At 52.7% G+C, this 70,310-nt stretch overlaps 1 protein-coding gene across 3 annotated transcripts; it reads left to right on the top strand.

Moving 5' to 3' along the window:
- The first annotated feature begins 26,915 nt into the window (after positions 1 to 26,915).
- WDR1 (WD repeat domain 1) lies at positions 26,916 to 69,751 on the top strand. Of its 3 annotated transcripts, none has more exons than XM_054553438.2 (15): positions 26,916 to 27,148; positions 27,569 to 27,690; positions 39,791 to 39,881; positions 44,811 to 44,958; positions 46,055 to 46,235; positions 55,398 to 55,475; positions 55,766 to 55,846; positions 56,202 to 56,435; positions 59,600 to 59,689; positions 60,930 to 61,084; positions 62,663 to 62,750; positions 65,100 to 65,210; positions 66,166 to 66,339; positions 66,642 to 66,786; positions 68,598 to 69,751. In XM_054553438.2, the coding sequence occupies exons 1-15, from the start codon at positions 27,133 to 27,135 to the stop codon at positions 68,702 to 68,704; spliced, it is 1,821 nt and encodes a 606-aa protein (XP_054409413.2). In that variant the 5' UTR covers positions 26,916 to 27,132; the 3' UTR covers positions 68,705 to 69,751.
- Positions 69,752 to 70,310: the final 559 nt, after the last annotated feature.

Genomic DNA, 70,310 nt, shown 5'->3' with positions numbered 1-70,310 from the left:
CTGAGGATTTAAATTCACCTGGTTCTCTTATAAGGAGTCTAAGGTAAAGATACTGAATCATATGCATAAAACAGATTGGCTGTCCAGGCCCTAGGAGATTAGAAAATGAGTCAACGAGATCTGGAGAAGAGGCATAAAGAGCAACCCATGGGAATGGGCAGGAAACCTACGTAGGCCAAGTCATAGGTCAGAACCTGGCATGAAGCTCCCACAGGATGCATTTAGTCATGTGCACGGGATGACTTATAGCCAGGTGTACTCAGCCACCCAAGTGCTCCTAAAATAGGCCCATTGACAGCCACCCAACTCCATGGTCGTGACCTGTTGGTAACAGACTTCAATTAAGCCCTCCAGAAAGCCACCATCCCCTTAGACAAATCCACCACCAAATCCCTATTCAAGACACAACATGCTGCTCAGTGGGGAGTAGTCTGCCAGCCTCCGTCAGTCCCTCCAGGGGCAGCCCACAGCCATGAACTAGCCAAACTCAGCAGTCCTACCCATCTGTAACCTGGAACTACCTTAATGGGATGCTGCCTCTGGAGCTCCCCCCACAGGCTCAGTTAAGCTTTACATCCTAGTCTGACCAATCCTGCTTCCTTCCCCTTTTCACAAGTTTCTAAATCTGTTACAGTTTAGACAAACTCTTCCAGTCTTGACTCAGCACCTTCTTCCAAGAGCTCAACTGCACCATCACCATGAAGTATTCACAGCTGACCCAACCTGGCTCAAGGGGGAAAAGAGTCTGGCTTGTGATAGCCTCTTCCATAGTCTACCCTCAGTTCACCAGCAGTTTCGAGGCAGTTTGCTAGCAAGAAACCCAGTCTGGAACTAGCATATTCAAGTTGAAGTACTTATTTTGGGCAGATGTTCTACACTATTTCTCTAGCAGCCAGAGTATAGGTCTGGATCCAAGGAGAAGTTTCTCCCTCACAACCCACAATGACTCAGGAGGGAGACATTCATGTTCCATCCCTGCAAGATTAGTTCTGACAGGCTGAGACACTGCAGTTCTAGACACTTCCACCAGGGGACAAAAGCAGTGCCACCAGGTTATTCTGAGCTCCTTTGCCTGGACATCAGGGTTGCTGATACATGGAGGAAAGCATAAAGAAAGCATATGGGACATGGGTGAGTCACTAGGGCACTTTTTGGAGCTCCCATGCAGTGTGTTACAAGTGGCTAGGCCTCACGGTGGCCATAACCTGACAAGACCAGAGTCTCAGACCACTTAGGAACAAAAGACTTTGGTCACCTAAACAAGCAACCTAAACCTAAGTCAAGTGTTGGCCAGCTGTGAAAGATGTAGTTGGCAGGAGAAGATATAGTGACTATCAACCACGTCTTAGAATGAGTCCTTACAGACCCGATTTGAGACTGTAGCTGCCCGTCACTTGCATATCTGGCAACATGTCACACACCACCTCCACAGAACTAGCTGTCTGGCTGTGAGCACGCTTACCTAACGGCTCTAGCTGTTAGCTCATGTTCCTTTTGGGGTGGCCCCAAGCCAACATTGAGCTGAGCCATTTCCACCTAATTTGGGATTCAAACTGAGGATTATCTTGCTCCAAAGCTCCCTGGCTGGACTGGCAAAATTGTCAGGTTCAATTATGATGCGACAGCTTCCCTTTGCTTAAATCCTAGATCTTTTGTATTCCTAATTCAAGGCATATACTTCCAGACAATGCAACCATACAACTACCATGAGCAATGAGTAGCAGTAGATGCAATGTGGTCCAAGCCAGTGAAGTCAGATTTAGCACTGCCTCCTCCCCTACCAACCTGGAAGAACTCTGGCTCTTGGCAAGCAGCAGCTACTAGCACAAAGATGGGGACCACACTGACAAAGCAGCCTCACACCTTCTGATGCTGTGCATGGGTCCCCTGCATGCCTGTGCCTCCACGAGTATCAGTAGGCTCCCCCCTTTTCAAAGTTTGGATGTCACAGTGAGTTAAGTTCAAGAGGCAGAATCAACACCAAGACAGACTGTCCTGGGGAGCTGTGAGGATATACTGTCACATTCCAGTGGTTGACTCCTTTACTGAGACTCATCTGTGTGAAATGAGTCGGCGAGGAAGATCCATCAGCCTAGACCAATACAATCTGTACAACCTGAGGTGATCTGGCCTATTCTGCCCAAGCAGTTCAGTCATGAACCACCTGAAGTGGAACCACCAACTCAGTCAGGATTCTTCACCTGCTCAGGAGAGAGAGGATGAGGGAGCATCTGCAGCTCAAAGGCCTGAACTGAAAGCTGATTGCCAGGAACTGGTTCAAAGACTGGGTATGAGCATGGAGATGATCCTGATGTGAAGGGGATGTGCCTGCTAAACCCAGAGCCTGGGAAACTGCCAGAAGGTGAAAAGCAATCAGCGTTAAAACACACGCTGAAATGATGCAGGCTGCTATGCTGGGAATTTGTTCATTAAAAGTTCTCTCAAAGTTTACAGCCTTCTGGGGGTGGTGGGGTGGGGGAAGCACTGTCTCCAGAGGAGCTGCCCCTGCAGAATTTGCTAATGGGTAGGATAATTTTTGGTATGTATAGTCACTTTGCCACAGCATTAACCATTGTGGTTAATACTGAAGTGTCAACTTGAAGGATGCAAACTATTGTTCCTGAGTATGTCTGTGAGGGTGTTGCCAAAGATTAGAATTTGAGTCAGTGGGCTGCGAGAACCAGACCCAACCCTTAATCTGTTGGGCACAATCTAATCAGCTGCCAGCAAATATAAAGCAGGCAGAAAAATGAATCGCTGAGACCAACCTACCCTTCCCAGCCTACATCTTTGTCCTGTGCTGGATGCTTCCTAACCTCAAACATCGGACCTCCAAGTTCTTCAAGTTGAGACTTGGACTGGCTCTTTGCTCAAGCTTGCAGACAGCCTATTAGGGATCTCGCGATTAAGTTAATCAACTCCCCTTTACGTGTGCATCCATCCTATTCTGTTCCTCTAGGAAACCCTGACTAGAGTACAGCCACCATCATGGGAGTGGTCACTGACACTCTGGATTTTCAGTTAAGGGGGAGAAAACTAGTATGTTTAGATAGAATGGCAAGTGGCCAGAGGCATTCCCAAACATTCTAGAGACTATCTGGATCCTTTGTCGTTGCCCCCTTGGCTTGGTCAACTACTCACTTGTCCCCACCCAAGGATACGTTTATGGTGCCCTCAGGCAGTCAGTGAGATATCAGCCTACAGCTGTTTGCCAAATTCTTGGCAAGGATTCCCAACACCTCACCCCTCAGGCTTCTAAGGAGGTCTCACCTATGGAATCTTGGATTTCCAAGGCCATCCTCCCATGCTTGGATCTGATGTGAAGATAGTCTTCCAAGCAAAACCAGTTGCCTGGCAAGTTGAACTCAAGTCTTCAGAGATTTAGACCAACAGTAGGGGAACTCTGGATAGAAAGACCCAGATCCTTGTAAGAGCCTGGGAAGTGAAACCTAGGTGTGGGCCACTGCACAGCATGCTTAGTCTTTTATATCTGAGAGGTATCAGTAAACTATTTACACTTGGTTCAGATCACTACTGGAAGCCAGTGGTGTGGACAGTCAGTCTTGAAGTCGAGATACTGTAATGTAGCCCTATAGACAAAGATTCAGAACCAAGTTCAAGTGTGGCAACTGCCTTATGGACGGACGGCCACACAAACTTGAATATGATCACTTGGAGTCACCTCTTTACTGCATGTTTACTTCTGCCTTTGCCAAGTGAGATTTTACAATCGTGGCTCCTATGTTTCTGAATTAACATGAATAAAAATGTGAAACACCTGTGCCAGAGGTCACTTAACATTGAGATGTGCATGCAACAAGACCAAGGAAATACATTTCTCTACTCAGCACAGCCCCCAACCCAGGAAGCAGACACACCCGAGTGTGGAGCTCTGACTCACGTGAGCCAAGGTACCAGGCTCTCCTGCTCAGTGATGTCACTCCCAAGTGGGAGTCACTGTGTCTTAGGATACAGTCCCCTCTAAAGGACAGTAAGACTCCCCAGTGCCATCCTCAAAATCCATCCTTGAGTCCCTAGAGAGCCAGTGGCTTCCTTTCCGTCCTGGACCCTGGCTGCGGGGAGTCCTTTGGCGCCCCCTGGTGGCCACGAGGCAGCACATCAGACAAGGAAATCTGCTTGGGAGCTTGACAGTCTGACAACCCCCACCCTAGGGAGGTCCTGTGCCCCTGACAAATGCGAATCTTTGCAAGTCAACCCTTCTCCTGGGAAAGGGGGCACACAACCTGTTAGAAAGTGAGCCAAGCTTGAAGTTCGAGTAAGGGATGGCAGGGCCACATAATCAGCATAGGCAGCAGGCTGTGGCTCAGAAGGGGCACAGTGACAGACCCGGGCCACTGAGGGCAGAGCCTCCAGGACAGACCGCCAGGGGCTCAGCCTAGAAGACTCCCTTTACTGTCAAGAGGTCAGGAGAGAGGTTATCGCCTCTGGCTATCTCTAGGTTCACTATGCACAGAATTGCCTGTTTCCTGATATAATACACCTCTTAGTAAATGGTGGTTCAAGGAAAAAGTTATGTACGGTTATGCTAGTGTGGGAAGGAATAACAGAAAAAGGTCAGTTGTAAAAGACAGGCATTGATTGAAGTATACTGAAGAACCCTACCAGAGTCACTTCCTGGGACAGCTCCCCCCCCCATCCCCAGTCCATGGTCCAGCACTCCTCCCATCAGATCCCTTTATCCTGGTGTCCCAGAGCCCACCTCCAGGCACCCAGGACTTCTATCCACATTTCCCGGGAAGATGGGTGGCTCATTCGCCTCCAAGTACAATCAGACTCCTGAGCCATTTCAGGAGCAGTACAAGTGCTAACTACCAGTAACTGAACACTGAGCGAGTTTGAACCCGTTCTTCCATCTTTCCGAGTTTGTTTCTCCTGGTTTCCCATCGATATTCATTCCAGCACACCTGCTGCTGGGTCAGTCTTCCTGGAGTCTCAAGCCAAAAGAATTTCCAAACTTGACTTGGCAATGTGATATGTAGACCAAATTAAGGACTTGCTTTTAAGCAGCTCACTGCATATGTCTAAGTGTTTCTAAGAGAACCTTTAGAATTCATCATGAAGCAGATGTCACTGCTTAGACGTCTTCCTTAGGTTACAAATTAAAATGGATATGTGGAGGCACAGAAGTGTTCATACTTTCCCCTCCAAGGTGTATTAGCAAGATGGGCCAGTTTGAAAGCCTATACCACTTTCAGAATTATGACAGCTCAACGTCCAAGAATGGTTTCATCTTTATGGCACTAAGATAGTCAAGCAGATGAATGAAACAAGCAGCCATTTCAGGAGACAGTTGTCAAACCCACTGCCCTGGGCTTAGATGAGAAATTTCAGAGTCTGATAAAGCCATGCTTAAGTTCACGCTTCAGAGGGTTTTCAAGTCACAATTCATGCTATTGGAAGTTCAGAAGAGCAGGCCTGATTGTATCAGATGATCCTGATAAAGAAAACCCTGGTTTGCTTGCAAGTCGCTTTCATAGCCCTGCCCAGCCAACCCATACCTAACAAGCAGAACCAGAGCCCAGCCCCCAGCATCCAGCCCCTGACTGCACAATTCTGGAGCTCAGGCTGGAGATGCACAGGGGTGCTGGAGGGAAGTTACCATTTGTGGGCCCCAAAATGCCCCCCCCTCCAATGGCAAGAGGCCAAATGCTCTTCACATTCCCTGCCAACAGTCTATCTTCATGGGACATCCTAGCACAAGGACTGGCAGCCCCTTCCCTGCAGTCCAAGAATCTTGTGAGTTCTGTAAGGAGCAGATTCCAATTAAGAAGCGATCTGCAAGTCTTCAGCCTCCCAGAAGAGAGCTAGATGCCAACTCTTTGGAAATGCTCTGGTCTACGGGAGGGGTACATGCCCAGGAGTGATAAGGGCACCCCATGGTCAGTCCTAGGGTGAAGTCAACAGGCCATAGGAACCTTCCCCCTAATTCCAACATGGCCGATCCTTGTGGGCCCACTGTGTACCTTCAAGATAAGCACATGGAGCTTTTTCACCCAGGGGTGGCCCCCCGGAGAGGGGGGCCTGTTTCTAGGAGGCTCCCACGTTTAGGACATCCTGCCTCTAGTAGCAACTGCCTGTCAGGCTGAAGGTGACCACCCAAGATGCTCCTGGGACCCCCAGAGTGTCAGTCTAGGGGAGTTAGGGTGTCAAGAGAGACCTCCACCCACACGTATTTTAGAGACCCCTCCTTCTATAAGATGGATAAGCCTGTAACACCACTGGTCACTAACAACACCTAAGAGCACTCAAAAGCTTTGAGTGGGATGAAAACAGACTCCCCACCCTCCCCCCCCAGGATCGACGACAAGGCCAGGAAAGATCCAAGAATCACAAGGAGAAGCATCAGAGAACCACTCCAGGCTTAGGAACAGCTGTCTAAGGAAACTGCCCAGAAACTCCAAGTCTAGTGAAGCCAGGTGCCACCTGTTCAGTGCAGAAGAGGGTCATAAGTAATGAGAGACACTGAGTAGACTCAGCCTGTTCTGTTTGCCAATAGATAATCATCTGCTTCAAAATCTGAAGTCATCGAGTAAGGATGTCTTTGAGAATTCACGTCCAAGTTGGGAACTGATTCTCAAGTCTGATCCTTGAGGTATCAGATCTGAGGACTGATGGATTCCTTTAAGGTATTCTTTGTTACCAATGATTGAGTCTTCCATGAAGTCAGAACACACCTGAACAATGTGGGTGGAGGCTTGTGAAGCAGATACCCCACCCTGTCCCTTCTGATTTCAATCATGTAACCGCCACATGGAGTGTAGATGTGATAGGTGATTTTACTCAGCGGCCTCAGGAATAAGTCTTCTAGCTAGAACCACCTCCAGGAGCAGTTCCTCAAAAACCTAAGAATTACCATATGATCCAGTAGTTCCACTTATTTACCCCAAGATCATTGCCAACAGGGATTGAAGCAAACACCTTCAATATGCCCAATGTTCACTGCAACACTATTCATGACAGCCAGAACATGGAAGCCAGCCCAACATCAATACCAAGAAAAAACTGACATTTCCATGCAATGGATTGTTAATCAAAAGCTCTGATATGCAACAATGTGGATGGAAATTGTGATATTAAAAACCAGACAAATGATTATGATCTTATGATCTAGAGTAAGCAGATTTATAGAGAACAAGTAGATTGGAGGTGACTGGGGGTGAAGGGAGAAGAAAAACATTACTGCTTAGTGGTTGCAGTTTTTTGGTGGGGTGAAGAACTAGTTCAAGTCAGTGATAGGTGCACAACATTGTAAATGTGATTAATGTCACCGATTGTAAACTTCAACATGGTTGAAATAGAAATGTTTTGTTTAGGTTCATTTGAGTGTAATACTTCGGAAAACGCAGCTCACCTACTTGGTGATGACGCGGCTGAAGAGGAAACCCACCCGGATGTGATTGGCAGGAAGTTTTCAAGACAAGGGTTACTGTCTGATATTTGAAGAGCTTAGAATTCATCCCCCTCTTGACAAGAAAAAAGTTGAACCAACCCAGAAGTAAACCATTCAAGAGCCAAAGATGAACAGGGCAAGCTACTGCCCAGCAAGTACAGAGCCAGACAAGAGGACCCTGTCACAGCCAACAGGGAGAAGTAGCTGCAGGAACAGCTTTGACTATCTGAAAGTGAGTATAGGCTCAACGTAGTCGAAATGAGTTGAGGCTCCAGGGACCGTAATGACTTGGGCTATTTCCAGGAGCCCCACCTAGTCTCAAACTGAGGATGGAAGAATCTCACGCCTCTGGCAGGGGAAACTTTTGAAATATACCCAGGACTCTCCCTAACAAGGATTGTGGGCTACTTTATCCAGGCCCAACCAACCAGGGAATGGGAACACAAGCTCCTGCTCTCTTGACCCTTCCTGCCTCACCTGGGAAGTACGTGAGGTAATGCTAACCAGTTTACCAAGATTAGTGACAGACGCCAAACCAGATCCAGGAAGCTCAGGTCCAGGTAACATGAGCAAGACATCTACATCTAGAACATAACTGTAAAGAAATCTAAGAGCAAAACCTGAGTAATATGGCAGGACCTAGCCCAGGACAGAGAAGCTGTGGAGCCTACATTTCCCCAAGGCCCAGCAGGGACTCCCCATGGGCTGCTGTATACCTCAAAGGCCACACAACCGCAGAGGCAAGAAGCGCTCAGATGCCAGGAGGGCCAAGACATCCAGAAGGCTCCTTCTGGGGACAGGTCGGCATACTAGTTCCAACAGCCACCTCCCCACACCTTAGGCCTGCATGCTCTTGACCCATTCCATTATTCTCGGGCATCATTCTTCTACCTCCAAAGGTAGTGAGTGGCAACAGCATCCACGAAGAGCACCCCAACATCTCGAAACCTAAGGGAGGAGCCGCCTCAAAATCCTGGCATGCCAGTCCCCAAAGCACATGCCCTTTATGTTCATGGTGAGGTGGGATGTGGTCTGTTGGGAATTCATCTGGCAGGACTCGAGTACAACATTCCACAGAACACCCAACTGCTGAGGGTAAGGACAACCCCGAGACAGGAAGCAGGCACACAGGATGAGACAGCCCCTGTTGGGCCCACCAGGCCAGGAACTGACAAACATCCTCTCCAACCCTAACTAGGGCTGCATAGGAACTCTTGCCCTGGATGCCTCAGGTCAGGCTCCACTGAGATTTGCAAGGGAAGAAAGGGTTGAAGAAAACCTCATTTCCTTTCAGTCATTGCAGTAGGCTCCCGAGTGAGGACAACAAACAAGGCCAAGGTTAATCCTATTTGATGACAGGGTATTCAACTGAGACTACAGTAAACCCCATCGGTGCAAAGACCACGCTCTGACAGGTATGCCCTTCCTCTATTCTCTTTGGCAACATCCCAGGGACAACCCTCAGAGTAAGAGCCCCATCTAGTAGCTCAGGGACATCTGTGGACAGCTTCAGGCCTCCAGTGGCCATACAGTGAGGAAAGCCATGAATAACCACCACCTTCACCCATATACCGATTCTGTTGCCAGTAGAGAATTATCTCCATGGACGTGGCTTGAACACCAGTCTGATGTAAGAGGTCAGGCGAAAGGCATGGAGTTAGAGCCAAGCCCAGTGAAGCCTAGTGGCTGGAGCTGGCATGAATGAAGTATCTTCAGGAATCTACATGGGATTATGAAGTCAATGCAAAGCCACTATGACGAAACCATTTTAGTATAGATACCCTATGGAAGAAATGAAATTCCTGTCTTAAGATCAGTTCAGCCAGAAGGCAGAGACAGCTGGTGAGTTTATAGCCACCTCAGGATCAAGGTCATTAAGAAGTCTGGAGCTTGGGTATCGAAGTTGTGAGTCATTTGCCCCCTCTTCTGAGGGCCAGATCTGTGACCCACCCCTCCCCCCCCTTCCTCCTCACTTCCATCACCTTTTCCTGGTGGTCTTCAGATGGAGTGCATACTGAGAAAAAGATCAGCAGGGATCTGGAATCCAGGAACATCCCAGACACAGATAGTTGGTCACCTAGGAGCTCAGCCTCATCCCACTCAAGGTAGGTGAGTCTTAGCTCTTTGAAGGCCCTCCATTGAGCACTCTGTCCACCATGAAAGATGACTAGAGGAACACAGCCCCTCCCATGTGTGTGTGTCCCTGGTCATTTGAATTGTCACCCTGGTATACTTGGAATCCTGGGATCTAGTAGTATGTTATTCAGCTGTACTTCATAAGAGACTGAACCCTAACCCTCAACACCTCCAGAAGTAGTTGTGGGATGTTTTTAGATCCTAAACACTGAGACAAAAACAAGTGTCTTCATCAGCAATACACTCTCCCTGCCTTGAGCTCCCAAGTCAGGCAGCAACTACATTTAACAAGGTACAACTTTGACATTCACCAGATGAGAAAAACCAGAAAGCTGGAATCAAGGTCACTCACATGGCAATCCTTGCATAGTAGGGGATGGGGTGCAAGTTCCAGTAGAGACCTGCTTTGACGGGATTCCTACTGCATCCTGTGTTTTAAGCTCCTCTCTCCCCTCAACACCCAGGACCACCTTGAGAATGCTTCTCCTGGTCTGCAGCACAGCCTAGAAAGTTGGCTGGAGATAAAGGCAACTCTCCCCGGAAGCCTGAAAATTTTGATGCAAGGACCACAAGAACAGACCAGGAAGCAGCATTGGAAGTGACTAATGTAAGATAGCAGACTTCAAGGCTGCTGGGGTTGTTTGACAGGCACCAAGTCTCCTCAGTTCTCATTATGCTCAGGACATAATGGAGATTGTCATGTTTCCCGTGATGACAGGCTTGGGCTCCTACCGGGTTCCTTTCCCGAGCTAGGCAGGTGGCCTCCTGGTGTTTCTACCTAGCCTGTCTGCCTTAGGAAAAGTCACCTGAATCTGCCTAGAAAGGGGTCTTCTCAGCATGAGCTGACTTCATAATCCTTCATGGGAAGGGGCCATCCAAGCCCTGGACCACGAGCTGTCAGTTTTGGGGACCTAGGCATCTGCATGCCCAGGGCAAGATTCCTGGATTAGGACATCCCCTGGTTCAGTAGACACTTTAGTCATGCTGCAGCTGCCCCAGACCACCCACCGCCCCCTCCCCCCCAAGCTCCAGGACATCTCACTTTAAATGCAGGCAGGCACAAGTGGGAAAAATTCCACATCAATTGGGATGCCCCCCCCCAGCACTCCCAACCTCAGACAGCTGGCCAGCACCACCCATAGAAAAGATACCCTGCTTGGTTATCAAGCCACAACATCATTGATCATGGGCTGTCACTCCAAGACATAAGGCAGTACACCAAAAGTTAAGTTTATCACTTATCCCTTTTCCCAGGCAGGTTCAGAAAGCCCTCAAGGTCTACAAGCCCACCCATGCTGCATTCAGCCATCAGGATTCCACAGGAAGTGAGCGAGAACCACCACTTAGCTTGAGAACTCCAGCCTATGTGTTTCATGAGTGGGGGCAGCAAGGCTACCAGGCCTAAGCACCCCACAGGGCAGTCATCCTCCCACAAGGGGCTGAGCGTTGGACTCGTCCTGGGATGATATATTCTCAAGTATGTACTGCCAGTGAGATCAGGGTCAGATAGGACATCTTAGTCTTGTCCCCCATGTTCTGCCAGGTTACCAGTATGTCTTGGTTCTACATAAGATATTCACTAGCATCTCATTCCATGGGGAAATATATCCCATTACACCCCAGAACTGAGCAGACCTGGCACCCATTTTTCAAGTTTAAAAACTCCCAAAAGGAAAGCCCCCTTTCAGGCACACAGATCCTGCCCCTTGGTGGTACCCCCCCACCCCCCCCCCACCGCATCCCTTTGCTAGCAGCTGCCCTGCCTAGAAGGCCTCCATGTCCACATGCCTCAGGCCCTCATTGTCATAGTAGGCCAGAAAGTCCAGGTTTTCTGCGATTATGTCCCCCAATTCCAGAACACGTTCCCATGTGAGGCCTGGTAAGGGCACAGCTTGGCATCATCAGCTCAGTCACCAGCTCACATGAGGGCAGGAGGGCAGGCTCAGCACAGAGCCTACCCGAACACTAAGACTCCAGAAGGCATAGACGGGGATGGGTGGAGGCATTTCCTAAGTGAAATAGGAAGGCAGCAGCTTGCCCCTCTTGCCCAGGTGCCCCAGCTCTCCCAGGACAGGACTCCAGTTGAGCTCATCCCATCGCGGTCCAGATTCTAACCTTGTTAGAGGTGTTGGTGGTCCTGCCCAGTCCTGTGCTGAACTGACTGCTCCCCACTGGCTCTGCCTAGCTGTGTCCTCAGGGCCCTAAGTCCTGTCTGGGGCTCTCCTTCCACCCAGCAAGGTCTTCAAGGAAGATGACACTTCAGAGAGCAATTGAACCCAGCAAAGCCTTAAAGAAGTGTTTGCCTGAAGAGCTGGGCAGGGGAGGTTCCATGAGGTCAGGCCATGTGACTAGATGAGAAGTTACACTTTAACTTCCCTCTTGGAGGCAGTTCCTTCTAGTTTTCTTGAACTTAGTTCAACTACATTCATCTTGTTTCTCTCTCATTGAGGCTGAATATTTCACTCAAGCCTTTCAAAGCTGGTGGGATCCAGATGCCTGCAGCCGACTCATTTGTTTTTGGATCTCTTGCCTTCCCACTTCTTTGGACCTGCAAACATCAGGTCACATTTGGAACAAGGATACTGGCAGACAAGCAAACCATGTAACCTGAGTAAGAAAAGCTGGGGCAGGTCCCTGCTCTTCCAAGGCCACCTTGTGTCCATCCCCACACCTCTCCCAGACCATCTCCTTCCAGCACAGCCTTTTTTAACTGACATTTGAGATAGTCTTGTGAAGGACTGGCAAAGAATTGGAGCTTAAACCAGAGCAATGGAGCCCTGCCTCAGTCTCACCAGCACAACCAACTGTCCCCTTACTCACAGAACTGACCACTAAGTCCCAGGCTGCCCACATCCAACTCCCACAGGGTCCCAGCTTTGTTCCTGTCCTCTGTATAACCTGCTGCAGAGCAAGCACAGCGCGGTGAATGTGAGGATTCTTAGCCCATCTAAGGGGCCGTGAAGGACGAAAATTGCCTCCCAGTGGGGCACAGCTTTCAGAGGCAATCGATCTAACGGGATCTTCCACTGCCATCGTGCAAGAACTAAATCTGATCCAACTTACAGCAAACAAGAGGTGAACACGTGAAACCCCAGCAGGATCTACTCAGAGTACAAACTGAAAGGTAGAGGGCATCCCACGTGGCTAGCCTTCCATGTTGCCCTCCAGTGAGGGTTCTCATGTTTACCACGTGTTGCATGGCGAGGGTTTTTTGAGTGGGAGGCTCAGGTTTTCCCTCAGAACAGCAGGGCAAACAGCTTTTCCATAAGCATCTTCACACTGGATAACCATCTCTGAAGGGATGGGACCATTCCAGATGGTCCTGCAGTCCTGGCCTTTGGAGTTTGTCCCCCATGGCAGCCCCATCCCACATTCTCCCATGTTGCTTTTCTCTCCGTCTGCATCCCCTAGGACGTCTCGAGATGAGTGCTTACTACTGAAGGCTGTTCACACTAAGGACATTCAGGGATTTCTCCCAATAGCAACGACCCTGTTTATGGGATAAACTATTGGAGTCTTAGTCACTAAGGGTCTTCCCTGGTCTGACTCACGGCACAGGGGGTAAGGGTCAGACTTGGCCTCATTGAGCTCCCACCAAGACTCCACTCTGGAGGCTCAAACGTCTCTGTATGGATTACATGGAGAAAGGCCAAGCAAAGCCCTGTTCTTTGAATTCCACAGCCACCGCCCCCCCAAAAGCCTATTGATTCCTATAACCAGCTGATCAAGCCCAGCATCCCTGTGTGGTGGGGTCTAGGTATACCCAGACATAGAAAGGAATCAAAGTGGCTGCTCAGGATGACAAGTAGGGTCCTGTGACAACCAAGTCAGCTCCCCTCACTGTGCTGGACAGGAGAGAACACCCAGAAGTCCCAGATTCACAAAGGCCAAGGCTCAAGGGTGAGGTTTACAGATTCAATCTGCTCAGAGCACAGCATCCAGAAATTAGCCAGCCTTATATAGGAGCAGATTTCTCTGGGTAAATGCCATCCTGGGGTCAGAGTCCGTGTCACTGGGATCAGCCCCATGAGCACTCTCCTGGAGGTCACCCTGCAGCCACACTGCGCTCCTGCGCCCTGAGGTCAACCCCCTGCAGCCACACTGCATTCCTGCGCCCACCTGTGCCCTCTCCAGGTCACCCTGCAGCCATGCTGAGCTCCTGTGCCCACTCGTGCCCTCTTATCAAGTCTGAACTGCCCCTCCCAAGCACAACTGTAGCCTAAGGGGGCAGCATGGCTCCTCAGGTCTCTACACTGCTCAGTGTGGCTCCTTCTCTGCACCACCAGCTCTGGGTGTGTGTCCTGGGCTTCCCTGCCTCCTCCTATTAAGGGTTCTTTAGAACCCAGGAAAGCAGCTCTTGGCTCAAATCCTGAGGTCTGCTGAGAGGATTTGGACCAGTCTAGTCTGCTTTAACATCTAAGGACCCCCTTTTAAGTCCAGCTGCAGCCTTGGACCCGAGCAGCCTCCAGCAAAGCAATGTTTGGTACTCCAGCTGTTGGGGAGAGCCTATCATGGTTGTAACAGGTGACACCTTCAGCCAACTCAGCCACGAGTTTTGCAGCCCACATCTGCTAGGATAGACTAGCAGACACTACTCTAGCCAGCCCAGGAGGCTTCCTTCTCCCAACATATTGGCCTCCTGCTGCGAGTAGATCATTAAAACAATGCCCGTGGTGGCCAAGTAGGAAGCCTCTGCCAGATGGCAATTTCAGCCAGGTTCTCCCCATCAAGACCTCAAGGGGGAAGGAGATGAGGCAACCAGCCCTCCAACACAAGCACAAGAACCTCCACTTAGGGCACGTGAGGAAGTACACTGCAGGGCACCATTTCAGGGCAGCCACGCAGACCCAACGCCACGACAGAAGCTAAGACAGGTAGTAACTGTGGCTTCACTACCCAGGCTAGCCTTTACTTCCTGGTGATGAGAACGATGAGGATTAAGAGGGCAAAGTCCAAGGTCAACACCGCTCCCCCCGCCCCGCTCCAGAAGAGTGGGTGAACAGTCCACCCCCACGGAAGAGGTGAGTAGTTATCCCTTCACCCTAACATCCCTGAATAACTTCCCCGTAACTGAAACAGAGCAGCTTTTCCTAGGGCCGAGTACACACCATCCAGACTGGCACCAGATTTCCAAAACACATCCAGAAACAGCTTGTCCTGTCGGTCAATCAGGAAGCAGCTTAATCGATACTCAAAAGCCAGCACAGTTGTGCTGAGAAATGTCAGCATTAAAAGAATGCCAGAAACAGCTAGGCTGTCTAAAATGAACAGTGATTACCAAGTTTGGCAGAGATTTGATCTTCACACAAAGTAGAGAGCTATGATTTCAATAAATAAGAACTGAGAAGATCTAGTAAAATAAGACTTCCTGAAGTTAAGGGTTCAAGTTCTTAAATAATCTTGGACTTGGGGTTTTAAATGCGGCAATTCAGTCATCTTTTCCACGTAGGATCTATGGTTTTACAGAAGTGAAGCACTCAGCCAGTGTCAAGTCTTATAATACCCAGACTGGTCTGACACTGGCTGGTTTCCTCATCTCTACACTGGAATCACAGTGGCTGCCCAGCACGGAGTCACTCAACCCAAGTACTTAGAATTAGCCCAAGCAGCATGAGAAATTACGCCTACAATTCTCCAGAGAAGTCCCTGTTATCTGCCGACTTGAGCTTGGCAGTCACCATGGCAGAACAGAGGTCATACGCCTCTTGGACTCAGGACTTAGTTTTCCTGCAGATGCAATTCACTAGCAGTGACCCCCGATCCCTGCTGCTCCATCCACATAGACCACACAGCACAGCTGCCGCCAGCTGGATGTCCTAGGAGAACAAGCATTCCCCAAAGCTCTTTACCACTCTGTGGGACTGAATGACATACGAGCCAGAAACCTTTAAGCAATAGTCTCTGGTGAACTTTCCCTGCCAAGAGGTCTCAAAGGCTTCCCAAGGACATTGTCAGGAAGAGTTGTAATGCCTTGTCTAGTCTTGAAGGCCCCAATTGCATCCCCCCACCAAACCCTGTGGGGTATGCTTTGATGGCCAGCCCTCTCTAATAATTCCCGATAGCCCCTAGCACTGACTCACTGGGTGTGATGGTATTGAGTGTCAACTTGATTGAAGGATACGAAGTATTGATCCTGGGTGTGTCTGTGAGGATGTTGAACATTTCAGTCAGTGGGCTGGGGAAGGAAGATTCACCTTTCACATCTGGTGGGCACACTCTAATCAGCTGCCAGCTAATATAAAAAGCAGGCAGAAAAACGTGAAAAGGAGACTAGCCTAGCCTCTCAGCCTATATTGGTTGTGCTGTGCTGGATGCTTCCTGCCCTCGAACATTGGACTCCAAGTTCTTCAGTTTTCTCCAAGGTTTCAGAGCCATCGGACTGGCTCTCCTTGCTCCTCAGCTTGCAGACACCCCATTTGTAGGACTTTGTGATCATGTAAGTTAGTACTTAATAAACTATCGTATATCTGTTCTTTCTGTTCCTCTGGAGAACCCCAATACTGGACTTACACACTTGTACCTGCAGAGCAGTGGTCTCTTCCCTGGTAGGGGAAGTGTGCAGACCACAGGTGGAACAGTTTTTTCCATCCCTTCACTCAGTGCAAGATGGAGCTCCAAAATGCCACTTCTAAGTCTTTCCAAGTCCCAAGGGGTAGGGGGAAGTGCCCTCTTGCATCTGAGCTTACCCACATTCTCTAGCTGGTTTCAAGATTACCTCCTTTTCAGCTCCCCACAAGTAGTCAGTGCCTCACTCAGGGATATGGAGGTCGATCTTACACTAGGCCATGATTCTCTACACAGAATAGCTGTGAGCATGGACTTGGGCACCTGGTATTCCTTCGGTCCTAGTCCATCTTGGCCTTTTCAGCTGAGACATCTTGGGTAGTTGGGTACTGTAATACCTACAACGTAATGAGAATTTAATAGACACATGTTGATTTGTCCCACACCTGGAGAACATTCCCTTTGCAAAGCATCTTGATCTGTCTGAGTCTCAAAAGCCAGTCCTGCCAATTGTCCGTTTTTATAAGCAGGGTAGACTCAGGTGTCGAGCAAAGCTAGAGCTATCGATACCTTGTGTCTTCTTACTGATAGGTCCAAGACTCACCCACATTTATACCCTGTGTGCATCCGGGTAAAGCGCTTTTCCATCTGTAAGACTAGATTAAAAGCTTGTTCCAGATCAGCTCAAAAGGGACAGAATGACAAAGCCAAGTCTACTTAAATTTCAAAGACTGCATGCATAAGTGACTTCAAGCAGCAGCTGATTATCAAGGGTCGCTGCCCTCAAGGTGTTTTATTTGGTATCCTGTCAAACCAGTTTTTATCGTGTTAGTGATTGTTAGAATGGAAATTTGTATCTTTATGGCCAAGATACCCCCCATTAAGCCTACACCTAATTTACGAAGACTAGAATTTATGTACTATTCTAGACCTGTTAGTTCAGCCAATTCCCTTTAACACGAAGCATAACAGATCACATTATCCTCAAGCCAGAGGGAATCTGTTTGCTACCTAGTCAGATAACAGCACTGTGGGAACTAACGTTGGGACTAATGCCTCAACATTAAGATGAGGACCTCACAGGAGTTTTCATTCATGTGGAATTAAAGGTAGCTAATAAGTTGTGCACCCTAAATCCAGGATGTTTGTGCTGAATAGGGAAAAAAGCAGGAGACATGGGACATGGTTCCAAGGAGAATCAGGGCCCACCTTGTGACAACTCAAGTAGAAGTGGTCTAGCTGCTGAGCGTTGTTAGGATGACAGATCCCAGTGTAGTACACCTGACTGTGCCATCACCTTGATATCTGCAGCTAACAGCATGACCATAAACCCACACATCCTCAGTACTTGTGACTCCTACAGAGGAACTTGAAATGCAATGGATCTGTTTAGGAAAAACTTGACTGCAGAGCTTTCTCAAATAATGGTCCAACTTGCATGTAAGTTAAAAGCATCACTGTTTAACATGCAAAGTGTTTGGGAAAGTTACAACTTAAGTACTACCTGAAGCCACCAGCTACATACCCAGATGTTTCATGTACAGTGGGGTAGGGCTTCTGGGAGTACGAGATTGCTGATACAGAAAGATCAATTCTCACGGCGCATGCAAAGGAGGCAGTCAGATCCCTTGCTGCTTGGCTTCAGTTTTAAGTGACTGGCATCACCCACCATATATTGTCCAAACCATAGGTTCATCATCCCTGGGCTCCTTTCCTCTGACATCAAGGACAATGCTGTGTGTCCCCCCTGCCTGCACATCTCAGGCTTGCTACTGTCCATCCTCCGTAGGCCACCACTCACACTGGCCCAACTTCAGTGTCCCAGTTGGTCCATTTAACCCCACCCTCCAAAGTTAGGTCAAAATAGTGACCCCAACAAGTCAATCTGATCCACATCATGCTTAACATCCTGATGGCATCTGATCATGAGATCACTGGTGACCCTTTCATGAAGCAGACCCAGCCACTCAACCCTGGCTCCCATTTCCAGCCCTACTTCCATTCCACACGGGTATTCAGGGAGACTCCATTCCTTTGCCAAGTACATCACATACTCTAACTCTTCACATCCTTCATGTATCAACTTTAGAGTCCTACAAGAGCCTGACCTTCACACAGAAGGGTCAACATGTTCCTAGTTTCCATAGTACCTCCTGTCACCTAACACTTAGAAGTGACATTCCAGCACTTCTAATATGACCAGGCCTTAACAGCCTGTGTTTTATCCTTAAACGTACCAACAATTTTTACAGAGGGAGATAAGTTACTAAGCACCAAGCTCCAGAATACTCCATTCGTATCTGACCCTTTGGTGTTTGGTAGACATGTGAGTTGCATACATGACTCCAGATGTTCACGATCCCACAGGTTGTGGATAGGACACCATATGGACTATGCTGGCTTCACAATCCCTCCACGGTCAAGGATGATACTCAAAAAAACCCTTTGCTTGAAGGCTGGCTCCTTTTGATGCTGGGTAGTGATGTGGAGTGGGAGAACATTTGGGAGGGCTGAAATAAGCTTTGTGAACCAAAAAATAGACACCGAGTGGCTGACACATCAGCTCTTATGACTGAGCACTTGCAGTTTCCAGGTTTCAGATATTACAAGGAACACGTTGATTTCACCACTCAGCATTAGAAGACCATTCCTACAAATCATATGGGGAAAATTAGGGACCACTTTCCTATACTACCTAAGATGTGATTGAGAATCTAACATTCAGTATGCCAGGCAAGCACTAGGTATTGTGGCTGACCTGTTGACACTAGACTGCCTCGGTCATCTCTAATCTGCAGGGTCAGGTCTCTCTCAGGGTCCACCCTCCCTGTGTCCCATGTGTGTAGAAGCCTCCACTGTGGCCACAACTGCAGCATCTTTCCCAATAGGACGTTACCAATTTAACAGCTGTGCCCAAATGTACCTCGAAAAGTGGACAAATTACAATCCTTTTAAAGATTCTATGCCAGCTGCCAGGTGTCATGCTACTTGGTCTTTCCAGCTTCATCTGAGTCTGAGATCATTCGTCTAACTTCCCCCTTTTGATGTCTTCCCTTATTGAGCCTCACTCTACATGAACCTGAGTTGCCTGTGTACAAGGAGGGACTTTCTATCCAATCCCAGGAATGCCATCAGGAATGACTGGAGCCCTCCCAGACAGGAAACAAAGGGGACCTGAGTCCTTGTCTAGACCTAGGCCCAAGCCAGGGACATTGAGACAGCACCCACTCCTAGTTGGTTTGCGGCCACCGCCATCCTCTGGTCATGCCTAGAAGCAGAGGTAACTTTTACAGCCACAGCAGCCGAGCTAAGAAACTGGTCCCACAGTCCCCAAAGGCAGGGGGAGATGCCAACTCCCGAAATGCTCCAATGGTTATTTTCCAAGGCAGCCATGTGTTTTAGGCTGCTGCATTAGAGCATTTTAGGATGAAAGCCAGAACCAGGGGCAGGGGTAAGGGAAGAGCTTTTCAGTCACTTCCTCGATTCCTTTGTCAGGCAGATGTAAGTGCAGGCACGTAGCCTGTTGATCCAGGTTGTGCCCTAGTCCAGTTTCCCCAAGGGCCGGTACCCCAGAATGGGTGGCAACACTTTACAGTGTGACCACCACTGCCACTGTCAACAAGGTGGGTCACCGCAACTCAACTGCCTCTCTGCCTTCTTCCCCAAGGCGCTGAGAGGCTGGTGGTTGGGGCTTTAAGGGTGGGAGGATGAGAGGGCAAGCCCTGCCTTCACTGTAGGGGCCGAGTTTCATCTATTTATATTGAAGTCTATTTTCTCAGTGTGACACCTTGTTTAGGAACACGGTGGCCTGCTGATGCAATTAAGATGAAGTAAAACTCAAAGTGGGCCCTACTCCAATAGGACCAGGGTCCTTTATAAACAAGGAAGTGGAAACAGGCACACAGGGAGAAGGCATGTGAGGATGAAAACAGGGATGGGGTGGTGGTCCCACAAGCCAAGGAGCAGAGATGCCAGCAGACCATCAGAAGCTGGAGGGCCTGAAACATTCTCCTTCACAGCCTGGAAAGGAGCCAACCCCACCCACCTCTTAATCTCGGATTTCCTGGCTTCCAGAACAAAGAATTTCCATTTAAACCACCAAGCCACCAAGTTCATAAGCACTTTGTTATGCCAGCCCTAGCAGAGCAGTACAGCTTCCCAGCCACACACAGATCTCAACGACCACACAGATCCCCCACTGCTGGGATGGGTAATGTCTACCCAGAAACACCACCCACTTCGAGGAAGCAGATCAGAGCACCTGTTTGCCACAGGCAGGCAGAGCCTGAGTCAAAGGAGGAAAGGCTGAATGACGCATGTCCAAGTTCCCTAGGCCCATCTGCAGTCAGATCCCCCCTCCCCGACAGGAAAGGCATGAGAATGGAGAGCCAGGGCATCCAGCTGGTCAGTGGTCTCTCTCCATGGCAACAAATGCAAGAGCCCACCACTAACAATGTATGTCCATCCTGTGTTTTGCAGAGGGAACTGACCCTTTGGTCCACGTGTTGGGGGAAGCCGACTATAAAGGCAGCTAATAGCCTAAGTGTTTGGAAACAGCCAGAGGCCGCTGCCAAGGAACCAGGGGCAGCATTGGGAGGTGCTGGCAGGAGCTGGGATGGATTTGTGGCTGTGTCAGGGCTCAAAGATCCTCAAGCACTCCCTGGAAAAGAGGGCTGGGATCCAGTTCTGCCTAAGTCTTGAACACTCAAACACAGGGTGTTGAGATCTAGAGTTTCTATGCCCATGGAGTGGAAGGACTCAAGCACTGAGGCCAATGGGCAAGAAGGCCACCATAGGGTCTGCACAAGGAGACTCGCTGCAGAAAACGGAGCCTCATGATGGGAATCTCCATGTCAGCAACAGGCACTGGCACAACCCTCAAGACCAGACCCCCACGGCAACCACAGGATGCCCAATGACCACGTAGCCAAGCCAGCCCCTGCACTGTGGGCACAAACCAAGCCAGACAGCAGTGCTCAACAGCCAAGCACACATTATTAGCTCTGACCACACAACTGGAGGCAAGCAAAGACCCAGGCACCGTGGACTGAGTCAGAAGGAAAAGGCAGAAACCCTAGGAGTCTAAGTAGTTGCCCTAAGAGAAAGCTTTCAAATTGGAGGGCTACTGACGCTATCCTTGAACTTGGCTGAGAGCGTGCCACTAGATTCTACCTTCACTGGAAGAAAAGTTATTTAGGGGCACAACGAAAACTTGCATGTCTGATCCATTTCAGCCCTTTCACGTGTAAGGGACAGCTTAGACTGAAGAGAAGACCCAAACCCATTTTAACTCCTGGTTGCATCGCACTTGCTTTTCAACTCGGCAAAGTTCCAACCCAAGTTCCCTTCCCTGATGTAAGATGAAGGGCAAGGGCCCACAAACCCAGCATCTGGCTCACAGGAAGTGCTCTCAAGTATGAGGGTAAGGAAACTGTTCCAGGAAGGGTCCTGGGAAATGACAGGCCAGGGCTTCTGTCACCAGGCCTCACAGCAACACACCGAGTCTCGGAGCAGGGAGACAGGAGAAGCGACTGTGTTCTATCACTTATGGGAGTTTAAGAGGAAAGAATGGGACAGGGGAATTGTGTAACTGGACCAGTGTCCCTTGCAGCTACGGGAGCTTCAAAGCAGTGCAGGACACGGCTTTAGGTCCTCCAGTCTCAAGGCTGAACTCCAGCCAGTTACCCCGCCCCCTCTTCACCGGGATCTTGGAAAAGGATCAGATAGCTTCAGGCAACAAAACCTATGGTTAAGAAATGAGGGTAGGTAACCCAAGTAGGATAATATTCCCTGTACTATGTTACTAAAGTTATGCCGTTGATTAGGTGCTTAAGTACCTCCCCCCTTCAGTAACCTCAAACTGAAAAGTTATGCCCAAGCTTCCATGACTTGCAGGGATTTAAAGCTGCTGCAGCATACAGGTGTTAGATGATTTGCTTATTTGCAAAACTCACTTTCCAATGGGCTGCTCAACTAGAAACAAAGGTATTTACAACACCGCATAGGCCCCAAGAAGGGATCCAGTAACCAGTTCACTGAGGGTTGCAGGATAACTCGTTTCTTGCCTTGGCAGAATTAACCGGGTTAACACTTTTGCATAGGTTTACACTGGCAGGTTAAAGGCTTTGTTATCAGTCCTCTGACAAAGGCATCCAGCACTTCTGGCAAGGTAGCCCGGTTTCCAGTTCACTTTGGAGAGACAGCCTAGGCCCCACCCCAGATTTCCAGGTCAAAGGTGGGTACCAGTAGCTGCTTTTGCCCTGCATTTCACCACCCTCCCTAGTCACAGCTAGTAACAGACTATGGACTCGATTCAACCAGTGAGATTTGAGAATTAAAGATCTGAAAGCCTGACAGTGTAGCCAAAAGCGTTACACGTTAACTCAGGCTGTGGGCAGCCACTTCCCACCATGTGCCAAGACCCTCTATAGAGGCCTCACTGGCAACCACTCCAACTCCCTGTGCAGATGGGGAGGTGGAGGCAGCGAGACTGGCTTGAGGTGGTAGAGAAAGGTGATTTACTCCAGGGACACTCCGGAGATGAAGGTTTGTGTATGACTTGAACTTATTCATGAGACGGACAGGCCTGGGAAAGGGACTGAAATTCCTAGAGCGGAAAGGCTCCCCCCCGCCACCCACGGTACCCAACAGTGTCTTTTGTGGGGTGGGGGTTCAGTCCACAGGGTGAGCTAGAGGGAAGCAGCACTACCCTTGCATAGGGCCCTTCCCTAGGGGGTTGACAGTTGAAGGAACAGGAAAGAAAGCCCCCCCCTTTTCCTCTGAGCCTGGACAGAACCCACGAGGGTTGAAAGTGAGGAAGTAGCTTGACAGGCTTTGGAGAGAAATTCAGAGCTGTCCTGTGGCTTTGTTCCTCCCCAAAGCTTCCAGGAGTACACGCCTCACACATCTGACACATTTGCAGTTTGTGGCTCTAAGCCAGGACTCACGCAGAGCGTGCTCAGAGGTCAAGGTGCATTCCAGGAAGCCACACGCCCTCAGTGTTTGTGTTACACAAAGCATTCAGAACCCACTCGAAACTTGTTTTCCCTCAGTGGAAAGCTGTTAACAGCTCCTTTAGCACCTGAGGCCAGTTAGCGGTTTGCCCGAGTTACCCAGTTGGAGCTAGTTTACGCCAAAGGTAGTCGAAGAGTTCTCTGAAGTATTGTAAGCTGCTGTTCTAAGGTTTCAAGAGCACATTGTTACCACTTTACAATTAAGTTCAGGTGATGCTTATGTTGCTGGCTCACACAGCAAAAGGGAGAAAGAATTGCCACTGGCTAAAAAGCATGCAGTTCATAGATCTGGCACACCTGTGTTTGAAATTGTCTGGGTGGGCCCCTGCAGCAAGTGCTCAAGAAACAGGGTCCCTGCTTCTCATCTGACAGAAAGGGGAGAGTCGAGACACTGATGAACCCCGTAGTCATAGCAAACCAGTGTGTAACAAAATGGGAGTATACCTTGACGGTGGATTGGCCTTAAACTGAGGCATCAAGTGAGGACCCAGAGACAGGTGCCAGAACAGGATGACCCAGGAGACTCACTCCTTGAGCCAGGCAGAGCCTCGGCATGCCAGTGTCTCAGAGGCCCAGGGAGGATGTTCGGTGTCAAGATAGAGACCTAAGGCTACCTACTAAAGGCTCAGCAAGCTTTTAAGTTTCCTCTGACTGCAATGAGGGACTCCAAGCAGATGACGATAAACTGGTCAGGAAGAGATTAGGATAACCCAGGTGAAAGAGCACCGAACAGGGCTGTGCTAGAGAGAGATTCGACAGATGGAGAGGTTCTAAGCAACTAGATTTGGTGAAGGCTTTAACGTAAGTCGGGGGGATGAGATTTCTGGTCAGTGCAGCTGGAGATGCAAGGATGCTGGTCACTATTGGAAGCAGCACCCCCAGAGAAGTCAGCAAGGGAGGGGAAGGCAAAGTGGTCATTCTTCCTGTGGTGCGAGTAGGTGTCTTTCAGACCCTTCCTATGGAGCTCCCAGGAGACAGTTCCAGAAGGGGCTAGAGAAGTAGCTGGGTCCCCAGGGATGTAAGCCATTGGTGTATACAGACCTCAGGATCCCCATCCTATTAGGGATTATGACGCACATCTGAAAGCAATTCAAGTATATCCTAGCAGTGACCCTTACACGCTGGACACCCGATAGCGGCTTAGCAACACCTTGGGAGTGCAGGTGTACCTGATTTTTATCAATTGCTTTTTGAAGCGCAGTTCTGTCCAGCCGGCTGCTCTAGACCACTCTGTATGCAAGTCCCCTCCATACACCGTATGTGTTTGTTGGCTCTGGGTCTCCTCGGCCTCTAGAACGTGGTGCCATCCCTATTGAATTCAGTGGGGGCCCAACACAACAGGATATTACTAGAAGGCATGAGTGGCGACTAGGGGAGCCCAAGGAATAGGCTGGACCCACAGTAAACACGGTTCAGGTGTTAAAGCTCCCACAGTTGAGAGCACCAAACTGAGCTCGCCCTACAAGGAAAAGCCTGGAACACACCCTGGTGGTTCCGTTTCCTTTCAAATCAGATTTTCTGCCACGTTCATATAGACTCAAACAGCTCCCCCACCCCCACTGTAAAGCCTCCGCAGTTCTAACATGTAACTTCCTTTCAAGCTAAAAATAAGCTGTAGAGCCCAGCAGCTGGGGATTTGGGAATGTTCTACTCAAGTTCGACTGTCTCGTTTTCAGTGTCAACTCCAGCAAGGCTTTATACACAGGTGTAAGAGTTACCAGCTTCCAAGAGCTTGAAGTTGCTCAGTTTTTCTAACAGTCTTGTTACACGAACGCACTACAACGTGAATGCAATTGTATAATTTGTTTTAAGGGTCTCATTAAGGTGGTTTGATGAGTTCTAAGAGCAGATACACAGGCCCGGCTTGTAGGCCGCTGAATCTGCTTTAGCAATCTGTTTTGTACGAAGACTTAATTCTCCACGGCCCCTCAATTCGCAAAGCTACTTTCATAACCGTTATTTCCTGGTTAACAGTTGTGTGTGGGGAGTGGGGTCATCCCTAGGAGCATCTCCCAGGTGTCAGGGTTATTCTTGAGACAATCAGTAAAAATCAGGGAACGCGGGAAGAAAAAGCAGAGTGTTTACAAGGGGTTGAAGTTGCAATTTAGAATGAGACGTGACACTCATCGAGTGACATTTGAGCAACTAAGTACTTTTGAAGGACACAGGAGTCAGCCAAGTAGATCTCCGGGAAAAGAGTTTCAGGAAAACAGCTGAAGCCAGTACCCAAGGCAAAGAAGATACAGATGAGAGCAGGGGAGCAAGTAGTGAGTCTTATGTGACCCGGAGACTGTCACCCAGAGCCCTAATAGGCCGTTTAAGATTAACTTCTACTTCATGAAACTTAGAGCCCCTACAGACAAGCTAAGGAATACTTTACTTCAGATGGATCACTCTACCTGGAAAACACACAAGGTGAGGGAGAATAGGAGACACACAACATGGCCACTAACCCAGGTGAGCCACGAGAGACTACGGAAGTAGGTAGCAAGAAACTAACCTAGATACAACTAAGCAGACCTTTCAGGTTGGAAGAAAGCAGTAACCGCTCAGAGCCTGCGTTTCAGAACATTTAGCTACCCTCAAGTGCTTTGCTTTCTCTCACTTTTACCACCCTCCTAGCCCCCAGAGCCCCGAGGAAAAGCTTGTACCCACCCTACTGAAAAATGAGACGAAGCTTGGACACTTCACAGCCCCTACTTTCCCCCCGCAACTGAGCCACTGCCCTGGTTTTAGGAGTGGGGCTTGTTTTGCTTTCTTAAGAAGTAACCCTTAACGTCCTTCAAAGTGGCAGCTCCCCTGCCTCTCCCCACACCTTTGCCTTTTAAAAAAAGCTCGTTTTGAGAGAAAAACAGCACAAGTTCAGGCCCAGCAAAGAGTAACCCCTACATTGTTGCCAGCAACTACTTCAAGGAAGGGCACTTAACCATGCTTAAAGACACAAACAGCATCCCTCTCCTGCTTACAAGAGCGTTCAGCTACCACCCCCTCCCCTCCAAGTACTTTGCTTTCTTCCCACTTTTACAACCCTCCTATCTCCCAGAGCCCCGAAAGAAAGCTTGTACCCACCCTATGGAAAGTGGAGACTAGAAGCTTGTACACTTCACAGCCCCTGCTCTCCCACCACAACTAAACCACTAGCCTGGTTTTAGGAGTGGAGCTTGTTTTGCGTTCTTAGGAAATAACCTTTAACTTCCTTAAAAGCGGCAGCTCCCCCCCTCCCCACACCTTTTTTGCCTTTTAAAAGCTTAACTTTTGAGAGAGAAAAAGCACGAGTTCAGGCCCAACAAAGAGTAACCTCTACAAGAGTTCTTGTTGCAACTACTTCAAGGAAGGGAACTTAACCGTACTTAAAGACGCAAAAAGCATCCCTCTCCTGCTTACAACACCCGAGCAGAAGGACTGGCGGCTCGGGAACACCCAGGGTCGCTCAATAAGAGGCCGGGGAGCGCCCGCCACGCAACACAGTCACTGGCACGAAGAGGTTTTTCCATACCCCCACCGAAGCCCGCCAGTACTTCCAATGTCTATAAGAACCGCCGCCCCCCCCCCCCCCAAACAAGCAAGCTTCCTACAGCCCAGCCTCTCCTACAAGATGTGAATAGAACGCCCCACACTACCCGACTCCCAGAAGCATTCTAACACTGCCGGCCGTCTGCGCCGCCTTTTCAAGGGCCCGTGGGGCGTCCTATACGTCACTTCCGGGGCGGGGCGGGCGGGGCGAGCAAGGCGGGGGCGGGGCCGGCGGGGGAGGGGAGTGCCAGGTCCGCGCAGGCTCGCCGGGACCGCAGCCGCCGAGCCGAGCGCTTGACTATATATGGTCAAAGCTGGGGGCGAGCCGCGCGCGGGGCCGCGCTTCCGGGTTCGGGGCGTCCGCAGCGGCAGCGCGCAGGGCAGGCGCGAGCTGGCCTCGGAGCCCCGGCCTCGGACCGCCCCCTCCACGCCCGGCACGCCCGGTACCGCCTTCCGGCTCCAGTCCCCGGGCTCGGCCTCGGCGAGGTGTAATTCGCAGCGCGGACCGGCCCCGGAGGCTCTCGGCGAGCGCGGCGCGGTAACAAGTGGGCGAGGATGCCGTACGAGATCAGTAAGTGCCGCGGCGCGGGGTCCCCGAGCGGCCGCCGCGCTGCCCCGGCCCCGGTCCCCGGGCCCTCGGTGCGGTGCGGATGGCGGGGGAGTCCTCGGCGCGGGGGAGGGAGTGCGGGCGCCGGCCGGAGGCGTGGCGGGGCCGCCCTCGGGGGTGTAGGGCGGGACCCCCGGCGGGGGGTGCGCCCCCAAGTTGGCGCCGTGGGCCGAATCGGAGGAGCCCCGCTGCCCCCAAGGGCCTGGCCCGGGGCGCGGACCAGGAAGTCGCGCAGTCCCTGGCGCTCGTGGAAAGTGGAGGCCGCCCTCCCGGCACAGTCAACAGGTGACTGGCCGAGACCGGTCCGGGGCCCCTTCTCCTCCCTTCTGTCCCCGCCGTCCCCGCCCTGCCCTGACATGCCCCGCCGCATTTGTGTCTCCGCAGAGAAGGTGTTCGCCAGCCTCCCCCAGGTGGAGAGGGGCGTCTCCAAGATCATCGGCGGCGACCCTAAGGGCAACAATTTTCTGTACACCAATGGAAAGTGCGTCATCCTAAGGAACATCGATGTGAGTACCCCCTACCCCGGACGCGGTTCTGCTCCGGAGCCACCTCGGGATGGGATAATTCGCCTTCCCCTCCACCCCTCATCTCCTGCCCATTGGCCCGGGGAGGGTGAGGGCGCCACGCCCCCTCTACCAGGAGCCACACCTCGGAGCCCCGGAAGCCGGCCTCAGATTCACCCAGGTCCCTGTCTGCTCTTTCTTGATGAGGAAACTGAGGCTTAGTTCGTTTCTTGATGAGGTCATAGCACCCTGAAAGCGCTGGATCGCCTCTGATCTCGGAAGCTAAGCAGGGTCAGGCCTGGTTAGTACGTGGATGGGAGATTAGATTAGTTCATTCCTTACAAAGAAGGGCTCCGGATTTGAGGGATCAGACTGACCCAGTCGGCTGCTGCGTGACCTTGAGAAGATTGGCGATTTGGGCCTCTCTGAACCCCAGTTTCCTCGTCTGTAAAACAGATGATGAGATGATGACCACTCTCACTTCCCCTGCTGGCTGGGCAGATGGAATGAATGAGCTGATGGCGTCCCTCAAGCCCAGCGGTGCCTGGTGCACGTTGAGCCCTTGCTGAATGGAATGGCACTCAGCTAACTCGCTGTTAATACCCTGGTCTTCCAGTGTGGCAGAGCCCGGACAAACACCCAGGCCTCTGGGCCAGCCTGATCTGCCACCATGGATCTAAGTCCCAAAGCAAAAACAGGAAGCAGTGTGTTCCCATGAATCATTCTCTGCAGGCCTCCGGTACCCAGGCTGAAACGGCTTCTAGAGCCAGCTCCTTGGGAAATCCTTGCAAATTCATGGTATCCCTCTGTAATTGTTGGGGTGACCCAGTCTGTCTGTCAACCTCCCTCCCTTCCTGGGTTACACGCTTAAATTTTGCTTCTCGGTTCCTCAGCCTGAGTGATGGAATTGAGGGGGTGGGAGTTGGAGGCGCCGGCCCGGCCATTGGGTGATTTCTCCTGTGCTGTGCTTAGGTGGCTGGCACAAAGGTGTATGTTTTGATTGATTCCATAGGCCATAGGCATACAAGGGTGGTCAACTTAAAGTCAGCCTGATTTCGCTTAGTAGGTTGGGACTGTTGATCAGACACACTTGCCCTCCAGGAGGCCAGCAACTGGCTGAGGGAATGAAGGGGTCTCTGGGTCTCAGTTTCCTTCTCTGTGAAAGGAGAAGCCTCTTGGTCTGAAGAGCTGCTGGCTCTGCCCCCATCTGTCTCGTTAAGCCAGCCAGTCGCTGCTGTTCCTCTGCTGGAAGACAGAGCTCTACCTGCCGGGGATTACTGGGCACCTCAAATGAGGGGGTGGGCGGGTGTGAATGTGCTTTGAGGGTGCTAACAACTTGCTAGTCACACACATTCCTAGAAAGCCGAACGGCCTTGCTTAGAACTGGAGAAAATCACCAGGGATCTAATGGTAATGATGGGAAGTCTCCGAAGTCAGGTCCTGAGGCTTTTGAGAAAATAAAAATTGAGACAGCCCTAAAGAGATATTTAGTAGCTTGGCAAATAAAATCCACTAATACATCCTCGGATACAGAGCAGTAGGATATTTGGGTTTGCCCCTAACCAGGCCTTCGCTGTCCTTGCAGTCCACGTTGACTTCCAGGGAGGGGGCCTCACATAAAGTACGTGCTGTGCATCTGGCCCTGTGCTAGCTTCTTAAACTAGCACAGATGTGCAGCATCTCTTTCCACCCCACATGGGCCTGTTACTCTAAAAAGGAGTCAGACTTAGCAAGATGAGGCAGGCCAGTAACTGGAGCTGCTTCTAATGGAGTGGTCATTCAGGGAAAGGCACCCATTTGCAGAAAGCATTTCCCGTGTGAAACCCATTCTGCCTGTTTCTGAAATCTGTATTCTTAATCCTTCCCGGTGGTTTGCCATTTTCTTCTCAGGGGTTACCCTCTTTTCCCTTTGCATCTATTTTTAAGTTTCTGCAATGCCAGGTCAGCACGAGATGCTACTGATATAGCCCTCCCTGGGCTGGATGTAGATGAGGCACTGAGGCGCTTATTAGTTGGATGGGTGGACTGGGTACTCAAGTAAAAGTGGGTAAGATTTTTTTTTTTAGGGCAAAGTACTCTTGGGAAAAAAAAAGTGACGTGAATTGGCATGACCATTCAGGAAGAAAGATGGTCTGGTTGGAAAGCAGGCTCAGGGAGGGAAGAGGGAAGAAATGGAGGACCAGATCATGGAAGATCTAACAGATGTCTCATTGACATCTCAGATTCAACATACATACCCCAAGCCAAATTTGGATTTCCCATGTGCTCTTCCCCTAAAAGGTAACACCGTTCCTCCAGTTGTTCAGGCCCCAAACCTTGGACTCCTGTTTCACTCCCTGCTTCGCTTCTATGCCACATTTTAATTTTAGTAAATCCTTCTGACTCCACATTCAAAGTATCTCCAGAATCTAACAGATTTCCCTGGCTTCCTCTGCCTCCACCCCCAACTAAGCTATCTTCCCCCTCCTGAATTATTGCCCCCCAAACTCCCTAAAACCAAACAGGGCTCCTTGCTTTCACCCTTGCTGCCCTGGGGGTCTGTTCACAACAGTGTCGCTGGAGTGGCTGAAACACAAGACAGGCCTCTAGTGGCTTCCCACCTTGGTGAAAGCCAGAGTCCTTACCGTAGCCTCAGCTCCAGCATTCTTGCCTCCTTGCTGCTTCTGGAACATGCCACACATCTGTCTTGATAAACCTGCTAGTTATTGCCTTTGCCTGGACATTGTTTCAGATAGCTGCAAGGCTTGCTCCCTGTCTTCTCTTTGGTTTCTTTTTCTTTTTTAATTTGAGGTGGAGGCTCACTCTGTCGCCCAAGCTGGACTGCAGTGGCGTGATCTTGGGTCACTGCAACCTCCACCTGCCGGGTTCAGGTGAATCTCCTGCCTCAGCCTCCTGAGTAGTGGGGACTACAGGTACGTGCCAGTACACCCGGCTAATTTTTATATTTTTTAGTAGATAACGGGGTTTCACTGTGTTGGCTAGGCTGATCTTGAATTCCCAACCTCAAGTGATCAGCTCGCTTGCCTTGGCCTCCCAAAGTCCTGGGATACAGGCGTGAGCCACCACACTGGGCCTTTCCCTTTGGTTTATACTTAGATGTTGTCACTTTAGTAGAGGGGTGTCCCCGGAATAGAATTTTCCATCCCCGGCCTTCTCTCTCATGGCTGACAATAAGTAGGAAGCAAGCTACCAAGCAGCAGGCTACTGCTGCCTACAAGTGTACATAGGTATCTGCCTGTCCCCGTCACTGGGCATCAGCTCCAGGCGAGCAGGGCTTTCCCCTCTGTTTCAGTCACTGCCATGTCCTCGCCTAAGAGAGTGTCTGGCACCCAGTAGGTGCTCGTTGAGTTACTCATTGATTAAAAAGCCTGGAAAACCAGGCTGTGTCATGAAGATAATAGGCAGCCACTGAGGTCTTACTGCAGGAGAACAAGGAAAGCTCAGCTCTGTGTAGATTGCCGGACCTAAATTTTGTGGGATCCGCCTTTCAAACCTAAGAGGCGAGCACCCCTGCCAGCTTTGCACTTGGAGCCCCCTCTGTCATTTTTTTTGTTGACTTAAAAGCTGTTTTGTGAACCCAGCATAATGGCACTTCTTAAACTTGTAGAAAAAGGGTGTTTCTTACCTATTTCTTTCAACACATCCCGTTGCCTCACCTGGAGAGGCAACTGTCCTCTGTAAAGTGAAAGACTGTAATGGTGGCCATGTAGAAACTAATATTCCAGAAGGAGAGAGCTCCAAGAAGGGGATTCCAGTGAACCATGTGTACGCTGTGTTTGAGAGACGTTAGTTCCCCACGGAGAAGGGATGGGTAGTCTGTGCTTCGGGGGTCTAAGGAAGGCTTCCTGCAGGTGCTGGTACCTCCTTAGGTCTGGGGTGGTTCCTTCTAGGTTTCCTTACCCTGCCTGCATCGCCTCTGCCTCTTATGACCTCTGTGCAAAGACTGGGAAGGGTCACCCCCAGTGCCTGTGAACGAACCTGTTTGTGATTCTAAACAAGGCACGGGACCATCCTACAATAAAAAATTACCTAGCCTAAAATGCTGGTAGTGCCAGTGGTCCCTGTTTAGAAAAAAAAAAAAAAAAAACTTTTGCCTCACAACAGAGGCCCTCTTGTGTGCTGCCAGGCAGCCAGCAGATTTGCTATGCAGGCAAGTTTGGGGCCTGCTTTTTAAAGTATCCAGTTCCTAGATTCCAGAACTAAAATGCACATTTGGAAAAGTGATGTCTATGAAATTGAGTTTCCGGGAGTGCAAGGTTTGGAGCAATTTGACACTGCTGGGAACCAAGCACAGTGTCAGTGGACTTTTCTCCTTGAACAGGGGGCAGACCAAGTGGGGGGTTGGGGAGGGCATTGGGCTCACTCTTGGTTTCCGTTGGTGTGACCTGCCACCATTCACATGCAGAGGACTCCCCTGTGTTTCCTGCGGGTTGGGGGTAATGGTGGCACGACAGAGGGCTTGAGGACTGACGTAGCTGCTTCTCTGGAATTGCACACCTGCTGAGTCCCTGCATGTATCCAGATGGCCATTGGCCTGTGGGGGTGCAGGATGGAGGCCCTGCCCGCGTGGAGCTCACTGTCCTGGGTGGGAGTGAAATCAACTCTTAAGTGGCAGAAGGAAGTGGTGCATTGGATTATCACCTGGGCGCAAACGAGCTGGCAGCAGCGCCTGCCAGGTGCAGAGCCAGGAACCTCTAGGCCTTCAGTCTGACCGCCTGACGGCAGGGGAAGCAGAGGGCGGTGGGGGGCCTTCATCTCAGGAGAATCTGAGTGGCTGCAGGTGCCAGTCAGGACGCCGGGCTCCTGCAGGTGGGACCACATCTGGGAGGACTGAAGGGCTGGGTGCTTATGGGCTGTGACTGTGGCACTGAGCGTGAGGGGAGTGGACAAGACCGAGGCTGGGAGGTCCTGGTGTGCAGTGGTGGCAGGTGGCTCACGCAGCCCTACCATAGCCCAGCCCTGCTCTGAAGGCCACTGGAGCCATTCAGAGGTCTCACAGACAAATAATCAGATCAAGCCTACGGTAAGGAGAAGTTCTATATCTAAGATCTGAGTCAGGGAAGCCAATTAGGAAGCTGCTCAAAGATGAAGGCATCAACGCAGGTCCCCGTTGCATGGTGAAGCCATCTCTGGCTCTCACGTTTCCCACACACGTTCACTAAGCCCCTGTCTTGGCAAGCCATACCCTAAGCCACAGAGGACCAGGATTAAGATCAGTGATTTTCAGGGAGGGGTGGTTTTCCCCCCACCTCTTTCCCCTGAGGGATATCTGGCAATGTTTGCAGACATTTTTGTGCCACTGGTATCTGAAGTCAGGGATGTGGCCAAACATCCTACAAGGTACATGGCCATCCTTCCACAAAGAACTGTCCAGCCCCAAATGCCAGTGGTACCAAGGTTGAAAACTCTGGTAAAGAACCTTCGAAGGCACCAGGTTACGTGTTTCAAAAGAACAATGCCCTGGGAATGTGAGGGAGGAGCCAGCTGTGCCACAGAGCGGGGACAGCTGCTGGAGAAGCAGCACATTTGAGTTGGGTCTTGAAGGATGAATAAGACTTCTCCAAGAGGAGTGTGGAGACACACGGCAGAGGTGGGGAGAGACCAGGCAGGAAACAGCATGTGTACCTGGGTCGTCTCAGCCCCACTGTGGCCTCCTGTGGGTTGCTTTTGGTACATTTCTTGCCCTGTTGGAGGTAAGGGGAGGGATACTGAAGCCATCTTTGAAGTAAGAGAAAAGGTTTAGCCTCATGCTTAAGAGTAGTGGAGAGATGGCCTTGCCCAAGAGTAGTTGGAGATGCTTCTTTGGAGCGTGACCTCCACCTTCTGCAAGGCCCGTGTTAGGGACAGCTGTGGACACAGGACAGGGCCCTGTGTGCATCTCTTCACCATCTCAGTGATGGGCGGGCACTCCCTGCCCTGGCAGTGTGCCTGCTCCTTAGACCTGTGGGTCGTTAGCTTTGGTCACCTTGCTTGTCACTTCTACGTATGGGTCCTGCCTGCTCTCCAGGGTCTTACCCAGAGAAAGGCCAACATCTCACTCCTACCCCCGCCCCACTGTCCAATCCGGTGCATACCCCTGAGCACCTCTCTGTTCTTTGCTGAGTGTATTTTGTGCTGGTCTGTGGCTGACACTTGGTGTGCTTGTCTCTTCTGTTTCTATGCCTGCGAGAGTGGGAGGAATGTTATCATGGAATCAGTGTAAGATTTAACGGAGCTAATTCGTAAAGCATCTTCAGAAGGTTGTCTGGGCCCTGGCGGGGACCTCTGCTTTTGTCTTCATGACTGCCCTGTTGGGTGGATGCCCTCATCTCTCTTTTGAGAGGTGAGGATGCTGAACCTCTGGAAGGTGCTGGGATTTGAACCCTGGTGGGCCCTGGGTGGGGAGTAGGAGAGGGGAAGACTGAAAAGGGAGGTGGTGGTGTCCTGCTCACACGTAGTCCAGTGAGGGGTGCTGCTGTGCAGGACCCCACGGTGAGTACCCCCAGGCCTGTTTCAAGGCATCTGAGGCCGAGCTGGAAGGCAGGAAGGGAAAGTCGTTCAGGGCATGGCGGCCTGTGAGTGACCACCCCGTCCTCAGCCAGCTCAAGGAGCTGCCTGTACACTGTTCGGAAGCACACAGCTGGTTGGCCAGTGCAGACTTTATTCTCTGCGTTAAAGAATCACACTAACATTGGGACCAACTGTAAGGAACAGAACAAAACCACAGGGAGGAGTAAAGGCCGCCACAGATGGTCCCTGATTTGCAGTGACGTGACCTGGGGTGGCGTGAAGCTGTTGAGCATTCGTTACTTCCCTTGACTCACCGTGGTGTTAGTTACATACTCATAACCCATAGTGAGTCAGGAGCAGCTGGCCCGGAGTTAAGGTCTGGCGCTGCCACTTGACAGCTGGGTGGCCTGGGGCATATCACCCAGTGTCTGCCTTGGTTTCTTTGTCATGTGGGATTATGAGGTTACCTTCCTTACAGCAGGTGTTGTGAGGTTTCAAAGAGAATCCACTGAGGGGCCCACCCAAGGCCTGTCTGAGAGTGAATAGTAAGTGGGCAGTGGGGATTTGTTTCTTCATAAACAGCTACGAGGCTCCAGCCAAGTTCTGGTCTTTGTGGGTATTTGGCAGCTGCAGTGGTGCATCAAGTGTGAACCTTCCCCACTGTGGGGTCCACGTAGTGCAGAAGGCAGGTGGGGCACAAATGATGTGTAGTCCAAGGTGGAAAGTAGTGAGGGCAGTGGGGTGGGAGTCAGGAAAGGTGGGGGTTCAGGGTGGGAGAGATCATTTCTAGCTTGGAGCATCAGGGAACGCTTCTTAGAGGAGATGCCCTTTGCCTGGGCCTTAGAAGATAATTAGGAGACGGCATTGTGTTGCAGAAGTTTACATTCCTGCTTTAGAGCTGAGGTGTTTTGCTGTCATTCAGCCTTGGCCTTAGTTTGTAGTCACCAGTGAACAGAAGGGCCCTGGCCAGTTATATTTGCACAGGTCAGTTACAGCAGTAACGGCTTTCAGCCTCTGTTGCTTGCAGGAACTTGGAGTATTTACAAAGCCAGTGCCTTGACTGGAAGCTCATGCTCACTTGGCCTGGGTGGACCATGGAGGACACCTGAGACTTTCTCTGGGGTTCCCGGGGACAGTCAGCAGCTAAAGGAGAGCACAGGAGGCCCCTTCATCAGTGTTGTGTCGTCGACTGCTGAAATGTTTTTTGCTTGGGCAGGTATCTCCAACCTTCTAGCATGTTCCATCAGGTTCACTGTGGGCCAGGAGCTGAGATACCAGTGCCAAGCCTTGAGACCCAAGCCCCAGGACCCAGGGTCATCACAGCCTGCCTGTAAATTGCAGTAGTGACCTCTGGCCCCTTCGTCACCACCTGAGACTGGGAGGACATAGGAAAGTAAGAGAGCTTTGAGGGGCTCAGGGCTCACTAATTGTAAGTGTTGCTGCCTGGGGCATAGCAGAGTTACGTAAGTGTCGCTTCTGTGTGCTTGTTTGCATGACCTGTGTATTATAGCGAGTCTCAAAAGCGGCACAGAAATTGTACAGGTGCTGGGGGGGAGTTTGTTTAGGTTTGCCATTCACCAGGATTCTCAGAAAAAGACCAGCTATTCCTGGGCAGGATGCCTCTGCACAGGTGGGAGGTGGAGGCTGGTGGGACCTGAGCATAGTGTGACAGAGTAGAATGGCCTCCCGGGGTCAAGTCCAAAGCTTCTGCTTCAAATGGGCAACACTGGGCCTTGAACCAGGCCTTGTGTTGACAGGGCTGGGTGCTGTTACATGCTGTCACTTGCCGAAGTCCGTGGGTCCTGGGTCTGCATCGCATGTGTGACTCCTTGATTGCTGGCTGGTGTCCTTCATGTCCTCAGAGGCCCCTGGCCTCCTCCAGGGGTGGTGGCAGAATTCTGGGGCTTGTCTCGAGGTCTTGTCCCAGCCCTAGCTCTGGCCCTCACAGGCCCTGGCCCCCAGGTGTGGAGGCCACTGGGGAAGGGGTCTGGGGCCAGCAAGGTAGAGGGGCTGCACCTGTTCTATCCTCGAGGGTGGGGGTGAGGGGCCGTGGGTTGGGGTAGTCAGCCCAAGGAGTGTCTGGCAACATCAGGGCGGCAGCAGGGTAGCCATGAGTGGGCTGAAGCCTGGAGGGAGCTCAGGAAGGGTGGGTTGCAAGCTGGACCGTGAGGTAATCAGGGTCAGGATTTGAATACTACCGGCTTGGCGGAGGGTGGAGATGCATTCCAAAGCAGTATCGCTCTTCCCAGGAGGAACAGGAGGACTGCATTGAAAATGGTGGAGGTAAAAGAGAAGGTGGGTTGGGAGTTGGCAAGGAAAACTGGGCAGGCCTGTGGTGAGGACTGAATGACAGCCTCCCACTGCCAGAGCTGGCCCAGCCTGCAGCAGCACAAGAAGCAAGCCCGGGAGGAGGGGTGTCCCTGAGTGGGCAACTCCAAGGTTGCTCATGGTGGTCTCCCCCAGGCCCCCAGGGAGATGGGGAGACGGAACTTTTGCCTACAGTAGCACTGGGGCTCCTGGAATTGGCGTCCTGCCCTCCCTGTCTCGTTTTCCCCATTCCAGAGTTTTTCCCCAAATAAGTTTTTCAACCCCCAATCTCATTCTTCCCCAAGATGGCAGGAGGGGGAGGAGGCTGGGGAGAGAGGGGCACACTGAGGGTATCAAGGTGCCATCTCGACCCAGCTGATGGGGACAGAGCCTCACAGGCCGAGTGACACGTGGGGGTGGGAGATATCTTTCTGGGTGTAGTAAGCAGCCTCCCTCTGCGAGCTGAGGAGCTGGGGAGGAGGCTGCTCTGACTCAGATGTAAGTCATTATCTGCAGCTTGGAGTATCTCAGCCCCCACCGCTGACCCAGTTGTATTTAGAATACAAACGAGAGTGAGTGATTCATCAGCTGGCAGGATTCTGGTGCCCTTTGGGGTTTTTACACACAGCCCTGACCATTTAGGGGAAGGAATTTTTAGGGGCAGAACTTCCTCTCATGCCCCTGCCTAGTCATCTTCCATCTCTGGATGCCCTCCCCAGCAGAAGGCCCATGGGAGCCCCACCCCTTCTACGGCAGCGCAGCCTGGGGAGGAGGTCGCCCAGGCTGGGAAAGCCCATGAGGCCATCTGTCTGGCGGGATGGGCAGGTGCCCCTGTATGTGAGCGCGAGACCTCCCCCATCCCCAGTCAGCTGTGAGTGGACACCGAACAGGGTCTTGGAGGGACTGCCTGTTAACTGGATCATTTTCTTGCCAGGTGCTTTGGGTAGGGATTTGTCAGTGTCAGAATATGAAGGACTGATTGGAGTGGGAGAGGGTTGGATTGGGCAGACATTTAATAAATAACCAGCATCTTAGTTTTATTGAGGTGTACTTTAGATACAGTAGAATTTGTCTGTATTCAGTGTGTGGCTTGGATCTTGACAGATATCTATATAGTCTCATAACCATCACCCCTGTCATGACAGAACATTCCCGTCACTCTGGAAGGTGCCCCCCCCGACCCCTTCCACCCTCGCCCCCAGCAGCTGCTTATCTGCTTTCTGTCATTAGGGTTGCCTTTTCTAAAATCTTCTTTCATATGAAGTGAGAGGCAATGTGTAGTCTTTTCTGTCTGGCTTTTTCACTTTGCATAACATGTTGGAGATTGATAGCTGGTGTTGAGTGCATTTGCACTTTGTCCCTTTTTATCACTGAGCAGTGCAGTGTGTTGCATGTTTCTCTGTTCACCTGTTGATGGATATTTGGGTATTTCCAGTTTTTGGCCATTGCAAAGAAAGCTTCTGTGAACATTGCTCCCGTGTCTTTTGGTGGACACATGCTTCCATTTCTCCAGGGCAGATACCTAGGAGTGGGGTTGCTGGTGTTCAGTGTGAGTAGTGTCTGTTTAGGTTTATAAATACCAACTGTACCATTTTGCATTTCCACCAGCGGTGTGAACATTCCAGTGTCCCCACCCCTCTACCCTTGCCAGCAATTGGTGACATCAGTCTTTTCTTTTTATTGATTGTAGTGAGTATGGAGTGGTATTCTGTTGTAGTTTTGACTTGCATTTCCCAAGACTAATGACACTGAGCGGTTTTTCATGTGCTTACTTGTCATTGATAATATCTTCTTTGGATAGACACCTTGATACATTCTAATTTCACTGGCAAACGATTATCCCAAAATGGATTAATTTATGACTAGTGTCTATTATATCACATCATGCTGTGTTAAGTCTTAGGGATGAAAGAGAAGGTCTGTGTAAACTTCTTTTTTTCTCCCCAAAACCACTTATTGAGATGGCTAGTGAGATAAAGGTCATGTTAAGCAGGGCACAGCAGAGTTGGAGGAGATGGACAGGAATGCTAGGGACTATGATGTGTGTTGTGCCATCCCTGTGGACACGTTAAATGATCTGGAAGCACAGAAGAGTGATACGGATAGCTTGGGCCATACTTGGAGGCTTCATGGAGGAGGGAACGCTTCCGGTAGGCCTGATGGGTAAGTGGGTGTCCGCAGGCAGGGAGAGGTGCTGGCCGAGGGCACAAACTACACAGAGACGTGGAGCTTAAACAGGATGGCAGATGGGCAGGAATCAGGGTGCGTACTTCTGTGGTCTCAGTCTTTTGAGATGGGGGCAGTGTGGGGATCTTGTGACCTGGAGGCGCCTCAGGTCTTGAGGAGGGGTCTAAGGGAGATGAGGGGTGGGGTGGCAGCAGGTGGGGTCATGCTAGGGGTGCCCGGGCAGCCTCACAGGAATCTGATGTGTCCTAAGCCACAAGCCGGCAGGAAGCTGCCTCTTTCAAAGAGCACTTGGTTTGTAAAAAGCTGACAGCAGGTATCAGAGATTAGATGGCCATGTCTTTATACCCTCCTGAAAGAAAGCTTCACTGTGGAGACAGATTGAGAGCAGCCCAGTGTGTGTGTGTTTCTGTTTCACTGAGGCCTCGCGTGTGTGTGTGTGTGCCGGGAGGGAGGTGCAGGGATCTACTTTTAGCACATTACATGTTGAAACCTCATTGCTGAAGATGCTTCTAGTCTCAAATGTTGGCCCCATTTTTGCCACAAAGTCCACCCAGCCTTTGATCTGTGCTATGAAAGGGAGTGGGGAATCGACTTTCCTTTCCAAACCCAGGTTTTTGATAGAGAGGGCTCCCACAGCTTGTCCTGCTCTGCTCCTGCACAGCACAGCCAGGCGCCGAGTTTGGGGTCCAACATTGGCAGCCAGGAGAGCTGGTCCTAAACAGGAAAGAGAATAGGCATTGGAATGAATGCGGCTTCCCACAAATGGGAGGGATTAGAACCAGGGCTTCTTGCTCTAATCCAACTTTTGTGTATGTGTTTCACTGGTACGTTTGTTCTGTATTATGGAAAGTACAGAAAAGCAGAAAAGGAAAAAAATCACCTTGTTGCACAATCATAAACTAAAGAAAATGAATTAAAGTAACATAAAATTCTATCACCCAGAGATAGGTAGGCAGGCAGTAGGTATGTAGGCAAGTGGTATGCTTCTGCGATTTTCTGCATGGTTTTAGCTTCAGTGTTTCTTTGTACACCCCTTTCACCCCAAATCTGTTGATGTGGAGAGCTGGAAGCTTGACTGCTTCTCCATTCCTTCTGTTCATTCTGGGGTCTCCTCCTGCAGAACCCAGCCCTTGCTGACATCTACACGGAACACGCCCATCAGGTGGTGGTGGCCAAGTATGCGCCCAGCGGATTCTACATTGCCTCCGGAGGTACTGTATGGGGCAAGGCTCGTGGACACCTGTGGGGGCCTGGGTGGCGCTCAGGGCCCAGGGCAAAGCTGGGCTTCTGGCCTTGGGAGAGTGGGGGGTGGGGGGTGGGGGGTGGGGGAGCAGGCTGGGGGTGGTGAGTTAGTTGAGGGGAGCCAGTATAATTAGTTTCATCTGAGGCTGACAAGGACTGTGTAAGCCAGGCTTGTCCAACCGGTGGCCCATGGGCTGCGTGTGGCCCCGGACGGCTTTGAATGCAGCCCGACACAAATTCGTAAACTTTTTAAAACAGGTTTTTTTTCTTTTCTTTTCTCTTTTCTTTTCAAGCTCATCAGCTATCATTAGTATTAGCATATTTTATCTGTGGCCCAGGGAAGCCAAAAGATTGAACTACCCCTGGTATAAGCTACCAAAATGCCCCTTTTCAAAACTGGCCTTAGTTCTAGAACAGAAAGGACACTTTCTAGTTTGTAGTGTTCCAGTTAGTTCCAGCTTGGAGGTCAGCAGAAATGCCACCATGAGGTTGGCCAGGAACCTCTTGCGGGAAGCCATGGCATTGTATGTTGGAGCCTGTGTGGGCCGTGTGTGTGTGTGTGTGTGTGTGTGTGTGTGCGCCGTGTGTGTGTGTGTGTGTGTGTATGGATGTTTTGTATCATCCTTACCCACTGCTGTGTGTGTGTGTGTGTGTGTGTGTGTGTGTGTGTGTGTGTGTGTGTGAATGGATGTTTTGTTTTGTATCATCCTTACCCACTGCTCCTTTCCCAGTGCTAGCACGATGCTGGCCTCCACGCCAGCGCTCACGTTTTATTTGTGGACTGGGCCTTTGCTCTCTGCAGCCTGAACTTTTGTGTCGCTCAGTGGGAGGCTAGGCAGAGACAGAGGTGGAGAGATCTTTCCTCTTGAAGGATATTTTTTTATTCACTTAGTTCTTTGACGCAGAGCTTTTCCTGTATACAGATGGGAACAAGAGGCACAGGAGTGAAAGTGGTACCCCTTCTAGAGTGGTGCCCACTCATTCATTCACTCACTCATTCATTCATAAGCTCAACAGATACTTACCGCCTGCCTTGCCTAGCCATCTGCAGCCCAGGGAGGCCAAGTGAGTAAGCTGATGTGGGCCTCGTCAGCCTCTCTGGAGAGTGACGGCTATGACCAAATTGCTGAGAGAGCTAAGCAGCCAGCAGGGGAGGGCGGGACTCACGCACGCCATGGCCCTCTGCTTGTATCATCCTGCGTGTGCACAGCAGCCTGTCCTGAAGGGTGTATGGGAGATGGTGGGCCTTGGGGTTGGGGAAGACCTGGGTTCGGCTCTGTCTTAGTCTGCTTTGTGCTCACAGGCTGGGTAATTTACAACTAAGACAAATGTATTGGCTCATAGTTCTTGGGGCTGGGCAGTTGGACAGCAGGGGCCGTTGGACAGCAGGGGCCGGTATCTGTCAAGGGCCTTTTTCTGTGTCAGTCCATGGCAGAAGAGCAAAGAGAAGGCGAGAGAGAGAAAAGGGGCTGGGCTTGTCCTTTTATCGGGAAGCCACTCGTTTCATAATACCCATTCCTGAGGGCAGAGCCCTCCTGGCCTAATCACCTCTCCATAGGCCGCCTCTGGTGCATTGGGGATTAAGTTTCCAGCACATGGTTTTGGGGGGGCACACTCAGACCATGGCAGCCTCTTACTGGCGGCGTAGCCTTAGTTGAGTAACTCACCTTCCTGGGCCCCAATTTTCTCCTCCAAACTGGGGCTGCTAGTGCCTGCCTCGTAGGGTGTGGTGAAGGAGCCAGTAAGGCATGGACATGCCCAGCATGGCTGTTGCACTAATGGGTACTTACCCCCTGGGTGACCCATTACCTGTCACAAAACTGGGGCCCTGTTCTGATCAAGCCAGGCTGCCGGGTGAGCTGGCTGACTGCTGTTGGCGGTCAGCCGGGGTCACGGTGAAGGGTTGGGCCCGGAGTCTGGCTCATAGTAGGCATTTAATGGTTTTTGTGTTTAGATCTTCTCCAGCTCCATCTGTAAAACATGCTCTCATTTACATCCCATGATTTATTTAGCTCTGTGATTTATTTTTTCCCCAAGCCCTGCTTGCCAGCAAAAGTCTCTTCATTTAAAGCCCCAAGATTGGGCCCGAATGTCTTTTACATGTTTATCACGGAGCCGAGTGCTCTGAGAAGTGTCTTCTCAGGAGAGGAATGCAGATTTAAAGCCCCAAGATTTGGCCCGAATGTCTTTTACATGTTTAACACGGAGCCAAGTGCTCTGAGAAGTGTCTTCTCAGGAGAGGAATGCAGTTGGCGAGGGCCTCCACCCCTGCCTGGCACAGTGTCCCTGCCCTGTCAGCTGCAAGCTGCGAACCTGCGGGCCTAGGCCTGCCCTCTCTCCAGTCCCCAGAAGGGTGTCCAATGAGAGAATTCAATGGAAGGCTGTTGCGGAGACTGTTGCAAAGGAGAAACCACATACATAAGTGGCCATCGTGGGACGCTGTCCTCCCTGAAAAGTGCCCTGATTTTGTAGAGGAGCCAAGGGAGTTTGGGGCCATCCTCAGGTCCAGGTGTTCTTGGGCGAGATCACATTTTATGTTTCTAATACATTTCTTTGAATAGAGCGAAGCAATTGTTAAGGCTTACATTGATTGGAACATTTGCTGCAGAGATGAAGTGGGGCTAAAAATAGTGTGGTAGGGGGGTGGTTTGGAGGGAGGGGGCTGAGAAAGAGCTGTGCTGACCCAGTAAGTGGGTTGCCTGGCAGCTGGCCCCAGCCCTCTGTGGGATCTTTAGACCTTGTCAGTCTGACTGGTTCATGACTGCTGAAGCATTGAACCTTGGGAAGGGCTCCGCACCTGGGAGCCTCCGGCACTAAACACGACAGTCGGTCTGCCCTCTGGGAGCCCACATTCCCACGGGGCAGTCCTCAGTGCACGGGTCATTTCTGGGGCAGGCCCAGGCCTCCTTTTCCTGAGGTTATTTCCATGCTACTGTTCTGTCTGCCTTGGCGCTGGGGCCGTGGTTCCAGGCTGCCCTTGGGAGTCGGTGAGGGCCATGTGACAGGCATGTGGTTTGGCCTTAGGTAGGCTCAGGGCAGGCTTCCTGGAGGAAGGGGCCTCTTTCAGGGTGAGACGGCCTCTGCCTTGTCCTGAGAGCGTTGTCTTCTCCATGGGGCAGCATGGGCCCTGGGCGGGCCTGAGCACAGCAGACCATGCGGTCACATGTGCGTGTGTGAATGTGTGTCTGCATATGTGTGCATGTGTGGTCATGTGTGCATGTGTGGGTATGTATGCTCCTGAGTGTATGTGCATGTCCTTCCTGCACACACAGTGCTCCCCTCCAATGCTGCCAGCCTGTGGTGACTTCCTCTTCTGACCCCTTCTTCCCCCCCGGCCTCTTTTATCAGTGAAAGGACTTAACTGAGCAGATCTCCAGGTCACCTTTGGAACTCAGCTCAGGCAGCACAGCAGGTGGTCTTCCTGGACCTGGTGCAGAGAACTGGGCCCTTCTGGGACTCCCCTTAGTTAGTGCTGTTCACTGGATTTGGCATCTCCTCTTGCCTGTCCCCGCAGCTGGACTGAGAGCGGGACAGTCCTTATGTGCATCTCCCACATCTCAGAGCGTGGCTCAGTCTAGGCTCGGGCATCTTCGTGGCCTGTGTAGAGCCTCAGTTAATTCGTGGACTCGTTCCACCTGACTCGTAACGAGCTCTTGCTGTGCACTGAGGACTAGTTGGAGACTTCGCACGTGTTAACTCGCGGAATCTACAGCAGCCCTGTGAGTGGCTCTGTTATTTCCCCTCTTCTGGGTAAGGACACAGGCCATGTTGCTTGCTGAGCACCACAAAGCCTGTATGTGGCAGAGGCTGGATTTGAACCCAGGGCGCCTGCTCCCAAGGCCTGGCTCTTAGCTGCTGCCCTCCTTTGAGCTGCTCAGTTGCACCAAGAAAACAAAAGCTCTTTTCACTGGAAGCAGCTGTAGAGCTGTGGTGGTTGTTAACGTGGCCTGAGGATCCTCTTAAAAAGGCGCCTTTACCTGCTTAGCGGATGGGGCTGAGGTTTTAAAGTGTGAAGCCTTGAGAGTTAGTCTAGAATGCTCCCGTTTCTTCACGCCAACACAGTGCTCATTTGGAGAGGGTGTGTCGGGACTGGGACTTGGTACTTGGTGACAGGATCGTGGTGGGGGCTTGGGGGTACATGGCCCCCAGTGTTGCTTCTGTTACAATTGGCTGCCCACGCTCCGGTGAGAAGAGAATCAGCATCAAGTTCTGTGTGTAATTCTCCTTCCCCCGCAACACCCACCTGCTACTCTCACAAAAGAATCTTACGCTTGGATTCCTGTGCGTCGTGGAACTGCTCGGTGTGTGAGTGAGGCTGCCGATTTGCCAGGCAGCAGCACGCTGTTGGGAAGCTGCACAGGAAGCCGGGTCTGCAGGCCCAGGTGGAGGCCACCAGGCCATGCTGAGGCATCGCAGTGGGCAGCACGCTGCACCCTCACAGCTGTGCACCTCATTTCCAGAAGTCACTGCAGCAACTGCAAAGGAGAGGCAGATGTAGCCAGTGTCGTCCCATTCCACAAAGGAGGCCTGAGGCCCACACGTTATTCTGATGCCCCTACAAGAAAAGAAACACAGTGAGAAAACTAAACCGCTTCCTGGCATATTGGAGTTTGCCATCATGTGTCCCTGGGCTTTTTCTGATGCCTAAGCAGGGTTTGTTATCCAGATGATTTCTGACAAAATGCAGAGGCCCCGAATGGCAGGCCTCTGGATGCCACGGGCTCTGACTTAAGAGTGGCTGAATATTGTTGCCCTAAGACACGTTCTCTTCACTAGGCCTTTTCCTCTAGAAAGCCTAAGCAACCAGATGTGGTGCTGAGTGGGCCTATGGCCACGTGGCCCTGGCCCAGCAGTGACCTGTGGCTCTCCCCCCCCCCCCCACCCGCTGTGCCCCACAGATGTGTCTGGGAAGCTGAGGATCTGGGATACCACGCAGAAGGAGCACCTGTTGAAGTATGAGTACCAGCCTTTCGCTGGGAAGATCAAAGACATTGCTTGGACTGAAGACAGTAAGAGGATCGCCGTGGTCGGGGAAGGAAGGGAGAAGTGAGTCACTCCTCTCGGCCCCTCCCTGTCCTGTTCTTGTGGCTCATGGGTCCATGTGCCATGACCCTGGGAGAGGGACGTGCTGGTGTCTGTACTAACTTGAACTCGTGAGGGTTGAGCTCCCAGTAGGTGCCGGGCCCCATCAGGGCTGGCTGCAGCCCCAGGTAAGGTAGAACTCCACATCACACTGGGTTTGTCACCAGGGCCCAGCACTCTTGTATCTCCTCTGACGTCCTGAGTCCCTTGCCTCCTAGAACCCCAGCTCTCATGCCCACTTGCAGGCAGCAAGAAGGGGACAGAGTGAAAGAGCAACACCACTTCCATTTGGGGTCCCTCACAGCAGCTGCCCCGTGAAGCTGCCAGGGAGGCTGAACTGTTTCTTCCAGCTGGGCACCTCCCCCAAGGGTCCCTGATGGAGGAGGGAGGGGCAGTGGATGCTGGCTGGGTGGCACTGGGTGGCTACTGACCTCAGGGGCCTAGTGACTGGTGAGGTCAGTGCTGAAACCCAGGTTTTTTTAATTCAAGAGAGTCAGAGTCCCCCCCTGCAGCACCATGGCTGGCCATAAGCCCTTGAACTTGACAGTGGCATGTCTGTTCTTCACTGAATGGCACTTTCTCATACATGTTCTAGTAGGTGTTTTTCCATGGCTTTTCAAGTCATTCCTGTTGGTCTTAATTCCTTCTTTTTTCAGTAGCAAATAATAACTGAAACAGTGTTTTTGTTGAATGTCAGCCAAGAGCAGGGCATCTCATTCCTGTAGGGGATGGTAACTGTTCCCTCCCAATAGAACTGTAAGGAGAGCGGTGAACCCGTAAAGATAGCCCCGGGCCCTGTGGCATGGGGCCCCACGGACACACACATGTATCCCCTTCCTGAAGGCGCTGGCTTGTCCCATCTTGTTCTTGGGTCCTTTGGACAAATGCCTTGTGGAGCCAGAACCCCAGTGCTTCCCTCATTTGTCCCTGTGGCATTCTGAGCTGCCTGCTGACAGTCACTCCATCCTCTGTGTACTGGCAGCTCAGCTATCAGATTGCTTACCAGCCTTCTGGGATTGATTTTTTTTTTTTTGTCTTCCACCCTTGTCATTGGGTCAAGGTTTGGAGCAGTCTTCCTGTGGGATAGTGGCTCTTCTGTGGGTGAGATTACAGGACACAACAAAGTCATCAACAGCGTGGACATCAAGCAGAGCCGGCCATACCGGCTGGCCACGGGAAGCGATGATAACTGCGCAGCATTCTTTGAGGGACCCCCATTCAAGTTCAAGTTCACAATTGGCGTAAGTGAACTTACTTTTTGGGTGAAATTTGTGGTTTGTATATGAGGCTAGCAGAGGCTGAGCCTGTTTAGATGCTGATGGCAGAGACCACAGCGCATGCCACGTATGCCATGATACACAGAAGTGGGCTCCCAGGGGTGTGCAGAGAGAGGGAGGGCTCCCCCACCCAGCACTCGTCCTCCCCAGGCCCTCAGCTGGGCATGGATGGTTTCCACAAGGAAGGGCCCTGCCCTAGGATGATGTGTGCCTGTCGGGGGTTGGGGCAGGGATGTCCCTGAGGCTGTGTAACCAGGCAAGCATCTGGGGCTGGAGGTGCTCATTAGAGAGGGGAGTCTGCAGGGCCTGCTGTTAGCTGAGCCACCAAAGTGGCAGAGGAAAGGAGCTTGCAGGACATCCAAATTGGTCTCTCCTAGAGACAGCGAGGGCAGTGATGCTCCTGCAAAGTGACGAACGGTTAGAAGACTGAAAGATACTTCGTGGAAGAAATGTGCCAGAAATGCGGCAGGCTTTGGGTGTAGCTGGCAGCATCTCAGAGGCCCACGCCGTGCATGTGCCCCGCCTTAGACAGGCACCCAGGCCTTGCCAAGCCTCCTCACTTCTCCCTTCTGCAAGACGGGGGTGTGCGGGGGCCAGCAGCATCTGAGGGTTTTGACTATGAATTTGAAGTAGGAGAGCCACCTGGCAGGTTTGGAGCATCTCTGATGCCCATTTTCCTGCCCCAGCCTTGTCGGAGTGAGGGGAGGAGCCTAGCAGCGGGTCTCAGCACAACCCCACCACTCTGCCCCGGCTTTCCCCATCCTGCTTGTGCTTACGCTGAGGATGGACGAGAACAATGGACCCAGAAACACGCATTTTAGGACTATTGATGTCCTTGGAGGAGGTTGTGTTTGCAGATTGGACCAAGGTCTCGGGACTCCTTCTCTTGGAACCATCAGTGGTTTCACTGTCTGCCTCATGGAGGATTAATGAGATCATGTCCTTAAAGTGGCTCAGTGAGGAGCACTGTCCATTTTAGTGACATCATGCCATGAATCATAAATAGCCTGCACAGTGCAGCTGGAAAGGGCGAGGATGGGACCCACAAAGTGGGCAGAATTTCCAGAGACTGTTCTTGGCTTAGGGTACAGGAGAGCTTTCCAAGGATGCCCCGTTCGTAGTGAAACAGGCTTCATTTTGTCGTGGAGCTGCGGGGTGAGCTGGGCCTGGCTGGGCAGGTGAAAGCATAGGGAGGCTCCCTGTATGCAGCTGAACAAGCGGCAGCTCTCAGACTCTGCTCTTGTGGCTACCACCTAATGGGTAGGTAGTGGAGACCTGGCTATTTTGGGAGCTGTATTGAAGGCTGTGGCTTCAGGCCATGTTTCTTCGCTAGGGTGGAGGCACCGCAGAGCAGGGTGAGTAATGCTGAGTCAGCTGCACACCCTATCTCAGCCCAGGGCAGGAGGAAGCAGCTCAGAGGCTTCTGTGGTAGCCAGAAGCCGGCTGTGGGTGGGGGCTCCTTTGCCTGCCCTGGGAGGGATCATTTCCACTCTGCAGCTGTGCATTAAACCCAGCACAGGGTGCTCAGCAGGGTCAGGGGCTCCAGTTTGTTCCAGGGGTGGGCTGGAGCCTGCCTTCTTCACCAGGCTGCTGTGCCCCTGTGTGCTTGCTTGGGGACTTGGCCAGAACATTCTTTCTCTTTAGTTGTCCTTTCTAACTTCAGAAAGGACTTCACCCCACTGCCCTGGCCCAGGAGTGTTGGGTACAAATGTCTGCCCAGCTAGCCCAGCTCCAGGGTGGGTACCACCATGTGTCTTGAAGTCTTTTGTGGGACCCACAACCACGGGCCCTGCCTGAGGACCTAGGAGAAATAGAAAGGGCTGTGGCCTGGCACAGAGCTAGGTGGCTGTACCCCCCTCGGGTGAGTCATGCTTCTGGGCCTTCCCGGAAACAGGGTGACAGTGACCCTTGCATGCTGCACCCTCAGCCACAGGGAGGGTGTGAGAGGCAGCAGTGACCATCCACATGCTCAGGAGACATGTGCGGGCTCAACTGCCCACTCATAGGAAGGACAGGAAGGGTGCTCAGGGACCCCACACCTGCCCCCAAATACCTTCTGAGTTGCAGATACACTTCGGTGTGTATCTGCACTTAAGCCCTCCGGACCCCAGAGGAAAGCTGCAGTCGTGCTCTCCAGGACCAACCCCAAGACAAAGGGAGCGTGTGCAGGCTGGGAGAAGTGAGAGGAGGCGTGAGTGCTAACATGAGGCCCAGCCACAGTCGCCTTTGAGGACATGGTGGGCTGAGCATCGCTGGGTTTCCTCCCATATGTGGGCTCTTCTGATGCAGTCGGAAAGCCTGGGATGTGGAAGTTCTCAGGAATTAATTGAGCCTTTTATAGTAAAAGATTTTAAAACTATGTTTGGGCATTTTTCATTTTAGAGGGAATTAAGTTCCACTTACTGTGAAATCCACATAGCAGTGGTCTTTTTTCCCCAGATCTCTCATTCTGCAGCACATGACGGCTGAGTCTGGGCTGCCTTCGCCTCCGCACCGGTGCTCAGGCTGTGGTGGCCTTGCCTGCTGCCCCTCCCCTCCTGAGAATGAGCAGCTGTGGTGGCAACTCGGGCCTGTCTTCATCTGTGCCTTCCCCACCCACTCCCTGCAGAGGCCCCCTGTGGCCGGGACCAGGAAACTGCCCTGAGCTTGGGGGTGCAGAGGTGGGATGGCAGGTGTTTCCTTAGTTTCCTGGGTGGGAGAGGGACTGGCTGGCGTATGACTGCGGAGGGACCAGCTGGGTCGAGTTGGAGCTGCTGCCTTGAAAAGGAACAAGGCATGTTCTGAAGGCGTTTCAGTACAAGCTGAAGCAGAACTCCATGATGCTGTGCCTGAGCTGAAATGCAAGCAGCATTGCAGAGGAAAACAAGAGGGGCCCTGCCTGTGGGGTCCGGGAGGCCACCTTCATCTCGCCGGCCCATGTTAGGGGGTCACATGGCTTTTCCTTTTTGTTGAAGAGCCCATTGTGCAGAGCGAGTGTAGACTCCCAGCTCAGCTTGAGCCAGGCTCCCCTGTGTGCCCCTCGTCCTGAGGCACCGTAGCCCAGCTTTGGTCTTCGTTTGCCTGAGCCTGAATGAGGCTCCAGGAAGATGGGAGTGGAGGAACATTTGACCTGGAATAAGCCTGGGTGCCGGCTCATCCCTACCCAGTGACATTGAAGACACGGTGGGTGATCTGCGGAAGTAACTCCCGGGATCACAGGAGAACGGTTCTGAAAGGAGACCCTGGGCACAGTGGTCTCGGTCTTCAGTGCTGGCATTCTGCGAACCCAGGGGTAGGTTCCCCTCAGAGGGTCTGACCATGGCCTGAAAAAGGGAGGGTGGCGAGACCATCTCCCTGCCTTCCCCCATCTCACCCATGGGGATGTCTTCATGCCAGGCAGGGATGTCTTCATGCCAGGCAGGCTCCTGGGATAGGTAGTCCTGAATGGGTTTAAAGGCCCCACTGAGTTTCTCTCTGATGTCTGCCTTCACCATGCACATTACTTAGGCCAGGTTCTTTGCCTCTCTGGCCATCCGCTTCCTCCAGTCGGGTGAGCAGTTGGTTTGGTGGTCTAGGATGACCACACGGCCCCTCTGGAGTGTGGCTCACAGCTGTGTGCGTGTCCTAGGTCCCAGGAGTTGGTGGTGCACCGGATAGTTTGTGTCTAATGAAATGGTTACTTAGAGCAGCATGTCATTCTGGGGGCTCAGCCTTATGATGCAGAACTGACAACTCACTGCCAGATCTAACAAGCTGTGATTCTAGGTGGAAAAATGTTCAGCATTGAGGACTCCTGGGTTCCCTCACTGGGGTGCCACTGCTCTCTCTGTTCCATCGCCTCTGCCCTGCGGGGACCTCATACCTCACATGGTTCTCCCACTTGAGGCTGGAGCCAAGCAGGGCTAGAAACCTCAGCTGTGGCTGTTATCGGAAGTGCTGCCTTCCTGATAGATAAGGGGAATTTGAGTTCTAAACAGGCAAGGTTTCTGGTGGTTTTTCTTTTTCCTATTTCCTTACTCAAGACAGGGCAGAGAGCAGATGTTTCAGCCCTTCTGGCATGTATGGTGGCTGCCTGGGCCATGCCCCTGTGATGGGCGTGCAGGACCCCCTCCCTTGTCCTCAGCATGCGCCACCCCTCCTGTCGGCTGGCCTTGCTCTTCACTGGGCTGATAGCTGACTCCTGAGAACTGGGGGCTGACAGCAGGGAGGGTGACCTGGTCCAGGTCACGTGGCCAGTAGGTGCCCCAAGGACAGTTAGGATGAGCCTCTTGTCCCTTCATATGGTCCTTGTTCTCCAGGGAACATGGTGACTGAGCTGACCCGTCCCGGGTGACAGGAGAGGCAGGTGGGTGGGTCGCTCCTTCGTGCCCCTCAGCCCATCTAAAGTGGGCCGGGCTGCAGGGCTACCCCAGGGCACTTTGCAGGGAAGTCTGCTGGGAGGGATGGGTGGGCTGAAGGATGGGCCAGAGCCAGCCTCACAGGTCACGGTGTGTGTAAAGGTGTTTTGGGAACACCCACTGACCAAGGGTCACGGAGGCCCGTGCTGGGCTTGTGTGGGGTGGGACTGGGCACAGGGGACCGAGAGCCTGTCCCCTTCTACCAGCTCATAGGCATGTGAACAGCCTAAGGGTGGGCTTGTGGTCCTCTTGTGTACAGGGTCAGTTGAGGCTGGGGGGGAATGGGGTGGGCTCCCAGAGGGTTCCTGAGCTGACTAGGTAGGTAGTGAGCGTGTGTGTGCTGGAGACAGGCCAGCTGGGGCCTGCAGCGCTCTGTCGCTCTGTGATGTGGACATGGGTGTGGTACTTAATTATGGCCTCAGTGCTTCAAGCCTCAGTTTCCTCGGTGGTGAGAGGGAGCGTATTAGTGGGAGGGAGTGAGGATTGTGGGGAGGGGGGCTCGTTGATACGGGTCAGTCTTGGCTGTGTGTTGGCTGCGAGGGAAGGACAGGCAGGAGTGTGGACTGGACACCATGGGTTGTCCACCAGGGCTGAGGCTGGACTGAGACTGCTGCAGCCCCGCTGGTTGGCTGGGGTGGGACAGAGGCAAGGGGCCAGTGAGGGCAGCCTCAGGAAGCTGCTGCCCCTGAACTCCCCGGGAGGTTCCCCAAACCCTCTCCCTCTTTGTTCACTGGCCTGGCCTCCCTGTGGAAAGGGCTATTTTTAGCCCTCGCTTTTTTTGGTTAATGGGCTTTTCGCGGCTTCTCCCTTTGAAGGGGCTATTTCAGGAGCAGACATCAGTCTGCATTTGGACTCCTTGGCTCGAGGTGCAGGAAAAGGTGATGGGGATGAGCTACTCCAGGGGCATCTGCATCCCTGGACTGTGCCAGGCCCCTCCCTTGCCCCTGTTGGGTTCTGGGGCCAGGGAGGGACACATGACACCACTCTGCCAGAGCCTGTGGGAGGCGTCGGCAGAGGTGAACCACAGACTTGGATTTAGGGTCCTGGGGTTTGGGCGAGCAGGAATGTCCTCGCTTCTGGGACCTGGAACTGGAGTAGGAATGTCCATGTTTTGACCTCAGGGAGCCACTGAAATGGGCACTTGTTACAGGCTGGAATTGAACAGTGGCTGAATAGTTTTCTCCATTTTGTAGCAAGAGCCATCAGCGTCCACTGTCCCACCCACTCATCTGGGCTTGGGTGATTCGGGCATTTGGGTGAGCTCTTTTGTCAGTTCTTAACTCATTCGTCAGAAGGACCCAGGGGTCAGCCAGGCCCAGCCATCTCCCTGGCCCTCTGCACTTCGAGGAAGCTCAGGCTGGCACGGAGGAGCCAGTGCGAAGTCAGCGGCAAGGCGGGGCTGTGCTGGCCAAGGAAGCAGAGTTGGGCAGCGAGAGCACTCGATGTGCTGGTCAGAGGTCTAGGATTCGAGCTGTGGTTATGTCATGGTCAAGGTTGTGTGACCTCATCTGGAAGGAGTGGTGGTGCATACACCCCTGTCCACCCCCCGCCCAACAGGGGGTCTGGAAGAGCTTTGCCTCAGGCCCTCCCACCACTGCCTTCACTGCAGCTGGCTCCTTCCTGCAGCCCTCTCGGGAACTGCCTTGTGAGGCCCTTTGACACAGGGAATGTGGACCCTATGGGCTGACATGGACAAGGGACCGTGGGCCATGTTGACACAGATAAGAGGTGGACTCCATCGGCTAACCCCAGCGGAAACAGGCCCTCAGTGCATGACGGCTCCCTCATGGTGGGTAATAGCAGAAGGGGGCTTGCAAATGGGCCTGCGGAGTTAGGGATCTGACCTCTGGGATGACTCTGGGCTGGAGCACCCCCAGGCTTGCCGAGCAGCTGCCCAAGGCCCAGGAGCCAGTGCAGCTGAGACGAGAGCTCTGGACAGGAAACTGGAGACCAGATTCGTGCAGGTGATGTGGCTTGAGTTACCAGCTGCTCCAGGCCTGGTGTTCTCCTGTGAAGAATTTGCCCGCAGGCTCTCCATGGCCCCTCTGGGGGTAAAGCGTCTCTGGAGGGCCCCGGAGCCCCATCTGGAAAGTTCGTTTTCACTCTCAGCAGCTGAGTGGATCGGGCCTTCTGGGGAAACTGCTTTCCCCAACTTCACATACCTAGAAGTGCTAGAAAACTTACAACACAGACATTTAAGCAAAGAAGACCAGCCTTAGAACTAGTGAAAAAGGTGAAAAAGGAACTAAAGAAGCAAGATGCAGAACTGCGCTTAAACACAAGGAAGGGTGACCTCTAGCACCAGAGCCAGAGACGACCGTGCAGTCCCGTGTCCCCCGTCCATCTCCTAGTGAGCCCTGGGCCCGCCTGGGTACTGCACGCCTTCTAGTTCGGCACTGTCTTGCCTGGCCAAGCCTTGCAGCACCCAGGTGCAGGGGGCAGGCAAAGGGCTCACCAGCCCCTTCGCTCATGAGCTGATCACAGACCTGAGCCCAAGTTCAGACTGAGCCAGCCTGGTGCTTCCATCCCTGTTCCTCATGGGCGGTGACCACAACCTACAGAGGTTGAGCTCTTCAGTCATAGAACGGAATGCAAGCACCACGACAGCAATCCCTGAAATGAGGCAGGGAGGACAATCTGCTCATCCACTGGTATGGAAACATGACTGTCGTCGCCCTCAGTAGCTCCCGAGGAGCACTGGGACTCCCCTTGTCAGAATGTGATTTCTCGGGCTTTCATCTTAGTTAAAACGCGGGTCAGTGAGGTGGGAGATCCTGGTTCAGGTGCAGGGCCAGGGCCTGCTGGGCCTGTGTCCAGCCTGACCCCAGCTGTGAGCAGGTCTTGGCGGCACCCTGAGAAGGGCTCACCTGAGGCAAGCAAGTTTGGGTTGTTGGCTGGAGGAAATGGTTTAATCTTTGAAGTGCAGGAAGCCCAGGGTTGCTTTGTACCACAGCTCTGGGGTCGCATCACTCTTGGGCCTAGAGAGATTTCTGGGGCTGGGAGTGGGCCTCTCTACGAGAACTGCCTGCCCTGGGGACATTGCCAGACTGAACCGTGTCTGTATCTTCTGCTGACTCTGACGGACTTTGTGGGGACATCGATTTCCTTGAGTGTGGCCCTTGGGACCCCCAGGCACCTGATTCCTCTTTCTGGGCCAACGTTTCCTCATTGGTGAAATGGGCACAGCTCACCTTGGTGGGTTATTACATGAGTGTCAGAGGCAGCATTGATGACATGTGTTAGTCTGCTGCAGCTGCCATAACAAAGTTTGTTAAGCCACAGATGGGTGCCTTAAACAATGGAAATTTATTCTCTGGAAGTCAGAAGTCTGTAGTCAAGGTGTAGGCAGGGATGCACTCCCTCTGAGTCCTTCCTTGTCTTTCCCAGATACTGACAGCCCTGGGGGTTACTTTTTGTGAGCAGAACTCCCATCTCTGCCTCCAGCTTCACTCCAACTCTGTATCTGTGTCCAGATTTCCCTCTTACAAGGACACCAAGTCCTGCTGGATTTACAGCCAGCCCTAATGACCTCATCTTAACTGGATTGCATCTGCAAAGACCCTATTTCTGAATAAGGTCTCATGGGGTTCCAGGGTTGGGACTTCAGCATGTCTTTTGGAGAGGCACAATTCAACTGAAAACATTACACAATCAAACACATGCAGGTCCCCCGCACAGGTAGCTCATGCTTTAAAATTAAGTCCGTGATTTACTTAGAGTGCGGGGCAGGTTATCCGCCTTGGGTTGAATTGCTTTTCCTGAAGGTTAGTGTCCGTACCCACTGAGCAGCGAGCCCTTCCTGTGCTGAGAGAGTTGGTAGCACTGGATGTGCATTTGCTGGGTTAGCGCCGCCTGCAGGTAGGCAGCAAGAGGGCAGGGCAGGTGTTGGCAGCTTTGCGACTGCTTGTTTAGAGGATCATTCTCTGATACAGACTCTTGTTGACTGAGGAAAAAATGCATTCATTTCTTTATTAGAGTAACAGAGTTGCCCCTGGAAGTCGTGTCATTTCCCTTTAGTCGCTCAGGCTCTTGTTCTCGATGAAGGTCATAATCATTGTTTAACTTTGTTTAAAAGTTAATTATTGGCCGGGCGCAGTGGCTCACTCCTGTAATCCCAGCACTTTGGGAGGCCGAGGCAGGGGAACACGAGGTCAGGATATCGAGACCATCCTGGCTAACAAGGTGAAACCCCGTCTCTACTAAAAATACAAAAATTAGCCAGGCGTGGTGGCAGGCGCCTGTAGTCCCAGCTACTCGGGAGGCTGAGGCAGGGGAATGGTGTGAACCCGGGAGGCGGAGCTTGCAGTGAGCAGAGATTGTGCCACTGCACTCCAGACTGGGTGACAGAGCAAGACGGGGCTGGGACCTCCAGGAAGAGGCCTCCTGGTCTCAGCCATCGTGAAGCTTAAGGATCGGGGCTTGAGCTTTTTCAGAGCCCAGAGGGAAGAGGGAGGCTGCTGGGGGCACCTCACTGTGGGGGGCATAACTGGAGGTGGTCTGCCTCGGCTTGGGCTGATCAGTTTTCCCAGCAGGTAGAGCGGTCAGCGTGGCAGGCAGGCTAGAGCAGACTCCTGCTCCTCCACTGAGAGACTGCCCGGGACGTTTTTTTAAGCTCTGAAATTTTCCAGTGGACTAAGTTCACACTGATGAACAGCTGGAGCTGCAAGCAGACTGTATTTCATAGAGAGTGTTCTTGAACCTAGAGTCAGGCCTGCGGCCCCTCACCAGGCAGGTAATTGTTTTCCTGCAGGACCACAGCCGCTTTGTCAACTGTGTGCGATTCTCTCCTGATGGGAACAGATTTGCCACAGCCAGTGCTGACGGCCAGGTAAGAGCTGGGATGGGTTTTGGGGTGGGGAATGGCTTGTCTGCCTGCTCCCATGACTCCTCAGAGCCACAGGCTGCCTAATGCTAGTCCTCACATGCAGAACTTAGACGTCGTCCTCCCCACCTCTGCAGACGTGTCATCAGAGCCCAGTAAATGCATGTCTGCTTTTAAACCACACTGGGAGCTCAGTCTATTAGCCCTGGTTTTCTAGAGCCACAGTCCATGGAGAAACTGGTTACTCTAGAGGGTGTTCACACGCACGTGACCCACATGTTTTTATTTCTTGGAAGATATACATCTATGACGGGAAGACTGGGGAGAAGGTGTGCGCGCTGGGCGGAAGCAAGGCCCACGACGGTGGGATTTACGCCGTGAGTATGAGCGTGTTTCCCGGCCTAGTGGTGGGAATTTGGCCGAGTCCATGTGTCAGCCCGTCCATACTCACTCCAGAGTTAGACGAAAACTTGAAATGAGGGGCTACAAGTCGGGGTGGTTTTATGCCTCTGCCCAGAAAAGCTTTAAGGTTGCAGTGAGGTGATGGGAGAAGGTAGTGGCTGAAACAGGAGACCTGGAGGCGGGTTTTGTCCTTGCCTCACTCACGTCCCACCCCCTCTCTGGGCTCCTTCTGTCCTACTCAGAAACAGTCGCAGTGGACAAGCTGCTTTTTGGGGTCTCTCTCCAGTCTGTAGTCCTCTGGCACATGACACACTGCTTTTTTCTGAATAGATTAGTTGGAGTCCCGACAGCACCCATTTGCTTTCTGCTTCTGGGGACAAAACTTCCAAGATTTGGGACGTCAACGTGAACTCCATGGTCAGCACATTTCCCATGGGCTCCACGGTTCTGGACCAGCAGCTGGGCTGCCTATGGCAGAAGGACCACCTGCTCAGTGTCTCCCTTTCCGGGTACATCAACTATCTGGACAGAAACAACCCCAGCAAGCCCCTGCGCGTTGTCAAGGTAAGGCCTGCCCTGGGGAAGGCTCTGCGCCCTGGCGGGGCAGGGAGGAGACCAGAGTGGCCAGCAAGGAAGGGGAACCGAGGGGAGGCCAGGTGGAAGCTGGAGAGGTGTCCTCAGGCCTCCTTGGCCCTTGGGGTTTTGGTGGAAGGCTGGGATGCTGGTTGCTTTCTTGGGACATGAGTTTAGCCACGATGGCAGGCCAGGTGCCAAGTTCCCCTTGAGCTACTGTGAGAGCTGGAGAGTCAGGGCCTAGTAGTTCGAGGCAGTGGCCATCTCCCCCAGCTGTTGAGAGCGGTTACTTCCTGCAGGGCTCGGCCTTCCCTGAATTGGGAGTGTGCAGCCTGTGCTTTACCCGACTGCAGGCAAGAGCAGAAGCTCACTGAGCACCAGGGCAGGTGACGGGGCATCGCGGAGGTCCAGGGGCAGGAGGAGGAGCAAGAGCAGGTGGCCTTGGGCCTGGGCCTTGGCGCTGCCTGGGGTTTGAATGTGGGCAGGGTGTGAAGGAGATACTAGAGTTCCATAAGGGAGCGATGGGACCAGGAGGAAATGGAGTTAGAATCATCCGTGGGGCCCAGGCGTGAAGGCCCCGAATGCCAACCTGGGGAGGAGCAAAGCGCCTGCTTCTGAACCCTAACCCGGAAGGGTTTACTTGAGCCGGAGGCTCCCTGTGTTCCATTGGCTGGGGGGGTCTTGCCTTCTCCCCCAGTCCACACCAGCCAAGTTGACGCCTCTGGGAATCTCGCAGTTGGACAGGAGCCAGAGCAGGGGTCCCTTCCGTATCCTCAGGGCCTGCTCTGACAGCAGCACCCGCGCCTGCTTCCCACATTGCATCTGCTGGGAACTCCCAAGTCAGGTTCCCCCAGCACTGGTGGCCCAGGGTGGGTGACCCCTCCTGCTATTCTAAGCTGCAATATCAAGGGAGGTGGACAATGCACTTCATCCCAGCAGCCCTTCTTGGGCTCCTGCTTTAAGCCAGTCAGGGAGACAAACCCTAGCACTTCCCATACCCATTGCATCCTGCTGCCGTGGAGCTCTGGGGGACCAGCCTCTGCAGAGGGTCTGAACCCCGCAGGGCTAGTGTGGGCCAGCCTGGAGCAGCCCCCGGGCCTGTGCACTCGGCCCTGTGCTGTGCTGTCGGTGGCTCCTTCACACGACAGCTTCTAGGAGGGGCTGCTAGAATCACCAAATCCATTTTACAGGGGAGTTTGCCCACGAGGAAGGGGCCTCCTTAACGTTGTGTGCGTGACTCCTAAGGACCAGGTCACCTCAGCGCTCATGCATAGAGTCACGGTTCCTTTGTGCCGGGGCAGTGGGGGCAGCAGCACTGCTGAGAGGGGAAAGGCTGAACCATAAAGGTTCACTAGACGTGGCCTCGAGGATAGAGGGGAATCAGGAACACCTCCTTGCTGGTCTCACAGCCCAGGGTGATGAGTATAAAAAGGAAGGCACGCACAGCATGGGGCCAAGGAGGTTGTTGCCTGGGGGAGGTGAGGGCTCTTGTCGAGACCGTGCTCCAGTGGGCCTCCAAATGGGATGGTGAGAAATTGTACACGGGTGAGTAAGGCTTCGCTACTGCCCAGAAAAACAGTATCCCATGAGCCATCCCCGACAGTGTTCTCCAGGTGTCAGCCCTCAGGTCTGCCATCCCGTTTCTGTTGGCGGGGCTGCCCTGAGAGTGCTCTTCCTAATACCACTGCTGCCAACTGTCTGGGGCCGGTGCACCTGGCCTGCCACCGTGGCTAAACTCATGTCCCAAAAAAGCAACCAGCATCCCACCCTTCCACCAGAACCCCAAGGGCCAGTTGTCAAAACCCCCACGTCCCAACTCTCAAATGCCACACCTGTGTGAGTCATGCAGGTGCTGATGTTTGGTGCTGATCTGGGCTGCAGTGGGGTTAAGCAGCAGGTCTTAGCCCAGGCTGCGTGTTAGAACCACCTGGGAGCTCTAAAAAGCGCTGGCTGCTGACGCCCCCAGAGGCATTAAGTTTACAGGGAGGTCAGGGCAGCAGGAGCTTGCAGGCCTCCAGAAGGAACACCTGTGGGCATCTGGGTAGGGCTGGGAGTGTTTCTGATGAGTTCAAGGCATTGAGCCTGCACACAAGTCTCTTGGCATCTTGCCGAGTGCACGTTCCGATTCGGCAGGAAGGTGGGCCTGAGCCCTGCTGGTGAGCTGTGCTCAGCTGAGCTGTGCTGGTCTGAGGTCCATGCTGTAAGGAGTGGAACTGGTGGGATGCCACATTGGAAGGAGGCAGCCCAGCTCAATGTCTCTTATTGGGGCATGTGATGATTTTTCCCCACATCTCTGTGGAAAAGATGGAAGTAGCTGCATTCGTTGCCCATTCTCCAGTCCCGTTGGTAACTGTGTACCTGTCTCCAAGGAGACCTGCCTCCAAAGATCCGTGCCATATTGTGGCAACATGTGGCATACCACAGAGATCAAGAATTCCTGCGGAAAAGCCCTGAGCTCAGAGGAGAGGCTCTGCAGGGGAAAGGCATGAGGAGCCTGCACCCCAGCCGTTATTTTTGTCCCAGGATCAGATATGGAGGGGGCTAAATGCCTGCCTCTGGAAGCTGCTGTCTGGTTGTGTACCAGCCTTGTGTGCCCTCCACTGCAGCAGTCAAGGAGGTTAGGGAAGGAGCGTCAGCGTTCACAGACAGCCTTGGGCTTTTACAGTGGTCGGAGAGACCCCTGCCATCAGCAGGGCCTGCACTCCTGGGCAGGGAGAGAGAAGAAACCTCACAAACCAGGGCCTGAAGCGAGTGTGGCCAGCGAAGGCCTCCTGGACCGACCCCCTTGTGGCTCCCCCCCTGACGGGTGCTGGTCGGTGGGGTGCAGGCCACGTGTCTGCACACGTTAGGTGCTCAGGTGCTGGGCCTTGGTCAGACGCAGGTCTGGGCCCAGGTCTGGGTTAGGTACCTTGGAGGGAGGGGAATGAAGGGCAGGGTCTGTAGCTGACTGTGGGTAGCTTTGGAAAGGTTTCTTAGAGCTGGTGGGCCATGCATTCAGGCAGCTGGGGCTACTGGGGCCTCAGAACACCTGCACTACCATGGATTGAGGGGCATCCGCCCCCTCCATTACCCAGAAGCTTCGTTGGTGGAAAGCGGGTGGCAGAGGGCAGGGCAGTGTGTCCTCAGCTTACCCGCCCAGTGTGTCTGCTCCACAGGGTCACAGTAAGTCGATCCAGTGTCTGGCGGTGCATAAAAACGGCGGCAAGTCCTACATTTACTCTGGGAGCCACGACGGGCACATTAATATCCTTTGACTCAAAGAGCTGGCTCCGGAGCCGCTGGCTCTAGGGGGAGTTTCCTGTTCCCACGGTGCCCGAGGCCAGGCCAGCCAGGTGGCTCCGGCTGCAGCCACAGCCACATGCTCTTCTGACCAGTGTGGCCCCTAGGGGTGGCCTGTCTGTACATGGGGCCCTGGCAGCTCCAGGGCTTGAGCTGAGGAAAAGCCATGGGCGGCTCCGACCTGATCAGTCCCTTCTTGTCGTGCAACCCTGAGAGTGTGGCTTAACAGCCCTGAGCCTGGGCTGCCACTCCCTCTGCCAATGGCAGCTGGCGCCAGCCTTCGCCCTACTCCACACGGTGGGATTCTTGATTCCTAGAATTCACAAGCACCTGGACACCCTTATGTTGGGTCCCCTTGTTTTAAAAATAGGAAAACCAGAGCCCAGAGAGCTAACGTGCCCTCCCCAGAGTCACGCAGCCTGTGGTCCACAGAGCCAGGGCTGGAGCTCCTGCGAGGTGCTTTGTGGCCCTTCGGTGATGTTCCCTGAAGGTGTTTGTGTCCCCCTTATAAGTCCTTGTCTGGGTTTCTTTAAATGAGTCCTGGTTTCTCCCTGATGATGGGGGCTTCTGTTGTGTTTTTCCTGCATGGCCTGGAGCTGGTGACACTCTGCTCACGGGTCTGTCTTGAACCTTGGCGCCACCATCTGCAGAGTGCCTGGGCAGGGATGCCCACACACGTTGCTGATGATGGCACCTGCTGTGCGTTGTTCTGCTGCCCTCCCTGAGCACCGTGCTGTGTTGGAGACTGCCTTTTGTGTGGACAGCTCTGGTCTGCATGTGCTGTACCTCCCAGAGGGACTGTCCAGGACCCAGGGAGGTCCCCCCAGTGCTGGGAGAGGAGGGCAGATATGCCACCCTCTGCCCCCAAAATGTAAAGAAATGTGGGGGTAGAGGGGTGCGCCTGCCCGGTAACTAGTAGCAGAGGAGACCCCGGAGTCTCCCCGGCTTGCTGGTCCCCAGTAGGCCTCCAGCACGGCTCCCTTTCTGCCTCATCTGAGTCCCTGTGTGCTGCACCCACACTTCAGATACCCCTTCCTAAGAACGTGTCAACACTGGACACTGCAGGCTTCCCAGGGGGAATGGTTGTGTCCGTTTGCAACGAGATTCTCATTTGTTGATGTAAACGGAGAATCTTAGGACTGAAGCCACACCTGAGAATACCCAGCAGTCCCAGGAGCTGGGCTTTTCCTTAATCCCGCCCTACATTACTGGGATTCAGAGACAGGGGAGAATGACTCCTTCGCTGGGAAAGGCCACACGAACCAGGTGTCCAGGATGACCGTGGACGAGTCGGGGCAGCTCATCAGCTGCAGCATGGACGACACCGTGCGGTACACCAGCCTCATGCTGCGGGACTACAGGTGAGAGCACTCAGGGCTGCGGGGGTCCTGGATGAGTCTCAGCTCCCCGCGGAGGTCTTGTGCCCCCAGCAATTCTTGTTCTGGAGGACACCTCAGCTGCTCCTTTCATCTCTCCCACCCCGTCCCCAGCATTGTTCTCCTGTTGTTGGGCCCTGAGCCCAGCACTGTGTTACAGATCCAGGTGGTCTGGGTAATGCTCTTGCCCACAGACAACGACCAGGTGTGGACTCTGCCCTGGAAGCAGGGGCAGCAGATCACAGCCCTGTTCTTCAGGAACCTGCTGCGGTCTCTCCCTGTCTCCCTTTCCTGATCAGTAAAGGCGGGTACAGTGGAGCCTGCCTCAGGCTGTTGTGGGTTAGGTGAGCCTGGCACAGGGCAGGTGCTGAGTACAAGACGGCATTCCCCTTCTGCTCAAGGGTGAGATGGGAACACAGTGATCTGGTTAAAAGACAATGTCTTGTTTGTTTTTAGCCTTGGGCCTTTGATTGGCAGTCAGTGGAGCTAGGAGAGTAGCAGTTTGCAAGTGATCTGAAGTCCTAAATGCACTTGGAGGGACTGAAAGGGAAATGTTCCAGGCCCTGACGAGGCCACTGCACATCCAGTGTCCCCACGCCCAGGTCTGACCCCTCCTCTGGCCCTACGTTTCTTGTGTAGACCCCTTTGTGACCCGGTAGTCCTGCCTAAGTCGTGTTGCCTGAGAGATGGGGACTCCTGGGGCCTGTTGATGGGAGCCTGGCACAGGGTGCAGCACGCAGCTCCTAGCAGGTGTGCCGTTTTTGTTGCACAGGCCCTGCCTGCCTGGCAGACTGGGCATCTCTAGGTAAATTGGGCCTTCCGATGAGTGGCAGAAGCGGCCCCAGAGCCCAGGCATCTGGGTCCTGGTCCTCTTTCTACTGCCCTGTGGTGACCCCACTCTTAACACGTTCCATAAAGGTCTTCCCTGGGCCAGATAACCCAAGGCAAGGCCCTTACAGAGCCAGCCTTGGCCTGGTGACCTTGCTGCGGAGCCTTTGGGGATGCCACACTTGGCCGAGTGACACAGAAATTTCTTGATTATCTCAGTTTTCAAGAAGTTTGTGTGTATGAGTCTTTCTAGGACAAGTTTTGATAGCATTGGCTAAGGCTAAAGATAACATGATTTTCACCCATTAAAGGTAACGGATTCTTAAAACTTACCCATCAATTTTGGGGAACAGAGCTCAATTCTGTCTGTGCTCAGTAAACTCCAGAGTCTTTAGCCAACAGACGGGTACAAAAGCCACATCTGGGTGTAATGAGGGCTTACCACAGATAAATAGGAGCATAAACAGTGCCCTTCACTGCCTCCCGCCACTCCTTCCTGCCCCCGCCCCTCCCCCTCCCCGGGCCCCCATTGTGATTTATAATCTCTTTGCACCAGAGTCATGGGTCGTTATTTTGCTACCATCCCATATTTTAGCAAGTCTCTCCAGTATAGATGGCAGTAGAATTGCCTTCTCCTAAGGAGCAAAACTGCTGTGGTTTAACGGTAAATACGTACGCATACCTACACTGAGCTGCTGCAATGTCGAAGTAATGTGCTTCCTTTCTCTCTAACAGCGGACAAGGAGTTGTGAAACTGGACGTTCAGCCAAAGTGCGTAGCTGTCGGCCCCGGGGGATACGCTGTGGTCGTGTGCATTGGACAGGTAGGGACCTGGCTTAGTGTTTGGATCGGAGCCTGCAGCTGTGTGGTGCCTGCTTGCTGAATTTGTCTCACGTCCCATGTGACAATTGCTCTAGCCAGTGTTTTGGTCGAGCGCTCATTTGCACTGCACTAAGGGATCTCACATATTTAATCCTCACCACCATCACGTCAGTTGTACAGATGAAGAAATGGAGGCACGGAATGGATAAGTTGGTTGTCCAAGGCTGCAGCTGGTCAGAGGGCAGAGCTGGGATTTGTCTCTAAGCCTCAGACCACACTGCCTGCCCATCAGCCTGTAAAGTCTATGAGACACTCTGTGGGGTGGGCCTGCCTTTGCTTCTGTTCACATCCCAGCCCTGCTGCATTGTAGCTGTGTGACCTCCGGCATTTACCTCACCCTCTCTTAGCCTTAGTTTCCCATCCCCAGCACTCACAGATCCAGGTGATTATGAGGAAGTACATGTAAGGCTCCTCACACCATCTTGGTTCCTCTTACAGATGAGGAGGCTGAGGCCTAGAGCAGCTTGGTACTTTCCCGCATGCAGAAGGGTGGCACCTGACTCCCCGGCCTGGCTTCTCACCCCAGACAGCGGGACCACCTGCACACCTTTGGAATATCCGGACCAAAGCCACCTGAGACCCAAGCCTGACCCACTTTATACAGAATTCTGCCCTGCAGAAGATATTATCTGTTGGCGGGCCTAGGCTTGCTGGCATGTAGACCGGGGAAGGCAAGGGGCACCTGTTGGCACGAGTGGCGAGCCTTGCTAAAGAAAGCTGCTTTCAGGACCCTCTGGCCCTCCTTTGCCTTGTGAACTTAATTGCTTTAGGGAGAGTGGATTTCTCTGTGTCCTAGATAATAAGAAATCCCTGCCAAGTAATTATTGCAAACAGCATGGACAGCCAGTGGGGGTGGGGAGGTGCAAAGGGAATCCACACATGGAGCGCCTCGGGGCCTGGGGGAAACACTACAAAGCGGAGTTCTAGAAGGCTGGCAGGTGGCCTATCTCTGTACAGCAGGGCTCTTCCCAGCTAAGGGGTCTGCACATGGGGCTTTGTGGGTGAGGGGATGAGGCCTAGGGCAGAGTGCCCTGTGTCTCCAGACCCAGGTTTCCTCGTCTGTAAAGTTGTGGTCATCATAGGCCATCCTTTCCCCTGAGGCTGAGAGGATGTTCAGATGAGCCCAGCTGGCGCCTGCCGCCCAGGAGGTTAGAAAGGACCCCGGTAGGGTTGTGGTGTGCGGGGGACAGGCTCCAGGTCCCTGCACCTCCTCATGTGGCATTTCTCTGTGATCTGCTGTTACCCGATCCTCCCAGGACATCTGGAACCCCTGCTCTGGGTCAGAATTTTCTGTAGAGCTCCCTGTCACCAGTCAAAGGGTTAGGAGGGTGCTGGGAGGGGCCTGGGATTTTAGATCAGGAAACAACCAGTTTCAAGTCTCATGTCGGACGAAGCTTCAGGGAAATGCTTAGGCCCTCATTCTTCACCTGTGAGTAGGTAAGGCCACCTCCAGAGCCAGGCAGATGACAGAGGTGCATCTTCAGTAGTAGGTTTTAGTCAGGGCGCTGCTACCATTCATTCCGATCCATCCACAATCCACACAGAAACAGGAGCCCAGAGGGTAGGGGCGGAGGCTGCCTGCCCTCATGACAGCTGGTGGCTTGGGTAGGGGCACACTGGGATAAAGGCTAAACTCAGAGATGAAGGCCACTGTCTGGGAGCAGTTGAATAAGTTAGAACCGGAAGAACTGACAAGGAGGGGAGACGGAAGGAAGGCCCCCGCTGCAGAGCCTCTGCTGCACGTACCAGAGGCAAAGGCCCAGTGCGGGTGCCGAGGCTTGGATTCTGGGAGAGTCCCGGCTCAGCCTGTGGGAACTGGAGCCTTGGGCGTGCAGCATAAGCACCGTACCCCACTTTCTTCTCTGAAACGCGGAACCGGATCCCTGCCTTGTGGGGCTGGAACACTCGCAGCAGAGCACTGGCACGTGCCCAGGGGCTGTCGCTGTTTTTGTTTACTGTTGTTAGTACCTTTCTTACCCTGAACGTTGACTCCCATCGAGGCCAAGTGACTTCCCAAGAGGTGGTGCTGTGGTGACAGCCGTGGAAGTAATGTAGTGATGACAGTAATGGTCACAGTTAGTTGTGTTTCCTGCCCCACCTGACTGAGGGTCACAAGGCTGGGACTGAGTCCTGGTGGTGTGGCTCAGAGCCCCAGGTGGCCCTGCAAAGAGGTTGGGGATGGAGCCAAACCCAGCTCCAGTGAGCCCCGACAGGGACGCGCCCCTCCTGCCACTGAGGGCTTTGTCCCGAAGGGCTGGACCGCCTGACCAGCTGCCTGTGTGTGCCGCAGATTGTCCTGCTGAAGGATCAGAGGAAGTGCTTCAGCATCGATAACCCCGGCTACGAACCTGAAGTTGTGGCAGTGCACCCCGGCGGGGACACGGTGGCGGTTGGGGGTGCGGTAAGTCGCTTTCCTCTCCCCCATGCTCTCTGTCCTTGGTATCTGGGTGATCTGGGGACAGCGTGAGCTGTGTGAGTACCGGGGCTGTCTCAGGGAAGGCGAGGGGTCAGGGGAAGGATGGGGGCGGTGGGGGCGAGGGACCTGCTCTGGGGCCCAGCCACCTCCTGCCACCCAGAGCTGGAGCCTTCCCCTGCCCTCCTCGGCACTTCCCCCACCTCACTGCCTGGGTGCCCACAAGACTGTGGACGGTGAGGTAGAGGGAGTGCCGAGGAGGGGACAGCTGGGCCTCAGAGCCAGCCCCATGAGCGGCGGCGGGGGGGAGCGCAAGAGGGTAGCAGGTCAGGAAATCAAGGAATGGCATCCCCTGGGGCTGGGCTCGGCTCATAGGTTGAAGGAAGAGTGACAGAAATTTCCCAGCATCTTCAAGGTGCAGTACTAACCAGTCATTTTAGTTTCCCTTGAGTTCTGCCTCGGCATAATTCTCATGCCCTTGAATTTGTGTGTGTGGCCCGGTCACAGTGTGCCTGGCCAAGTCCTGAGTGCTCTGTAGAAGAGCTCATTTCCCCTCCCCAGCCCAGGAGGGCAGCCCTCTGATAACCCAGTCCTGCAGCAGGCGTGGCAGTGCCCTCCATGCTAGGGGCTGGGTGGGTCTACGTGCTGCCGGGTCCTTCAGGTGCCGGATGTGACCGGGGCATGGAGTGGCTTCCTCCACCAGCCAGCTTGAGGGCCTCAGGAGACCAGTGGTGCCCCGAGGTACCAACAGCCATTTTCATAGAGCTGCGTAGGTTTCAGGCCCATCCACGGGAAGAGCCATGCCCAGTGCCTGGCATGGGCCCAGCAGAGCAGCAGTCAGTGGGAACGGCACAGTTTCTTAAGCCCTCGACCCCCCTTCACAAAGGGTGGGTGTGGTGTGTGTGTTCAGGGGTGGCTCACTTCCTCTCTGTCCCTGCTGTAGGATGGCAACGTCCGCCTGTACTCCATCCTGGGCACCACACTGAAGGATGAGGGCAAGCTCCTAGAGGCCAAGGGCCCCGTGACCGACGTGGCCTACTCCCACGACGGCGCCTTCCTCGCAGTGTGCGACGCCAGCAAGGTGGTCACAGTGTTCAGCGTCGCTGACGGCTACTCGGTGAGTGGCGGCGGGCTCCTCCTCTGTCCCCGTGCTGGGCGGTGCAGGTGGCAGTGGGAGGTTATCCGTGACTTGGTGACCTTGAGCTGAGCCTGTCTGAGCTGTAGTTTTCTCGCCTCTACAAGTAGCAGGTGCCTTGTGCCATGCTTCTGAGGAGTCTGGGTTTGCAGGGGTCGCTGGCATAGAGTTAGCGCCTGAGAAACCTGGGTCCTCGTTGTTGCCCTGAGGGGTAAGCGAGGTGATATGGGCAACTGTGGCCTGAACCTGACCTGCCACCTCTCTTGTTTTCAACCTGCAACTAGGAGAACAATGTTTTTTATGGACACCATGCAAAAATCGTCTGCCTGGCCTGGTCCCCAGACAATGAACACTTTGCCTCCGGTGGCATGGACATGATGGTGTATGTTTGGACCCTGAGTGACCCGGAAACCAGAGTCAAGATCCAAGGTGACTTCTGCCCCCAGGCCTTGGCAGGGACCACCATGGTTCAGGGCTCCATGGGCCATCTCACAGGCTGTCCCCTGGCTGCAGTCCCCAGGGCCAAGTAGCCTCTGTGCTTCTAGACAGGTGGCCAGGAAGAGGTGTGGGTCTCCTTCCCTCCAGCAAACACCAGCTGCGCTGCTGGCCGTACTGAGGGACCACGGGGGCCCCATGCACAGGACACCTGCTGAGCTGAGTGAAGGCCTCACTTTTGACATCTTCACTTCCCCCACCCACCCCTTAAATCCCACCTGGGACCAGGGTCTCCCCCTCCCTAAGACAGCCACGTCCAGGGTATAATGTGAGCCTCATGTGGAGTTGAAATTTCCTGGTAGCCACATTTAAAAAGGAAACAGGTGAAATGATTTGTAACAGTAGATTTTATTTAGCCCTGCATGTCATCATTTCTCCCTGTGGGGGTTGTGATGTCCCCGCATGGCCATGCACGTATGGTGAGGCAGCTCTGTGTTGTCCAAACCCTCCCCTCCCCGAGTGCCCCCCTACCGCTCTCCTCCTAGTGTGTGGTCAAGTCCCCTCATCCATTCTCCTTGAAGACATCCTTTTGTGTTAAACATTAATGGGGCCCTTTCCTATTTAAAAATGTCTGAGCTCACCCCCAGAGCCCATTCCCCAGCTGCAGGCTTCAGGTGCGGGACAGGCAGAGAGGGAAGGCAGCCCGGTCTGGAAGGGAGGAGACACAAAGCAGGTTTCAACGTCCGTCCTGGTTTATAAGACAATCGCCAGTCTGGTAGTGAGAATCAAACAAGTTCATAAATGAAATGGATCCAGAAAAAAATACAGCAAGAGCTAGTCGGATAGAGATTAGGAGGTCGGGGTCTGTGTCTTCACTGTGAGGTCACAGGCCACCAAACATGAAGTGACCTCAGCGTCGGGTTCTCGTACAGATAGTTGAGTTCTACATCTGGAAAAGAGCCAGCCTGGTGATGTGGACAGAGTGCTAAAGCCTGGCCTCACAGCCAAGTCATGCTTGGTGGTTGAAGGCGCTCCCGGGCACCTGTGCCACCCGCAGGCCAGGGCTTCCTGCATCAGGGTGTATGCCGTGCCAGGCAGGGGTGGGGGCTGAATCTCACCCTGTCTAGGTGGGGCTGCAGACCTAGAGGCTGGGGACCTGGGGAGCAGAGAGCTGGTGGGAACCCCCTTGCCTGCAGCTGGGAGCCTCCCTGGGCTTCATGGCAGAGCCAGCCACAGAGGAGCCATAAGCGCACAGGCACTGTCTCACTGTTGGCATCTCGGGTGGGTGGAGGCAAGATTATGGGGAATCGAATCTGTTCACCCACAGTGTGACTGTCACAGAGGGGAATGTCAGTGGCCCCCCCAGTCCTGTGTTTTCCAGCCTCTTACTGGTTGTCATGCCTGCCCCATTTTAATAGGGCATGGATACAGTGTAGCTGTTTGTGTGTTGTCTGCATGTCATCACTTTTATACATAAGAAGACATTGTTATTTCACCCCCTTGGAACTTGGTTGTCAAGACATGGAGAGAAGGAGCCACTGGCATCTGTAGGTGGAGCCAGGGATGCTGCTAATTACCCTGCAGCACACAAAAAAGAGGTACCCGGCCCCGGTGGTCAGGAGTGCCACGCGGAGAATTCAGCCCCACTGCCACCATGCCAGACTCCTGAGTTACAACAATTCATGGCCATTTTCTTGGGGGCCCTGGAGATGATTTAGGCACAGGTTGTTCCATCTTCCTAGTCCAAGATGTACATAGATGCAGAGAAATTTGGCTTTTCGTTAAATTGCACCCTTTCTTCCCAGATGCACACCGGCTGCACCATGTCAGCAGCCTGGCCTGGCTGGACGAGCACACGCTGGTCACAACCTCCCATGACGCCTCTGTCAAGGAGTGGACAATCACCTACTGAGGAGCCCCACCCCCGCCTCGGGATGGACCGAATCAGAGACTAGAGTTTAACTGCAGCGGAACATGTCATTTCTCTATTTCTGTGACGCGCCCCCATGCCCCCGCCCCACCGCAAGAGGCAGGAGGGCCCCGTCATGACCCTCGTCTCTGCAGGGTGTCTGTACACGTTCTTCTGAAAGCTTTAGACAGGAACAGTTTGCACATGAAAAATAAAGCGAGCACCTAAACAATGTGTGGAGCGTAACTAAAACCCACAGCCCAACCAAACCTTGAGAATGTGGAACATTCCAGAGGCAGTAGCCTCCAAAGCACACAGAGCCCCTGGCCCCACCATGGCTCTCACTGTCTGTCAGGGGAGGTTGTACAGGTGAATGAGCCGGGGGGCTCATGTTCCTGCCTGCAGAACATTTCTGTACTAGTGAGAAGAGGGAATATGCATTGCAGTTCAGCAAAGCCGGAATTCTGTGTTGAACAGATGTCTGTCTCCCTAGTGTGTGACTCACACCTTGTGGCTGCCTTCAGAGCACCATCTCCAGATCAGATGGGGACACACAACCCCTGGATATGTTTCATTGTCAGATTTTGTGCTTGATTTTAAGAATGGAATTGTGGGTTGTTTTGGTTTCTTTCCTTTTTTTTAAATGTATCTTAACTGTTGCCTGTCAGTGTTTACAGACTAGTGCGTTGACGGCACCGTGTCCAGGTTTTTAGAACCCTTGTTAGCCAGACCGAGGTGTCCTGGTCACCATTTCACCATCATGCTTTGACGTTCCCCTGTCTTTCCCTCTTCTGCTCTCAAGAGCAAAGGTTAATTTAAGGACAAAGATGAAGTCACTGTAAACTAATCTGTCATCGTTTTTACCTTCCTTTTCTTTTTCAGTGCAGAAATTAAAAGTAAGTATAAAGCACCGTGATTGGGAGTGTTTTTGCGTGTGTCGGAATCACTGGTAAATGTTGGCTGAGAACAATCCCTCCCCTTGCACTTGTGAAAACACTTTGAGCGCTTTAAGAGATTAGCCTGAGAAATAATTAAATATCTTTTCTCTTCGTTGTGGGTCACTGACTTTGTGTGATGGGGGTGCGTGGGGCGGCTGGGTAGGGAGGAACGTTTGTGGGATTTTCATGGCTTTAGAGGTCTTACCAGTCTGCAGCCTCAGGCAGGAAATGTTTGGAACACAGGATTGTCAGATACATCGTGTGGTGGAAGGGAAGCCCCAGAGAAGGGGCTGGAAACCTCGGTTCCTTCTCCCAACCATACCGCCAGATCACCCTCTGACCTGGGTCACATCCCTGCCCTTCTCTGGGCCTAAGTTTCTTTGTCAACTGAAAACACTGGACCAGATGATGTCTGTATCCCATCTACTTCTCAAATTCTTGGCAGCCTGTATAGCTTTCAGGTAAGGAATAACATGCATTTAGATATTAAAAATCAAATTCCCAAACATCCAAATTCATTGCAAAGTGAAAGGCACTGTTCTTTGAAAGTGCCTTTTGTAACAAGTGTAAAGTTGTCTAAATTTGCAATCCCAATTAAAAAAAAAATCTTCAAAGAGTCTAATGATACTCCTTCTTAGAAAAGTCAGGGGATAAAATGTTAGTCTATAACA

This window comes from Pongo abelii, chromosome 3 (genome assembly GCF_028885655.2).
Source record: "Pongo abelii isolate AG06213 chromosome 3, NHGRI_mPonAbe1-v2.0_pri, whole genome shotgun sequence".
Lineage (NCBI taxonomy): Eukaryota > Metazoa > Chordata > Mammalia > Primates > Hominidae > Pongo > Pongo abelii.
The sequence above is the reverse complement of the archived record's forward strand: the minus strand, read 5'-3'. Positions and strand labels throughout refer to the sequence as shown.

Bases quoted from the DNA above. Each gene is read 5' to 3' on its own strand.
- WDR1 (XM_054553438.2), top strand. The intron at 27,691-39,790 runs GTGAGTACCCCC...CTCCTCCTGCAG, and splicing joins TCATCCTAAGGAACATCGAT to AACCCAGCCCTTGCTGACAT. The intron at 55,476-55,765 runs GTAAGAGCTGGG...ATTTCTTGGAAG, and splicing joins CAGCCAGTGCTGACGGCCAG to ATATACATCTATGACGGGAA.